A 72,089-nucleotide genomic window follows, 5' to 3' on the forward strand; every position below is an offset into this window, starting at 1 on the left:
GACACGAGGATGGCGGCTGGGGGACACGAGGATGGCGGGTGGGGGCATGAGGATGGCGGCTGGGGGACACGAGGATGGCGGCTGGGGGCACGAGGATGGCGGCTGGGGGACACGAGGATGGCGGCTGGGGGCATGAGGATGGCGGCTGGGGGCACGAGGATGGCGGCTGGGGGACACGAGGATGGCGGCTGGGGGCCTGAGGATGGCGGCTGGGGGCACGAGGATGCCTGACTGGGGGGGCACGAGGCTGGCGGCTGGGCAGCTCCCACCGTTGGGCTCCTTCCTGTTTCTTGTACTTGGGCTCACTTCTTTTAGAAAACGTTCCGTTGTGATGTCTCAAGGTCTCCGTGTTTGAAGGCTATGGAATGATCTTCAGATAGAGAAATAAGACTTTAGTACACACTTGAGTGTGTATGTGTGTGTTTCTGTGTGTGTTTCAGTGGACTTGCACTATTCATTGAATAAGACAGATTTTGTAGTTCAGGGAAACATTTAGAAGAGCAAGAATGATCTCATCTGGGAGATTGTGCAGGAGATGCACTACCACTGGAATTCAGCTATAGCTTTGATAAACCGTAATTTTACATAGTATTAATCAACTGAAAACTCATTGGCTCCAGGAGCCTCAGTACTACGTGATTTCATCTCCATTGACCCTCACCCTGGGCTACTGCTTTTGCTCCACCCTCACAATGTTTAAGTATTTTCCTGTCTTCAATTTCTACGTTTTAAATTTCAGATGCCATGGCTTATCTTTAGCACACATCTTATGTTGCAGATATCCTGAACTCCAATGAGTAGGAGAGTTTATTTGTTTCTACCCTTCTAACCAAACTTTAATATCGATGTTTCTTTGGGCTCCATTTTCATCACTCTCTTCTCCCTAGATGCATGCTCTCCAAGTTCTAAATACCATTTCGGTGCCAAAGAGCTAGTGATTTTTGGTTTTGGAGTCTAGCCTAGACCTTTCCTCTGAGAGTCCAGGCCTTACTTAACAACAGCACATGGATACTCCAGAGAAAACAAATCTTAGTAAATGGCACCCGCAACTATTCAGATTAAAAAACGCAGAGACTTATGGGTAATTTTTGTATCCTCTCTCTATAGTTTCACAATATTAATTCAAATGTCAAGTCTAGCCAGATTCAGATCTTTTCTTACCGACTCTACTGTACTAGCCCCATGACCATCTACTAAGTTTATTTTCTTTATTTATTCATTTGAGAGAGGAGGAAGATAGATAGATAGATAGATAGAAAGAGGGATAAGCAGGAAGCATCAACTCCCATATGTGCCTTGACCAGGCAAGCCCAGGGTGTAGAACCTGCTACCTCAGCATTCCAGGTAGACGCTTTGTCAACTGCTCCACCACAGGTCAGGCCTACTAAATTTATTCTTAACTTCCTATACTCTATTAGTGACATAGAGTCCAAGTGATCTCTTAAAATGTCTATCAGTTCATATTCGTCCCTACTTTTCCAGTGCACTCAGCAGACTCAAGCACACGTGTTTATCGTTGTTGACAGAGCCTTGCACAGTTTCGTATCTTCTTGTTTCAGTCACATCTCATAGGTCTTTCTTCCTGCTTCACTCACACCAGATTCGTAGTTTTCATTCCTTCTACACGCCAAGACTGTGCTCATATCAGGGCTCCTGAACACTCTAGTTTCTCTTCTTAAAAGACTTTTTCCCAACTGTGTGCAAAACTAGCTCTTGTTTTCTCAGGTCTAATCTTAAATAATGTCACTGGAAAGAATGGTTAAAGTCAACTCTATCCGAAGTCTCCCCCAGTATCGTGTTGTATATCCAGTTCCTTGTTTAATTTCGCTGAGACACATTTTAAAGGGATTTCTTTTCTCTGTTTAATTAGGTTTCAGCTTCTGACTTTGGTACTAAAGTTTAAGCCCTTAGAGGGACCTTGGCTTTTTTGTTCACCGCTGTAGCTTGATAATTAGTTACACTATTTGACAATATTTGTTGAGCAAATTAATAAAAGTTAAAACCACTAGATCCAGCGAAGTCCACAATCTAGTCACTGTTGTTTCCGAGGCTGAAAGGCTCCTCACTCCACGTTAACAACGGGGAGATGGGTCAGGGAGTCTGGTCTGGGGGTGGTTCGTCTGGAAGTCCGCCCGAGAGGATGCCGGGACTTCCAGGAGTGGTTCCATGCTGCGTTAGTGATTCCACAGTGTTTAGGAGGACACATCTCACTTCCTCTCGAGAAAGACTTGAGGCCCGTATGGCTCCATTTGGCTCTCCACAATTAGGGTGATGGTTGCTAAACTTGTTGTTTTAGGTTTCTTAGCAATATCCACTTCAGTTATACATAGATGACTAATTTATTTTATATGGTATTTCACCAAACTGTCAGTCTGAATATAGAGCTTTTCTTTTATAAAGATTACAAAGACTGTAGGTTTAAATAAAATCAATTTATCTTTCATTTAAAGTAAGTATCATGTTATTCTAACTTTGTGATCAAAGATGGCCACTCAGAGAGCTTAATCCAATGTGTGTCCCAAGGCCTCGTCCCAGAGGTCTGGGTGCAGCATGTCCAGCGTCCCTGCAGCTGTACTCTTTACAAGGCGTCCTGGATGGTTCTGAAGCAGGACATTTACGAATCACACTTTAGGACATACTACAGGTTATGTGATATTTCAAGATGTCTGTTTTTCTTTTAAAATGCCAATTGGCAAGTGATTTATTAGTTTACCTAAAACCAGGGGTCCCCAAACTATGGCCCGCGGGCCACATGCAGCCCCCTGAGGCCATTTATCCGGCCCCCGCCGCACTTCCAGAAGGGACACCTCTTTCATTGGTGGTCAGTGACAGGAGCACATTGACCATCTCATTACCCAAAAGCAGGCCCATAGTTCCCATTGAAATACTGGTCAGTTTGTTGATTTAAATTTATTTGTTCTTTATTTTAAATATTGTATTTGTTCCCATTTTGTTTTTTTACTTTAAAATAAGATATGTGCAGTGTGCATAGGGATTTGTTCATAGTTTTTTTTATAGTCCTGCCCTCCAATGGTGTGAGGGACAGTGAACTGGCCCCCTGTGTAAAAAGTTTGGGGACCCCTGCCTAAAACTATGGACAAATGCGAATTTTCATGCTTTGTGGTTTATAGGATCTCTAGGGTCTTTTTTTTTTCATTTGTCACATAAATAGTGAATTTTAAAGAGATGAATTAATTTGTTAAACATACTCAGTGGGGTGACCATCTGTGTCCTGTCATTACCTGTTCTCTTTATTCTAAAGTGTGGTGGCCTAAAGTAATATTTTTAGCCTCTGAGTTTTATCCTATTGAAATACAAGTAAGATAAATAAATATAAATGTAGTTTTATATATATGTATATATTGTATGTTATATTAATTTAGATTTTGTGTGTGTGTGTGTGTGTGTTTTTCTGAAGTGAGAAGCAGGGAGGCAGAGAGACAGATACCTGCATGCAACAGATCAGGATCCACCCGGCATGCCCACCAGGGGGTGATGCTCAGCCCACCTGGGGCGTTGCTCCATTGCAACTAGAGCCATTCTAGCACCTGAGGTGAAGGCCATGGAGCTGTCCTCAGCACCTGGGCCAACTTTACTCCAGTGGAGCCTTGGCTGTGAGAGGGGAAGAGAGAGAGACAGAGAGGAAGGAGAGGGGTAAGGATGGAGAAACAGATGGGTGCTTCTCCTGTGAGCCCTGGCTGGGAATCGAACCCGGGACTTCCACATGCCAGGCTGACGCTTTACTGCTGAGCCAACCAGCCAGGGTCTGTTAATTTGGATATTATAAGACTTTGACCATCAGTGTTGCATGGCAAGTATAGTTTGGACTGAAATAGAGTTTTACCTTTGAGGACTTCCTCATGAAAAAGACTCCCTTTAAAAATGATTTCATGGCACCTAGTCCAAAAACAACGTGAAAGTGAGGCTCTGAGATATATATCTATCTTAATTTAAGTTATTAGTGAATGTAAGTCCAGTGATGGGTTCTAATGACCATTTCCCATCGAAAAAAATCAATGTTAATAACTGGAACTCGAGAGCTGTAATGGGCTCGGCCATGTTCTCCTGGCTTAGACTGCGCTCCTATAATATGCTGAGGAGAGGAATTGATGCCCTGTGAGCTGTGGTCACTTCCTGATCCCATTTGATCTTTTGGTCTTGAGTTTTAAAAGGGTGACCAGAGAGGTTGCTGCCTAATGGAGAAGTCGGGCAAACGCAGCGCCTGCCTGGAGGCCCGTTGGCACGGCCCAGCCCTCCCCACAGGGCACTCTGTAAAGAAACCGACTGCCAGGAGATGGACTGGCAAGGAGACTTTGTTCCAGAAAATGATCTTCTTTGAAGAAACTGCATTCCGAACTTATACTAGAAGCTGGCTAGAGTCACTCTGTAGATAACAGCGGGCTAGCAGATCTAAAGGCATTAACTATCTGGAGGCAGGAGTAGGTTTTATGTAAGAATCAGCTTTAGGTGTCCATGTAACTGGGCTGGGAGGTTGGGTTTGTCAGCAGAAGAGGAAGAAATGATCTCAGATAGCCTCCCGAGATGAAGAACTATCGGGAGAGGACAGGAGGGAGCGTTGTTAGAAGTTGGCTGCAGCTAAAACTCAGAGATGGTCTGTGGGAGAAGTGACCCTGGTACCTGGGAGATGCTACTTGCGTTGTTGGTAGGTTCTCTGCAGCCAAGACTGTTAACTTCGGGATTGTTCATAGTTAGAATCGCTGAGACCAGGTGCTCTCTCTGTGGGCTCCCTCTGAGAGAGCAGCGTCCCGGAGATAGACCGTGGAGCTTGAGTTCTGCGTGACACCGTCTCACAGTGCTGTTGGCTCCAAAATCCTTGCATAACCAAGCTAGGTTTTCTCCCGTGTATGACAAGCTATAATCCACTATACATTGTTAAGGTCTATTTTCTTTTTCTTTCTTTTTTTTTTTTTTTTTGGTATCCTTCAAATTAAGGGACTAGATGAACACTGTTGAGTCAAGGTGTGTTTATGTAGCCATTATCAATCTGAAATGCTAAGTCTAGTGTGCTGACTGGATATCAGATCTATTTTATCAGCAGAAAGCATAGTGGATCCACTATCCATGTTTTCGGACTTACCCCAGTCTTTAAAGAGTAACAGGTACAAGTAAAAGTACATAAAATGAAATAGATATTTCACTTTTCTTTTTTTTCTCAGATGCATAAAAAGAATATTCAAAAATAAAAGGTTTTTAGAAGCCCATTACATGACTTTATGGGAAATTTTGCTTTATTTTCCTTTAGTTATATTGTTTTATCTTTTATAAAAAAAATTAAAAATTGATTGGTTTTACCTTATATAAATATAGTTTTAGATTTATATAGAATTTTCATAGAAGTTATATTTTCATATTTATATGAAATATAAATGTTTTTAAATAAAAACTTAAATATAAATAGTAAGATATATAATTATATAAAGAAATATAAGTAAAATATAAATACATATTATAAATAGATATATATTTATGGAGTAGAAAGAACAGCATATAGATAATTTATTATAGAAATTTACTGTTATGGAATATTTTCTATAACCATCAAATCACAGAAGAAGTTGACTGCTGTTTTATTTATTTATTCTGTATTTTTCTAAAGTGAGAAGCGGGGAGGCAGAGAGACCGACACCTACATGCCACCAATTGAGATCCACCCAGCATTGTCTCACCTAGGGGATAATACTCTGCCCATCTGGGGCTTTGCTCATTTGCAACTGGAGCCATTGTAGGGCCTGAGACAGAGGCCATGGAGCCGTCCTCAGTGCCCTTGTCAACTTTGCTCCAGTGGAGCCTTGGCTGCAGGAGAGGAAAAGAGAGACAGAGAGGAAGGAGAAGGGGAAGGATGGAGAAGCAGATGGGCGCTTCTCCTGTGTGCCCTGGCCGGGAATCAAACCAGCGACTTGCACACGCTGGGCCGATGCTCTTCCACTGAGCCAACCGGCTAGAGCTAGTGACTGCTGTTTTATATACCACGCTTTACCTGAAGAGTACTTTAAAATTTTTAAATATTGCCTTCATTCTCTATAAAATAGCAAAAAAAAAAAAAAGCTTTGAAAATTAATACTTTCTCTAGGTTAGCAGAAGAAAACATTAAATAAAAAGGATTCAAAAGTAATCCATTAAATATTGTTAAAATGTGAATTTTGATATTGTTGGTTCTGAGTAAATATGGTTACACTGTGATTAGAAGGGGACAAAGGTCTATCACTTAAAGATACTTTTATTTATTTTATTTATTTATTTTTTTTGTATTTTTCTGAAGCTGGAAACGGGGAGAGACAGTCAGACAGACTCCCGCATGCGCCCGACCGGGATCCACCCGGCACACCCACCAGGGGCGACGCTCTGCCCACCAGGGGGCAATGCTCTGCCCCTCCGGGGTGTCGCTCTGCTGCGACCAGAGCCACTCTAGCGCCTGGGGCAGAGGCCAAGGAGCCATCCCCAGCGCCCAGGCCATCTTTGCTCCAATGGAGCCTTGGCTGCGGGAGGGGAAGAGAGAGACAGAAAGGAAGGAGGGGGGGTAGTGGAGAAGCAAATGGGCGCCCCTCCTATGTGCCCTGGCTGGGAATCGAACCTGGGTCCCTCGCATGCCAGGCCAACGCTCTACCACCGAGCCAACCGGCCAGGGCCAAAGGTCTATCACTTAAAAGAGAGTGTGTGTATTTATACACACACACTAACATACATAGATGCCTACTGCTAAGGTATCTTTGGCAATAATTTCTTAACCTGCTCCCTGACGCCTAAACTAATAATCAGTCTTCACTGTTGCTCTTTTGCAATACCACTGTTCTTATTAATGTAAGATCAGTAGTAATGCTAATGTATGTTGGGAGCTGTCCAAATTTGCCCTGAAAAACCCTATATATTCTGGAAAGGGTTGGTGATTTGGGGGATTAACTATGATAGCTTAAATGCCATATATTTTAATGATTTTCAATTTGAAAATATATATATATTTGGGATAAATACACGAGGTTCTATATGCACGCTAGCTTTCCCCACCTCTTTTCAGTATCCTTTTTTAGGATGATAACTTGACTATGGTTGGAAGGTGTAGTTCTAATTCCTGCTTAGTGTTTACTTATTTAGAGCATAGGCTCTGAATTCATCCTGTTTTAGCTCAAGTCACAAAAAAATGGTACCGAATAATCACCTGACTTGGGAATTGTGTAGCTTTTCTCTAGACAATTCTGTTTTCTCAGCTGTGAAATGGTGATTCTGAAAGTGCTTAGTTTATAGGATTTCTGTGAGAACTAAATGAGACAAGAAATACAAGGCATTTAACATTTAAAATGACCTTAAATATAATCATTTCTAAGAAATATTTATTATTTGTACCAAGACAGTCATCATAGTCATCGTATTATCATCCTCCTCCTCATCATCATCATTTTGTTGCTGTACATATGTTTGAAAATATCACTGCAACCTTTTTGGAGTGTTTGCACATTTAAAATGAAGAGGATGCATTAGATGATCCTTGAATGTCTTTTAAAGTCGGACACTAAGAGTCTGAAAGAACATTAGGCAAAGTGAGTAATTCAAACCTCCTGTCTCGATGTAGGAGAAAGGGAGGAGGAGAAATTCTGGGTGCCTTAGACTTCCTATCCAGTTTACTAGAATTGTGATTATGGTATATTTTGAATACAGGTTTTATTCTGGAAATCATTCAATTTACTTTCCTTAGCCCCATAATTTGTCAACTCCGGAAAAGTTGAAATTTGAGGGACTCTCTGGTTGAAGATTTCTTTTTTGATAACTACTTAAATTGTGGTCTTGCAATTTCTTAATTTAGGCCACAGTGTTTATCATTCTTATGCATTGTTATGTTGTATTGCATATTTATGTACATATAAAAATGTACAGTTTTTATTTTACATGTAAAAATATAGTATTATTTTATTAAACCTATCATTCTGCAACTGGATATTTTTGTTTAATCTTATATTTTTGACATCCATGTTGGTGCATGTGGTTTAAGTTTAAAATTTATTCATCTTAACTACAGTATATCATTCAACTGCATGAATAGATGACTTTGGTGGATGTTTATGTATTTTAATTTTTTATCATTAAAAACTGTCAAAATGAACTTTCATGTACATTTTATTATATGAGATATATTTTATCAATAATATATATCAATATAAGCATTTCCATGGTTTATTACATATATCTAGAATTAGAATTGCAAATGTTTTAAGACTTCTAAGATTAATTTTGCTCTCAATTTTAAGTACACAAGATTAGATTTGTACACATGATAAATCTTTTTATGCAGTTAAATTACTAATATAACTAAAATACAATTTAACTAAAAACTAGAAGAGAATAATTTATGAAATACTTATGCTATTTTTGTATATGTACATAGAAATGACATGGTGTTTTTCATATATCAATATACCTAAATAACAAGTTACAAATAGTGTCCACAGAAAATACTTTGCACAACTGACCTCTGGTAGGTATTTTGGTAGTGCTTTTTAAGCATTTGTATGCATAGTGGCGTATTTTGAAAACTCGTACTAAAAAAATGATGAATGTTTAGAATACAAGGTATAGGATGAAGGAGATTTCGTATTAGTCATCATTGTAAGAATCCCAAAGAGAGACATGATTTTCAAATGCATTTTCTTGTAATCAGGATAACCGGGTAAATGCACAATGCATATTAGATATGAGATTTGTGTGGTAATACATTTCTTTAAAATATTTTATTAATTTTAGAGGGCAGAAAGAGAGAGAGAAAGCCTGGGGAGGAGTGGGAACCATCAACTCATAGTAGTTGCTTCCTGTATGTGTCTTGACGGGGCAAGCCCAGGGTTTTGAACTGGTGACCTCAGTGTTCCAGGTCGATGTTCTGCCTACAGTGCCACCACAGGTGAGCCAATATATATATTTTTTAAGATTGTGATTTTTTTCTAATTCTCATGCAGAGTTTACAATGCAATGGCCAAAAGACAAGGAACTGTCACTAGAAGAATGTGGACGTGGACTCCAGAGCTACTGATGGTGATGGTGATCGTTTGGAGTCAGCAGGGGAGTGGACAGGGCCCAGGTAGGTGCAGCATGTTTCAATATTCTAGACTGAATTGCGAGTTTCACTTTATTTTGAAATTACGTGGACCTTTGGTTTGATGTTCTGAGCAATCTGTGGTTATCTTTAAGTTTTTTTTGTTGTTGTTAAAGTATACTAAAGTGCTTCTGAATCAGTTAAATTGAACTAGAATTAGGTTTGAGCTGGTGAGTCAAATTTGAAGCTGCCGCTTCAAGATGAGCTTGAACTTGACTCTGTTAAAGTAGATGCTCTATGTATGTATATATATAGATATATATATCTATATATACATTTGTATTTGTGTGTAACCTGCTAATTAAAGAACAAGAGCCTGTTAGTGAAAGATTTTATCTTTTTGAAGAGATGCTTTTGGATCTCTGTTTTTCTTTTGTGGCTTTTATGTTTTAAAATTTTAATTTCAAGAACATATTCCTTAATGGCATGAGCTTCTTCAGAAATTAAGCGGAAAATGTGATGTTCCTCATTGCCCTGCCAAAGTGTGTTTGGAGGAAATGAAGGACAGAGGGGAACTGCAAGGCTCTGGTGTCCTGAAGTGTCCTTTGCAGAGCAAACAGGGACCATAGATCTCATAGTAAGGTTTTTCAATATATTGATTTGATCCATAGCACTATAGAGTGGTTTATGCCAAAGGGTGTGTCTATGAAATGTGGTTTATGGTAAGCACTGTTTTTCTTTTTTAGGAGTTTGTGTTGGCCTCTCATTTACAAATTGCAGTTTAATGTTTTATATGATAAAAGGCGAACATGACCCTCATGATTTCCCCCCCCCTTTGGAAAAGAATACACTTTGACTTTGTTTCTGTGTCAAGATTTGGAATGAAATCTGTGAGCAAGAAAGGCATAGGATCAGGTATATTGCTCTAGAAAAGATGGAAAGTGTATAGCTGTGCTATATCATTGCGATAAAGTTGAGCCTTGGCTAGTCCGTTAGTTCCCATAATATCCCATAAATATTTGTATATTCAAGTAGGTTTATTAACTCTTTTCAAAGATTGTTCAAAAGAACACTGTTTGCTTACCTTATGTAATTTTGTTTAATGAACTTCTGTAATGAGATGTGAAGATGTTTTCAGAAATGAAAATGCATGTGTGTGTTTGTGTGTGAATAGGCATATATATTAATGCAGGTAGTCAATTTAATAATGAGATAGACTTTAATTTGTAAAGTTTTTCTTTTGTGCCATTAAGAATTGAACATTAATGTCTAGTTGAATTCTCATTTTTCTTTTCTTTTGGATAAAAACAATGTGAGATAATCATATCTTGTATGTGTATTATTATTTTTTTTTCACCAAATGTCTAAAGCAAGACTCTGTCGGCAGCTGCTACATATCATTGCCATTGGCTAGGAGAGTTGTTTATGCCTCTGACAATGTGTCGGGTCACTAACACGCAGCAGGATGATTGTTTCTGCCATGGGATCCAACAGCACACTCAGTGTCCCACGAGATTGCCAAACCCATTCTGTAGCCGTTCCATCCAAGGAGTGTGGTTTGTTCTCATTGGTAATAACATATTGTGAATTTGAAGGAAAATAAGTACTGTATCTCTTATTTGACCAAACCCTTTATTCTTTCCTCAATATATTTTTGCTCCTTCAGCCATATTTTTATATATTGTATGTATTAAACAGGAATCAACTACATAGTATGAGACGTTAGTATGAATCAAAGAATAAATACATAAACATTATATAAATATATAATCCAAAATAGATATATAGCCTTCAAGGTATGAAACAAAAAGGGATATTCATTCACACACACAGTAGCTTGAGACCTGCTGGGTCTGGTGCTCCTGGGTAGGTTTCTAAAGATGGGAAAAGTTATTTGGTTTGATAAGTCTTGATAGGCTGTTGTGGTCTTAATAGCTGCTGGAACATGTGAGCTCATGGGAACAACATACTTTTAGGAAGTGTTTATTTTTGAAATGTTCTGTGTGTCGAAGCAGTTGTGGAAAGATTTTCTTTCCAGAATCAAGCCCACATTAGGCTTTGGGTCAGATTCTATATATCTAAAAATATGGACCAATAACAAAGTATGCCAAAAGTGGTAATTCTGATTCATTTATATATATTTAAAAGTATGTACAGAAAGAATATAAAAGTTTCTCTGAACAATATAAGTGTCTAGTCTTCACTTCCCAAATGCCTGACTTACAGTTTTTCTCCTTCATATATTTGCCTTCTCAATTTAAAAATTTGTCAATGTTATCTTCAAAACCGATGAGTTTTTTTAAATTGTAAAATGTATTTAACATATGCAGACGTGAAAATCATTTTGAAATTGGGTGAGGTGAATGTACTTCTCTTTGGAATTAGTTTAGCTCAGTGAATCTGGTGTTTTTGTTGAATGGGAATACGTGGTAAGTGTGGAAGCAAAATTTGCTCGTTATGCTCGGATTCCGGGTAGATGCCCATCCATCTTCGCCTCAATTACGACACAAAGTGTCAAATGCTTTGTCCAATTCACAACCTCAGAGGAAAGAGTTCAGTTCCCAAGAGAACAGTCATAGTTTAGCAGCGTCAAACCTTATAGCTACATCAGCATTAAATTGGGACCATGAAACAATACACTGAGGATTTACAGGAAAACCTGGAAGTCCCATCTAATGTACCTGTAAATAGAACCATAGCTTTTTTCATTACCTATTTTATGGCCTTATCACTTTAATGAACCGAATGAAAACTGACTTTGTTCTAAATCCTGTCCTTTTTCTCTAGACAAGATAAAATCAACTCATTTTATGTGTCCATAATTCATAAGCCACATTTAAGGAAATCACCTCCGAACAAATTTTGGACGTGTCTTTTCAACTTGTGCGTGAAAAGCCAGCAGGTTTAATATTGGCTTTCATTGTCTCATCGCAACCTGCACGGGTTGTCCATCTGAGATCCTCAACAATTTCTGTGGCAATAAAATGAGGTGCGGAATTAGCAGCTTCAGGGAAGCCGTGTGTTTTCCTTGTCACACTGGATGTCTAGACGTCATTTGGGCTGGGTTGAAGGTGAAGTATAGACGTTTCTTGGCCCTCGTCTTTCCACTGTGGAGATGAAGAGAGAGAACGGCACCAGGAAGAGATGGGCAGTGACTGCAGAGCGCCCCCACCTGGCGTGGAGGTGGCATTGGCTGGGCTAGGGGCAGTGGAGGTGTCGTGGAAGAGGTTACTTCGCAGCTCTTCCAGCAGCTGTTTGATTTGAATAAATCTGTGTGTGTGGGAGTTGTGGAGGAAGCCACAGTCCCAGGCCCCGTCTGTCGGCCGTGGCTCTGCCCATGGTTACCCTGTGCCTGGAGAATTGCTGGCACCGGCGGGTGAGGGTAAAGTGGGCTCTTTCCTCAATGTTGATTGCTTGGATATTCTTTCCTTTGACAGTGACCATCATTGTTTTTTTAAAAACAAAAACATGCTCTGAGTTCAATTTCAAGCTTAACTGTAGTGAAACTTCTAATGATAAATGCAAGTTAGATAACTTAGTTTCGTTTTAAAAGAGTAAATTAAAATAGCAGTGACTCAAAGGACAAAACAATTTAATAGAAAAAAAATAACGGACGGCTTTAATATTTCTGGTTAAGGGCAGTGGTTTTCTTTTCTTTTTTTTTTTTTTTTTTTACAGAGGCAGAGATAGACAGGGACAGACAGACAGGAACAGAGAGAGATGAGAAGCATCAATCATCAGTTTCTCCTTGCGCGTTGCGACTTCTTAGTTGTTCATTGATTGCTTTCTCACACGTGCCTTGACCGCGGGCCTTCAGCAGACCGAGTAACCCCCTGCTGGAGCCAGGGACCTTGGGTCCAAGCTGGCGAGCTCTTTGCTCAAGCCAGATGAGCCCGCCCGCGACCTCGGGGTCTCGAACCTGGGTACTTCCACGTCCCAGTCCGATGCTCTATCCACTGCGCCACTGCCTGGTCAGGCAGGGCAGTGGTTTTCAACCACCGGTTGGAATTCCTGGTGGACCAGTGCCAGTCCGCGGACCAAGTTGAAAACCACTGTTAAGAGACCTGCTTCATGTGTGATAGCTAGACTGAATAAAGCAGATTTCTTAAGCAGGATAAGCAAATATTATAACTTGAAATACAATGTATGCTACCATAGGGCTCATTAAACAATTTTTTTTTTCTTTTTTTTTTTTTTACTTCTGGACATGCTGTGGAGCAGAATTTGATAATAAATGCTTTAAACTTAAAACTTTATGTTACTGGATATCTTTTAAAGCAAAATCTCATAGTACTTTTACTGTTGGTAACAAAATAATATATTAATATCTATGACTTTGTGTCAATAAAGTGTGATTCATATAGCAAATGTGCATGCAAAAAAATAATACTTATTTTTATGTAACTTTAAACTTCGTAGGGGATGATAGCAAGCTGAAGTGTATTTTCTATTCAAGCACTCCAAATTTTAGTAGACAATATTCTGATTATTTTTAAGGCATTAAGAAATCTGGATGTTCTTTCCCATAAAAACCACATTAAAAATGGTCATAAAGTTGTGAGCACAGAAGACAAAATTTCACTTATTTTAGACTGTGCATGAGGAGTATTAATTCAACTGAGCGCAACCACCGCTTATAAAAGGTGTTATAGAAAATTCATTATGAAGTCTTAGTAAGAATGTTGTGTGATAATCCCTTTGGGAACTTCAGAACCAAAGAAGAAGATAGAAATGAATAGTGGCTTGGGCTCAGGTAGTTGAAAAGTATGACATATGACTTTTGCAATACTAGACGTCTGTCCTTACAGTAGCAATTCCTGATTTAGACTCCGCCCATTTCTACCTAGTCCTGATTTGGACTCTCCCCTTTTGCTTAGGTGATTTTCAAATTAGAAAATGCATGATAAGTGAAAGCAAAGCCAGTTCTTGAGATAAAGTAGAATATACATGATTTTTAAAAGGAAATATTCATACTATGCAAATACAGTGATTAACAAATGTTCAGATATATTTTGTCTTTTTTTTTTTCATTTTTTTTTTTTTTTCATTTTTCTGAAGCTGGAAACAGGGAGAGACAGACAGACTCCCGCATGCGCCCGACCGGGATCCACCTGGCACGCCCACCAGGGGCGATGCTCTGCCCACCAGGGGGCGATGCTCTGCCCATCCTGGGCGTCGCCATGTTGCGACCAGAGCCACTCTAGTGCCTGAGACAGAGGCCACAGAGCCATCCCCAGTGCCGGGGCCATCTTTGCTCCAATGGAGCCTTGGCTGCGGGAGGGGAAGAGAGAGACAGAGAGGAAAGCGCGGCGGAGGGGTGGAGAAGCAAATGGGTGCTTTTCCTGTGTGCCCTGGCCGGGAATTATATTTTGTCTGTAAAGGAGCTATCGCAGGATAGATGTATAGATATACATCCATTTCCAAACACTGAATTAGACAGTGAGTTTGGGGATAATGTAGATAAAAATGAACTAACATGTAAAAGGTGTAATCTGCAACACAGCCATGGGAATGTTAGCTAGGAAGAGGGATGGATTAAAGAGAGGCACCGGAGGGCCAACCAATTTACAGGGTTCTGGAGGGCAGGCAGTAGTAACTACGTTCCTCCCAAAATAATATGAGATGAGTATTAAGATAAAGGTATAATTTGTTTAAAAGTTCAAGAAACAAAGTCGCTGAGATGCATGAATGTAAAGGCAGTATGAGGAAGTTTGGAATTAAAGTGGATACTTGTTAAAAATAAAGATGCTGATATTTTTTAATTTAAAAAGCAAATAAAACATCCAGAAATATTGTTTGGGAATTCATAAAAATACATTTCTATTTTCATGGCATTCCTAAAGGAGTACTATTTTTTTCTGATATATAATAAAAGTGTTATTTTTCTGATACATAGTAAGAGTAAGAAGAAGATGGAATGAGGATATCAGTCTCCAAAAAGAAGTTTGTCAAAGTTTGTGAATTAGCTCTAGTTTACTTATTTTTGTAACTAATTTATGATTTAAATTTATTAATACTTTTCATATGTTATCATGAGTAAGTAGAGAATTTTAATCCATTTGGGTTCCATGATATATATGCTAAAATTCCAAATAGCAACGCTGATGCTTAGTTGTAAGAAGATATGATATTTTGAAGAAGCAGGTGGAGATCACTTATTAGCAAACTTAAATTTTGAGGAGATGTCCATTTAAATTATCTTCCTTTTTCATGAGCAGGTTTAAGGTCAGATATTAAATATTCAAAAAATAAAATCTGATAATATTCAGCAATTACAATTTTTAGTTCCTTGAACTCCGTTGTGAAATTACATTTTATTTAAGGGGCAAAATTTTGGAAAAGTATGTCATTTGTCCTATTTTGCAAGTCCTTAAATCATTTTGTCTTGGAATCTTGCATTACCTTTCATTATACTAAGCCAATCAGTTGTGTTTTACATTTAATTGTCATACATCTATTTTTTTTTCTCCAGGGAACTCAGAGAAATGTTAATTAAGTTGGGAAAGATGGAGAAAGAAAGAGAGAGAGAGAGAGAGAGAGAGAGAGAGAGAGAACTCTTGATTTTTTTTTCCTTTTTACCTTGGAATCTCCCTAGTGTGTGCCGAAGTATTATTTTTATTATTTCCCTTATTTTCTCTTTAATTAAAAAATTTAAGTGGCTGTGTATTTTTCTCAGTAACTTAAGATAATATCTAACTTTGAATTAAAAGTTTATAGCTACAGTTTTTCAATAATATCTCAGATCATGTGATCTATAATATTTTAGCATCACTACTGGTGAGGAATAATCACCTTGAAGGACCTTAATGTCATTTAAAGTTGATGTTTTTCAAGGTTACTTGGGTAAATTATTTTCATCTTATAATTGAATATTGTTTTAAGAGAGGTGAGGTCAGACATTTGGCAGTGAATATTGAATAATGATTATTTGTGTATCCCAGAAGACCTGACCTTAAAATATCATCAAGCTAAGTAGTGGTAAAATTGAACTCTGCTGTACAGTAGAAGTCTGAATGCTTCTGGCATTCTTCATCAAATGTAAAATATTTTCCATTGTGACAGAAAAGAATGTGTGTGTGTGTGTGTGTAAAGAGAGAGAGAGAGGAAGCAGAACTATTTTAGTCTATGGTTAAATTGTTACTCATATCCAGTTTTAGGTTTTGATTTAAACTTCTTAAAATATGAGTGCAAGTATCCAGTAGTTAAAACCGCCATAGATATCCATCCCAACAAAATTAGAATCCTAAAAACACAATAGGGCCTGGCAGGGTCGATCGGTTGATTTGAACATTGTCACCACACGCCAAGATTGCAGGTTCAGGCCCTGGCCAGTTGGCTCAGTAGAGCATTGGCCCAGCATGTGGAAGTCCCGGGCTCGATTCCTAGCCAGAGCACACAGGAGAAGTGCCCATCTGCTTCTCCCCCCTAATCCCCTCCTTTCTATCACTCTCTTCCCCTCCCGCAGCCAAGGCTCCACTGGAGCAAAGTTGGCCCAGGTGCTGAGGATGGCTCCATGGCCTCTGCCTCAGGCGCTAGAATGGCTCTGGTTGCAATAGAGCAATGCCCCATATGGGCAGAGCATCACCCCCTGGTAGGCATGCCGGGTAGATCCTGGTGGAGCACATGCGGGAATCTGTCTGTCTGCATCCCTGCCTCTCAGTTCAGAAAAAAAAAAGGCAGGTTCAATCCCAGGTAAGGGCACAGACAAGAATCTACCAGTGAATGTATAAAGAAGTGGAACAACAGGTTGATCTCTCTCTCCTTTCCTATCTCTCTCTAAAACCCATAAATAAAAAAAAAAAGAATCCTCACAATTTCTAACACCTTTGTTTCTACAAAAAAGTCACTCATTCATAGAGATTTTATGTGATATACCATTTCCATAGCTTAAAAGGATTATATTATCTGATAAAAAAGAAAGTAGTGATTTAAGAACTCACCCAAGTAGACTTACTTAAAAGAACCCACCCAAGTTAATTAAAATTATAAAAATATTTTAAATAACTTGCCTTAAAATTTTGGATTCTTGCAAAAACTACCTGTGATTTTTTTTTTAGACATGCGAAGTTGTATTCATGAAATTTGCATCAAAGCCTATGAAGTAGGAGAGGTAGATGCAAGGAGTGTCTAATAGTAAAGACTCTCTTTGGAGCACTCTCTTAAGTTTTTATTTGTACAGAAATGATTACTATTTTATAATTTAGATACATGCTTTAGAAGAAAATCATTGATAGTATTTTTTTAGCATTTTAAACTGTCTTTCTGATCATTAAACCCATTGACATGGAAAAAAAGCTAGTTTTCAAATTTTTCACTTTTATGGGGGAAAAGCATGATAATTGATAACCTCTTTTTACAGAAATTATACTATATCATTCAATAGATAAGTGGCATTTACTGACAGTATTTTAAAGGTACTATTACCATGCAATGTAATAAAGTGTGTTTTACTTTCCATTTATTTTATTTAATTTGTTCTTTAAGGTCAATTCATTTTAGAAGGTTCTCCTACCCTCTAAAAATTAAATTTATTTAGAAAAAGATATTTTAAACATCATTTAACTTTAACACTTTTTTGTTGAGCTTTAATGTTATGTTTTCACCTATTGAAGAGTGTTTGGGCACTTGGTTTGGATTTAAATTTTCACTTGAAGATTTTTGTTGCATGTGGAATTTACTAGACAGTATCATCTTCTGTGTTGTGCACTAGCGTCATCTCCCTCCCTAGTGAACAATATGGTGATAAAAATAGAAGGTAAATTTGGAATAGAGAGACCCTGCCTAACTAAAGAGATAGAAAGGAAAGCAGAAGTGATATAAACAGGAGAGAAATGGAAACGCAGTAGGAGCAGCAGATACGAGAAATACATAATCTAGGGTATTCTAACTTATGCTAATGTTAATAAAACATAATGTAAAGTCTTAAAAAGGATTTTGTATATGAATCTGTATATGAAGTTTTTAATAGGTCTTTGTGTGTGCTTGTGCGCACGCGCGCGTGCACACACACACACACACACACACACACACACCAGACACAAATGAAATGGAAAGAGGTTGAAGGAGGCAGCTCTTTTGTCAAGCAGACACTAGCCGCTCCCTGTCTTGCCTTTATCTCATGGTATGAAGTGTCAAACTCGTGCTTCAAGAGCACCTTAATTCCTTTGTGCACAAAGAAAGAGTCTAACTTCTGAGCTGAGAGATGCACAATAACCTCGCGCGTGAGACTGGGTGTTCCGGTGTTTGGCAGCCATTACCGGTTCTTCTCAATCCTTTCTGTTCCTCGGTGCCTCCTCAAACTGCAGTGCGTAGCTCTCTCAGCCTCAAGGCATACCTGCGATCACGTCCCTGTCACTTATTAGGTTTCCTTTAAAATGCTCATGAATTACTCATGAAATTGAAAGGTGTCCACTTAGATTTCAAGAGACTTAGAGAAAGCAACCTGGCACCTTTCCATCACCAAGGATGTGCCCCGTGTTGACCAGCTAGGTGTTTTTCTTTAAAGGTCATGTGACCTGTCCATCAGCAACTTTGCTTTCTTCAATCATCGTATATCTTGTCTAAAAACTTTTTCTCAATAATTCAGAAGCACTGAGATTTATACATGGTTATGTCATAGTATGGCTTGTTATATCAACTGCAGCTTTCTCAAAGCAGGAAATTTTGGGGGTTTTATAGTTAATTACGTGTGATCAATAATTGGGATGCATTGTATCTTATGTTTTGTTTTGTTTTTTCCTTGGGGTGATTTCTTGGAAGTCACTTCTGCTGCTCATTTGTAAGATCTTCCTTTCTCCCCTTTCTCCATCTGACAGTCTTCCCCGTCCCCTGACTCAGGAATCACCTAATATGTCTCTGCCCAGATTCCACCCATTATTTTGATGTGGTGTCTTGTAGTTTATGAAGATCCATATATACAACATTGTTAATATTTCTCAATATGCTCTGTGATTGTTCCTTTGTGTCTTTTTCTTACCTATTTATAAGCTCCTTGATGACTCAGACTGTATCTTCCTCTACCTAACAAAAGTTTATAAAGTATTGACCTTCAGCTGAGAACTATTTTGGACACTAGGGGTAGGGCCGGTAAGGAAAGTAACAAAAAGATCTGCCATAATGGGGCTTGCCTTTTATAAATGTGGGGGGACAGATGACAGACAATGAGCACACATGCATATATGTAAAGTGTGGCAAAAGCACACACACACAACCATGCTGTGAGGGGGATCAGAGCATTTTTAAAAATTGTAGTAACTATCATCCTTTTTAAAAATGTACCATTTATTAGGGTGACATTGGTTAATAAGATTAGATAGGTTTCAAGTGCACCTTTCTGTGATAGGCAGTCTGACTATTGCGTGTGTCCTCGTCCTGAGATGGTGGTTTTTAGTTGACTAGTTCGGAAAGACCTTACAGAAAAGGCGGTCATTGAGAGGCCCGGGAAACGAGGCCCTGAGCCACACGGAGATTTGGAGGAAGAACACCACCTGCACGGGTTCCACAAGTGTGTCACTCGTGACCAGGATTGTCCCTGGAACAGCAAATGTACACATACTGTGGTTCAAGGGTAGCACAGGTGGTGAGGAGAACTTGAAGATCCAGGAGAAACGGTAGGGAGGAGGCGATGGGCGTTCTGTAATTTGAACGGCTGTTGTAATAGCTTTGGCTTAGGTTTGGAGTGAAGTGGGAAGCTATTGGGGATGCTGAGATTTCTCTTTGGTAATTCACTTTGAGTGTCAGATTATACAGTGATCACTACTTAGTACTCAATAATTTTGCTTTATTACTCTTGCAGACAATTACAAAGTGCTCTATTAAAGTACTGTTAAATTCTAATTTAAACTGATTAAAACAAGGTTTTATCTCTTTTTTCTTTTCCATTACTGAATATCTCATTTTTAATTAATTTGAAAGCTTTTTAGAATAGTGAGTCAATGCAAATTTAGCAGAATACATAACTTATTCTCCATCAGGTTTAGGTACTTAATTGAAGATGCTGATTAGAAAGGTTATTTGTTCTGTTGGAAGATGCTGATAAAACTGCATTTGAATTACTGTCATATCAATCAATACCATATGAAGCGAGTTTCTGGAAGCCAACTGCAGACAGCAGGAACGTGTTAACAGTTCTAAGTGCATCTCTTCTATCTCCGTGGTCAAGGATGTTTGAAAGTGGGAAAACTTACCGGCTTCAAAATCTGGGAACCAGAAATGTGTTTGTTTGTTTCCTGGTATCTCCTTACACCAAGGGCCATAATGGAGAAAATACAGAGAGGGAAAGGAGATAAGAGTGTAACAAGAATTAGTTGCCAGAAAGGAGGGGATCTGGAGGGCTGGGTGAAAAACATGAAGGGATCAAACAGCAAAAATTGGTAATGACAAAATTGTCACAAAGATGTAAAGTACAGCCTAGGGAATACAATCAGAATATTGTAATAACTGTCGATGGTGCCAGGTGGATACTTGAAGTATCAAGGGACCACTTTGTAAACAGAGATGGTCTAACCACTATGCTATACTCCTGAAACTAATACAAAATAATATTGAAGTTATAATTGAAAAATACAATTTGAAAGAAGAATTAACATATGCATAGTAGTCAACAAGACAATCAAAGGTAGTTACAGGCCCTGGCCAGTTGGCTCAGTGGTAGAGCGTCAGCCTGGCGTGCGGAAGTCCTGGGTTCGATTCCCAGCCAGGGCACACAGGAGAAGCGCCCATCTGCTTCTCCACCCCTCCCCCTCTCCTTCCTCTCTGTCTCTCTCTTCCCCTCCCACAGCCAAGGCTTCATTGGAGCAAAGATGGCCCGGGCACTGGGGATGGCTCCATGGCCTCTGCCTCAGGCACTAGAGTGGCTCTGGTTGCAACAGAGCGACGCCCCAGATGGGCAGAGCATCGCCCCCTGGTGGGCGTGCCGGGTGGATCCCGGTCGGATGCATGCGGGAGTCTGTCTGACTGCCTCCCCGTTTCCAGCTTCAGAAAAATACAAAAAAAGAAGAAAAAAAAAGGTAGTTACAGAGTGTCTGCCAGGCACTGGGGTTATAGCAGTAAAGAAGGCAGAGACTCAAGTGGTGCTAATGTAAGAGCAGAGACACAAATATAAACATATAACCAACATTGTGCTATGAAGAGCTGTACGGTATGCTGCGATGAAGATGAGATGCGATGGGACTGAGTGTAGCTGGGAAAAGGGGTGGCACCGATCCCGTTATAAAAGGAAGTCAGGGAATTCTCTCTCTGAGGAGGTGATGTTTCTGTCGAGATTGGAATGAAAGAAAGAGGCAGGTACTTTGAAGATTCAGGATGCATGAATAGAAGGGAGAGAAAATATAAAGTTTCTGAAATAGAAATAAGCCTGATATTTTCTTGGGAAGATGCCTAGTTTGTCTAGAAGGAAGGAAGGGCACAGAAGGGACATGAGGATCAGGCCTCTCAGGGACTAGAGTAGTTATGATTTTGTAGGCAATGTTTAAATATAAAGCAAATTCTAGCCCTGGCTGTTTGGCTCAGTGGATAGAGCTTTGGTCCCATGTGTGGATGTCCGGAGTTCGATCCCCAGTGAGGGCACACAAGTGAAGTGACCATCTGGCTCCTTCCCTTCCCTCTCCCCCCCCCTCTTCCTCTCTCACAGCCAGTCACTTGGTTGGTTTGAGTGTCACCCAGAGCACCGAGGATAGCTTGGTTGGTCTAAGTATGGCCCCAGCAAGCCCCTGGTGAATCCCATTGAGGAACATGCAGGGGTCTGTCTTTCTATGTCAACCTCCTCTCACTTAAAAAAAAAATTAAATCCATTGAAAGGTGTAAGGTAAAGATGCAATATGATCAGATTTACTATTACACACTTTCTTTTATCCACAGTATAGAGGATGTACTTACTATTGGGGAGGGGTGTAACAGTAGGGGAAGAGGGCCCATTCTGGTGACTATTGTGACTGTCTGGGCGAAGGCTGATGGTGGTTGGGATTAGGATTGAACAGTAATGTTGGGATACCTGTTTGAGATTAGCAGTTGTTTTGAAGAAAGGGATGATATTTGAAGAATTTGTTGACCAAGAATCAAGATGTTTGGACACAGGGACGTATGGCCCTTTATTGAGATGAGGAGGGTTTGATAATGTGGGGTTGAGTCCAGAGCTACAGGTATAGCTAGCATGTGTGCAATTGATTTTTGTTTTTGTACACGAAATTGAGATGCCTGTTAGAATTCAAGTGGTAACATCAATAGACATCAAAGGCTTATAGATTGTGTTTTAAGTCATGTGTCTAGGTCAGGATTTGTTAAACTACAGCCCAGGGGCCAAATCCGTTCTGTTGCCTGATTTCGTGTGTTATCAATAGCTGTTTACATTTTTTAATGTAAAATGTAAAACATATACAAAACTATTTGTCTTGTGGCAAAGACAGCTGCCCGAATTTGCCGCTTGGCCTACAACATCTGTGACATTTACTCTATGACTCGACCAAAATTTTTGCTGACCCTTGGGTTGGATGAAACTGTTGGAAGAGAGAACTGACAAAGAAGAGAATAGTGTGATGGTGGAAGTTAGAAGGGTGTCAGTAATAGTGTATGGAGTGGAGACTTTAGTTTAGGTATAGTAGAAAGTAAGACTTAAGAACAATACTTTTTATTATGAGCATGACCAATGGAATGTTTGTGACACAAAGAAGATGTCATTATCAGACCATTCATTTGATCACAGGAAGGAGCCTGGACAGGAAGTATGCTGGATTTGATGACCTGAGACAAGGCCAATGTCGTGTAAATGAAGAAAGCAAATGGGAGGATATCATTCAGTTTCACTGGAGAATTAAGGAAGGGCCAAATACGGCAGGCTGTAGTGATCTTTAAAGAAAGAAGAAGTCATCAAAGCATTGTTTTAAATTTTTTTTTATTAATTTAGTTTATTGGCATGATATTGGTTAATATAATTCTATAGGTTTTAGGCACACACTTCTGTAAGAGGAGAGAGCAAATAATATCTGATGGGGAAAGATCACTCTGACTATGTGTGCAGCCATGATGGAAAGCATCCCAAATGAATGAAGAGTTAAAATTGTTCATTGGTGTTAGTGAAGACCCCAGGCGATTTTAGCAAGGGGAGGTTCGGTGAATATGAACGATAAGGCATTGTATTTAGTGAAATGTTATCAGTCTTCTCATTGCATCAGCTATATAGCTGGTCAAGATGAAAAATTCTCAGGTTTTCAAATTCAGGTTTAAAAATCCAAACCCTGAAGATTGTGGTTTAAAATAGAGATAGAGAAGAGCCAAAATATATATTTTTAAAACTTTCCCGGTGAATAGAATGCTAATCACGGCCCTAATGGTACTGAAATACTTTTTTTGACACTTTGTATGTTGTGCATCGTTAGTATCATATTTATGCTTATATTAGCCCTAGCCTCATGCAAGTTCATGATTCAATGAGCTCAAATGTGCCCTTCCATCCACAGTGTCCATTGTTCCTCACTCGGAGTATGGCTCTCCCTGCTTGTGCCTTCTGGGTAGCACCCTGAGATGGGCTAGTCTCATGGTAGACCTGCCACGTGTTATGGTGATTACCATAACTGATCTAGATAGAACCTTCACTAGAGTGTGGCCTCTTCATGAGCCCTGGAATTTTATACTGTCCCTTGAGATGTAATAATATTCAAATAATTAAATATGTCCTTCTATTTTGAATGTACTATATTGTATCTTCTAATTTGAATATCTCCTATTTCATTATCCTTCTCAGCTACTATGTTAGGAAAAAAAGTTTTGACTGTCTATAAACACTTTCAAATCTAATGCTAATGAAGATTAATATGCAGTCATCTACAGATGGATATTTTTTTCCATGTAGTATTTATAGTCTTTATTGTTTCAAAAATGATTAATATATATTGGAAATAATGCATCATTAGGATTAAAATGATAAATCTGTAATTCTTACACAAAGATAATATTTTTGAATTTTTGTGTCTAAATACTACTTATCAGAAACCCCCCGAATGTTATGTGTTTATGTTTTTTACTTTTCGATTTCAAGTCGTATTTCTGAGTATGGACATGTTTACATACTTTTGCTGAAATAATAACTCTATATTTGGATACTTTCTTTGGTTAAAATGCTACATGCCATTCACCGTTTCTGCTCCAATCCATGTCCTATTCCTTATTTCTGTTTCTCTGGTGTGCTTTTTACTTCAAGCATTCTTTTATTTTTGGAAGTTTTGTTGTTTTCTATTATACGTAATTGCTACTTTTCTTGGGTGTACATAGATGTTCTTTTCCATTTTATTTGTGAGCTTGTCTCTAAAACATTTTGTCTCTACCTTTTACTTACAACTTCTCAGAGGTCCCTTTTGATGATATTGATTCAACATATCATCCGGTATAAACCTTCAATCACATTACCCACTGACTTTGGTTTTGACATAAATTGAAATGTTCGCTCAACATGGGCGGGTGGGAAGTTTCTTTCTTCCTTAAATGTTACATTGCCTTTAAGAGAAATCCCAGAAACTAACATTTAGTTTGGTGCCCTGCGAAGTGGTCCCTTTCTCAGTAACGTAGGTTTTGTCATCTAACTCTTCATGTCAACGTTGAGCACACGTGGAACTGCGTGAGCCCCCACTCACTGGACTGGAAGGCGGCCATGACAGATCACTGGAAAAATAATCTGGTGGTTATTCACATTATAAAGCTGACTCTTCTGAAAGCTCTGTGAACTCATAATAGATTGTAGTTGTGTATGTAAAAGGTTAATTCATTTGTAATCTGAACATAATGTGAAATACATTTGTTCTCCTGTTTAATCAATTTCGCATGCTAAGTCATTTGTAAGCAAATGGCTTCATTTCGAAGAGTCTTAGGCTGAAGGTGCTTTGAATGCCAGCTAGGGTTCCGAGCCACTGGCTTTGTTATGATACGGATGGATGGATACAGACATAGAAGGCATATCCCCCAATTTCATCACAAAAATTATTTGACAAAATTGATACAAACTCTCTAAATCATAGTGTGTCTATTTTCAGAGTTACCACCCCAGATTTAATTTTTTATCCTAAATTGGTAGTTCCTTTGTAAAATCAGTTCTCGTTCCTGCAATGAAAGGAAAAATAAAAAGAAACAATAAACTCGAGAAACAGTGAGAGTTCAGATTGCTTTTGTAGCCATCTAGTTCCCTTTCTGTCCTCCGCACCCTCCCCGTGTCCCCCTAGCTCAGCATTGGTTTATAACTTAGAACACATATAAGGAGAAAACATATTAGCCATGCTGCCAAACAGAAATGTTACCTGCACATGGTTCTATCTTAATAGGTAAATATAAGAAGATAAAGATGGAAACAGAATGTGAAATTGTGTTTATGATGTCGTTCTGTTCCAGTGTGTTTTCTGGGTAGACTAATAGCATATTACTGGGAAATCTTACTAGTCTATACACCATACTTAATGATTAGAAATAAAAACCTTCTGACTTTTAAGGCATACAAATCTGATTGCTGTCTATTATTTACATAATTAAAGCTTTCCCCCTAATTGACAGAGTTATTTCTGTCAATATTAGTGTCAGTACTGTTAGGAATAGAGTGTGTCAGGAAATGTAATATTTTGGTCTTAGAGTTAATATGCAGTTTCTTACTTTCTCACACGGCATTAAAGGAAAGCTATATAGCATCATATGCAAAATAGCAACATCATTAGAAAGTGTGTCTACATTAGTGCAATACGACGATGCAGATAATCTTATTGATGTGTTCCAGAAACTATATTTGAAAAAAAACCCTTGGTAAAAGTGAGTTTTATTCCATCTTTGGAGAGCGACTTGAGATGAATAGTTGGATGTGATCTTTGCCCACCTCCCTCCCTCCCCTCAACTATCCATCCTGGATTGCTTGCTAAACTTTTATGCTGAGTTTAATGTTCTTTCTTTCTCATTAAATAGCTAGATATAACCTTGTTCAGTTTGTACACTGCGCAAAGGGAATTTCAGCTTAACTTTTTCATCTCATTTACGTAACAAATTTGTCCGCCTTCAAATCTGTAATCATTAAGGAGAGGGTTTCTTATTAAGAATACAAGAATTTTACTTTACATGCAATTTTTAAGATGAAAAGAATAAAAATGGTCACATTAATGGCTTGTATGTATCATCCTGATAAAATGCAAATACAGTTAGAAAAGGTGACACCATATTTCTGAACATATAAACCCTGTTTAATTTAGAAATTAGACTGTAAACCAATTTTATTACCTCATTTCTCCAAACCCTGTATTTCCAATGTGATTTTATATGATGTAATTAACTTTCCTGTTGGAGCCCAGAATCTCATTCTCACATTCAGTAATTAAAAAAAAACCTATTATTTTGTTCAATAACACGTCATTTTATTTTTTCTTCAAAAATATTTATCTTTACTACTCTAGAACAATACTCTACTTTTTTTACTGTGTAGTTGAGGTTTAGTGATATGGAAAAACTAGATCATGACATACAATCTAAAACCTAGAAAAGGTGACCAGCTAGTTGTCAGAGGATTAGAGTTGTTGAACTACCCAAGAAATAAATGTTGTGAAATAAACTTAAGAATTATGCATATCAGGAGCTTACTTTACCAGCCCAGCCCCTGGTCCAGGGAAAAGCCAACTGCCTGTAGTACTGCCTGCTTTTGGTCTGAGTGGTTCTCTGGTCCGTGTAACTTTCATTTGAGCTCTTGATAAACTGGGGTATTCAATCTGGCAAATGAGGTGCAAGTGTGGGAGAATGGAGACTATAAATTGGTCAATCAATCTCTTTTAATGTTGCAACGCAGAGGCTAGTTAACGTTATTTGGTATGGTCTTTTCCAGTGAGGCCGGAAGGAGTCCTGGTGGGGACGTCTTTTCAACAGACAGTATCTCCAGGTTGTAAGCCATTGTGTTAGGTGTCTCCCTGTCCCAGGGGTGTACTGTGCAGAGTGCATGAGCTTGCATTAATTGGGAGAGCCTTTATAAGCTCCTTGTGGTGGGTAGAAGGTCTTCTTAGTAAGGAAAGTTCACACACTCCCTGATCTAGTGACCTAGGTCTCCTGGTAGCGATTTTTAAAGGAGACAATCTGTGTTTACCGAAGGGAGTAGACCTCAGGCCAAGCAGTCCTGAAGGAAGGGCTCCGGGCCAAGGCAGATTAACAGATTGAACAAGTTTCACTTAATACATTTTAACTCTCTTGTCCTTTTGTGTCCTAAAACTAGAGGACTGGAGGTGAGAAACACGGGGGAGCCTACAATATCAGCCAAGTTTTTTACAGCTGGTGTAGAATTGTAGACCAGGATTCTTCCCAGTAGGGGATACACTGTGTTTAGTAAGTTGGGGCACCTACATGTGTGCAGCTTACACTTCAGTACAAGAAACAGACAGTGAAGCCCACAAACAAAACCATACATGTTATAAGTGGGATGTATATACACTCACGAAGGAAAAGGTAGCATGCTGAGTAAAAAATACAGGGGTGTGAAGGAGGAGTCGGAGTTTGCTCGATGAGGAAACACAGAAAGGAAAAGGGCAGCTTTTTGGGCCTGAAGACAATGGGATAGCCAAAGTGCTCAAAAAAAATAAATAAATAAAATAAAGCAGCTGTTTTGTTTTGTCTGTTTCACTGACATTGTAACCAGTGTAGGCTTCCTGTTGTAAGGGAAAAAGCAACATATTTTGAAATAAGGAAGATAAAACATGGTCAGTAGAAGGGACAAGGATGTACAATAGGTTTCACTTTCTTAGGTGCAACAGGCTTAATTGCGGATAATTTACAAATCCCCTACAATTTTTGTTTCTTTACCTGTACATTAGTTGAGCTGGAATTACCTATAAAATGTTTGATCTCTAAATATGCTGTATTTTTGTAAGCTTCATTCCTGATAGTTTTCTTTCCCCTCACAAATCTGTGGCAGTTGTGTTCCAAATGTGAGAATATTTCTGCTGTTCTTTGTGGAGATACGTGTTCCTTTATTTCAGCTGCTGGGCTGTTTCGAGTAGGAGGATGGTAGTTTTTCTCTGTGGTTGATGGGTACATTTTCCACCTCACCAGTAAATAAGTTATTTGGATCACAAAGCTCATTAAGCATATTGTCCTCTAAGTGTCTCAGCTGAGTGACACTAGAAAATTCTCAGTGTGCGACTGGCATTATATCTAGTTAAATACATTCTGTTTTTATTACATTTACAAAGGGCAATTTGATGTAGCCTCACATAATTCTGTATTTAAAACAAAAATAAAAATAAAAAAAACCCAGTTTTTTTAGGTTATTTTTTGAAACTTAAAAAAAAAATGCAATTATAATACTAGATAAAATAAAATAAATTAAAACAAAAATGAACACTGAAAATGACGCTAACACAGTTGGGTGCTGAGTTTGGAAAATCCATTAAGGTCTGTAGGCCACAAGAATTACACGACTGCAATTATTTGCTGGGGCGGCCATAACGCACTACTGTGGACTGGGGAGTGTGAACCACAAAGGTTATTTCTCACAGGTCTGGAGGCTAGAAGCTCAAGCAAGATTGGTGTCCTGGAAAAGTGGGTTTCCCCTGAGGTGTCCCAAGCCTCCGCTGGTTTATAGGTGGCAGCTTCTCATTGCTTGGTCCTTATGTGCTTGTCCCTCTGAGCTGCGTGTCTTGATGACTTTGCATGTTCAAATTCCAGTCAGGTAAGGTTTGAAGCCCCCTATGATCTCAGTTTAGTTTTATCGTCTCTTAAGGACCTTATCTCCACGACCATTACATTCTGAGGTCCTGGAAATTAGACTTCAGCGTTTAAATTTTGTGGGACACAATTTAGACATAACACTAATAATTAGTAAAAAGGTTTTTACCAGTGTATTCAAAGTGGCTCAAAGGAGATAAATTACTGATTTACAAAACTTTTTTTTTTTAATTTCAAAGTGTGGATCAGATAAAACATGTGTTTCAAGTGAATGTATCATTTAAATGTGATGTCGCTGAGCTCTAAATACAGGAAACAGTGTGGTGATTTCTTATATTTCATAATATTTCTTTCTACCTATATTTAGGTGTTTAGCAGAACATTGGAAACAACTTAATGAGTTAGTTAAAAAGTATAAGTATAAGAAACATAGTTGTGTTTTTAAGATTAAATGTTCACACAGTCCTTTTAAAAATATTGCTGTAGGCCCTGGCCAGTGGCTCAGTGGGTAGATCTGGGCGTCCTGGGATTGATCCCTCATCAGGTCAATGAGGAGAAGTGACCATCTGTATTTTCACCTCTCCCTCTCTCCCTCTTCTCCTCCTGCAGCCGGTGGCTAGGTCCCTTCTGAGAATAGCTCTGTTGGAGGTCATCAGCCTCAGGTGTTAATAATAGCTTGCTACTCAGCATCGGCTCCAGATGGGGTTACCAGGTGTATCCCGGTTGGGCCTCCTGCAGAAATCTGCCTCACTTTCCCCCCCCCTTACCTAAAACAAACAAATAAACAAACAAAAATACTGCTGTCTGAGTTACCTAATTCCTCTTACAGACATTGAACATTTTGCTTTATTATTATTGTTGATTCTCCTGATTATTCTGATGATGGTTCTCAAAAATATCACTCTTTTGTTGTATTATCCTAAATTATATTATACATGGAAGCTAAAAGTTTATATTTTTGTTTCTAATTTATGCATATATATTTTCATTATAAAATTATATTCCTAAATATTTCTATTAAAAATAAATTCTTCTCTAACTGGAAATTATAAGGCATATGTCTATTCAATTGCTAAGTTATTTTTCATTTATATTTCCCGGTCAGCATTCCTTACTCCTTGATTATTTTAAGCATTTGAAATTTTCATCTAAGCTTGAATCCAGTTAGAAATATATATATTATTTTACACTTTAAACTCCAAATTGTTAAATTCATACCATTCTACCACATAGACATCTTCTCATTCCGCCAACCCATACCTTTCAAACAATCAGTTCTGCATTCTTTTGAAAAACAAAGAATCAAGAAATTGAATAAATATGTTAAGTATATCTTATTCTATACAACTAAATGCTACTTTGAAGGAGATTCTAATGGTCTATAGTTTCATCATAGAAGTAATAAGTGAATTTATCTTGAAACCTGGTAGGATAATGATGTTAGTGTTTACATCTTCACATTGTTGCTTTTATAGTTGCAGAATCATAATTGTGGCTCCATGAGGTCATAAATATGTCCATCTGAACTTGACTATTACAGAGGTAGGAGAGTGATTAGTTCATTTTAATAATCAGTCATATCATTGATTCCATGACTGGGCACTTAAATAATCTTAAGATAATGGTGCCATGCCTAAATGGGTTGGGTTAAATCATAAGACACCATTTTAGGAAGGAGAAATAGCTTCTCATTAGAACTCTACCTAAAGAATACTTTTAAAAAAATTCTTGCATGTAAGACAAATATGAGCACATAATTGATTAATGTGTACTTGATTCCTCATTCAGCACAATAGCAACAGCAATATTGATGAAAGTTGTATAAATAAGTGATTTTTGGATAAGAAGTGTTAAATTAATGTTAGTTTGTTTTACTGGACTTCCACACAGCCCTTATAGTGTTTTGAATAAAATTTTATCTGTAGTTGAAAAGCCATACTTTTATAATTGATGAAATATAGTTTGTGTGGCTGACATGGCTAGATTTGAATCATATCTCAAACACTACCCAATATGGCATAAATAAAGTGAAGTCTTAGAACCTTGGTATTTTCATATAAAAAATAGACACAGGAACATCAGTGTCATTATGTGCTGTTTAATTGAAATAATTTGAATGAGATAATTTATTTAAAAATGCAAAGCACAGTGCCTACCCATAACAAGCACTTAAATATCAGTGTCTATTTTAAAATTCCTGTAGCTCTTACGTTTCTACTCCTCAAATGATAAAAATGGCTTTATTAGAAAACAGTATCAACTTTATACTTTCTGTGGGTGAGAGTAAATATAGGAATCAACAATTTCCTATCTAATAACATTTACTTATCATCTTGAGTTTCTGGGATTAGATATTATCAGGTATACAGTTATTTAGATGTCCCTATTGGTGCCCTTTTTTTTTCATAATTTGAATAATATATTTTATATATGGTCAAACTATTTTTATTTTATTCTATATATTGTTATTTTTATAACTTATTTTTAAAATTTATGGGGTTGACATGGTTTGTCAAACAGATAACAACATCTATACACTGCATGTTACCACCCCCTCCACACCCCAAGCGAAGTTTCCTTCTGCCCCCATTCCCCCACCCATTGTCCTTCTTCCTTTGCTTCCACTCCCCCTTTCCCTCTGGTTATTGCCATTCTCATGTCTGTATCTATGGGTCTTACACACACAACACACACACACACACACACATATATATATATTAATATATATATATATACTTTTCATCTTCTTTGATCCAGTCTCTTTCCCCTTCTCTTTCCTGTCTCCACGCCTCTGTTTCTATTTTCTTCCTCAGTTCACTCTGTGCATTAAGTTCCACATACAAGGAGAACATATGCTGTGGGTCTTTTTCTGGCTTATGTCACTCAGCATAATAGTCTCCAGGTCCCTCCATGCTGTTGCCAAAAGTTAGATTTTCTTCTTTTTATGACCATGTAATATTCTGCGATGTCAATGTGCCACAGCTTTTTTATCCAGTTGTCAACTGATGAAGACTTGGGCTGTTCCCAGTCATTGGCTATTGTAAATAATGCTGTAATCAACGTGGGGGTGCCTATCTTCTTTTGAATTAGTGTTTTGGGATATTCTTGGGCTATATTTCTAGAAGTGGGAGAGCAGTGTCAAATGGCAGACCCAGTTTTAATTTTTTTTTTTTCTTTTCATTTTTCTGAAGCTGGAAACAGGGAGAGACAGTCAGACAGACTCCCGCATGCGCCCGACCGGGATCCACCCAGCATGCCCACCATGGGGCGATGCTCTGCCCACCAGGGGGCGATGCTCTGCCCATTCTGGGCATCGCCATGTTGCGACCAGAGCCACTCTAGCGCCTGAGGCAGAGGCCACAGAGCCATCCCCAGCGCCCGGGCCATCTTTGCTCCAATGGAGCCTTGGCTGCGGGAGGGGAAGAGAGAGACAGAGAGGAAGGCGCGGCGGAGGGGTGGAGAAGCAAATGGGCGCTTCTCCTATGTGCCCTGGCCGGGAATCGAACCCGGGTCCTCTGCACGCTAGGCCGATGCTCTACCGCTGAGCCAACTGGCCAGGGCCCAGTTCTAATTTTTTGAGGAAACTCCATACTGTTTTCCACAGTGTCTGCGTGTGTCTGCATTCCTACCAACAGTGCATGAGGGTTCTGTTTTCTCCACATCCTCCATATCTGAGATGTTGTTTTGTGTTTTGTTGATGAGCTCCATTCTGGCAGGTGTGAGATGATATCTCATTGTGGTTTCAATGTGCATTTCTCTAATGATTAGTGATGAGAATTTTTTCATATGCCTATTAGACATTCATTGTCTTCTTTGGAGAAGTATTTATTTAAGTCCTTTGCCCATGTTTTAAATGAATTATTTACCTTCCTGGTGTTGAGTTTTATAAGTTCTTTATAAATTTTGGTTATTAACCCTTTTTCAGATGTATCGGTGAATATGTTCTCCCATACAGGGGGTTGACTTTTCATTTCGCTGATTGTTTATTTTCTTGTGCAAAAGATTTTTAGTTTGATGTTCCATCTGTCTATTTTTTTTCTTTGATTTACTTTCCCAAGGAGATAGATTGACAAAAATATTGTTAGGAGTGATGTCTGGGAGTCTACTGCTTATGTTATCTTCTAAGATTTTTATGGTTTTGTGAAATACATTTAAGTCTTTTATCCATTTTGAGTTTATTATTGTGTATGGTGTAAGTTGGTAGTCTAGTTTCATTTTTTTGCATGTACTTGTTCAATTTTTCTCAACACCGTATATTGAAGAGACTGTCTTTATTGTATCCTCTTGCCTCGTTCATCAAATATTAATTTACCATAAAGACATGGCTTTATTTCTAGGTTCTCTATTCAGTTTCATTGATCTATACCTATTTTTATGACAGTACCATGCTGTTTTGATTACAATGGACAAGTAGTATAGCTTGATATCAAGTACTGTGATATCTCCTACTTTATTATTCATTCTAAAGATTGCTGAGGATATTAAGGTTTAACTTTACTCCCTATAAATATTTGGAATATTTTTTCTAGATCTGTGAAGTATGCCATTGATATTTTAATAGGAATTGTGTTGAATCTGTAGATTGCTTTGGGTAGTATGGACATTTTAATGAAGTTAATTCTTCCATGAACATGGTATATGCTTCCAATTGTTTATATCTTCCTCAATTCGTTTTTTCAGCTTTTTTGAGTACAAGTTTTTTACCTCCTTGGTTAAATTTATTCCTAGATCCTTTCTATTGTTGCAATATAAAATGGGATTGTATCCTTAATTTCTTTTTCTGATAGTTCATTATATAAAAATACCACTGATTTTTGAATATCATGCTACATTGTCCAATTTATTTATTAGGTGTAGTAGATTTTTGGTGGAAACTTTAGGGTTTTCTATGGACAATATCATGTCATCAGCAAATAATGACTGTTTTACTTCTTCCTTTCCAATTTAGATGTCTTCTATTTCTTTTACTTTGTCTGATTGTTGTGGCTAGGACTTCTAATACTATGTTGAGTAAGAGTGGTGAAAGTGAACACCCCTGTCTTGTTCCTGATCTTAGATGATTGCTTTCAGTTTTTACCCATTGGGTATGATGTTGGTTGTAGGTTTGTCATATATGACCTTTATTATGTTGAGGTATGTTCCCACTTATCCCCACTTGGTTGAGAGTTTTTATCATAAATGGGTGCTAGATTTTATCAAATGCTTTTTCTCCATATATTGGCATGATCGTTTGGCTTTCTTCCTTTTTTTTTGTTTACGTGGCGTATCACGTTTAGTGATTGTTCTTAAATTTGGTCCAGTTTAGTGATTGTTCTTAAATTGTTCTCCAGTTGGGTCCTGGGCAGCAGGAGTTGTGCCCCCGCGATGCCTCACCACTCCACAGCTCCTGACTGTCTGGGTCCCCGTTCAGAGCTTCTCTGGGTTGACAGGCACAGAAAGTCCTGGCTCTGTATGACACTCTGCTCTTCCAGCATACTGCACTCTCCTTCCAAGGCCCCACCAACTTTTCTCCTTTGGGGATAGTGCCCACCAGTGTGCAGAAGGGGAGCTGAGAGTTCTCTCCATCCCCGAGGTAGCAGGGGCTGTGCCAATGGGGGAGAGAGGAGTTGTGCCCCCACAATGCCTCCAAGCACCCCTGCACCCACCAGTCTGGTTTCCAGACAAAAGTTTCTCCAAGGACAGCCATGCACTTGGGGGAGGCTTGTCCTCTCTCCAGGGTCCCACAATTGAGTTACTCTCTGGGTCTTCATTAAAGGCCTCTCCAGAAAAGGCCACTGTGCAGACACAGCTAGGATGGAGCGTGGTGGAGTGGGCCCTCCAGCAGGCAGGGAAGGATCTGCACTCCTCAGACTGCAGGAACAGGAATGCTGGTACGTGGGAAGGTAGCATCTGGGACTCTGATTTTCACCACCAGATGCTTTGTGAGCTCCTCTTCCTGTCCCTGTTGTTCTGGGTTGGGGATCCTTGTGTAGGTTTGAGATTCCCACTTCTCTGGGGGGTGGGAGTTCAGTGGACGTGATATCCCTCTGGCTTTGCAGCCACTGCCCACAGGCTCAGGGATCATCCCATTCCATGACTCTACCTTCCTTACCGGCCTCTGTGGCTTCTGTAAATCCTTGCTTATAATTTTTTTTAGTTCAGTTATCCTTCAGTTGGTTATTCCAGTTGAATGCTCTATGTTTTAGCTGTGAGTCAGGTTTGGGGCTGGGAGCAAGTGGGTGTTGTAGTCCTCTATTCTGTAGCCATCTTGGAATCCTTTCTATAGATGACTTTCCATCTTCACGTTTTCCACTGTCATTGCGTTTTAGCATATAGGCTCATGGTTTCTGTTTTTATGAGGGATGTGGGTGTGGGTATGTGGATGTGTGTATTTGTGTTTACCTGCTATATTGTGTGTTGAGTTGGTGGGAGAAAGGGGGAAGAAATTATAACCAAAATTTTACTCCAAAATAATATCCTAACTTTTCTTTGAAGGAATGCAGCAATATTCTTTAAACTTGGAACATATTAAAATTTCCTTTTTTTTTTCTTTTCTGTAAAGATCTCAAAATGAAATGACTGTCAGCAGGAGTAGACACATGCTAGTGAACACTGCCAGCTTGAGCTAGTTCTTAAACCAGATTTTTTTTTTTTTTAGAATTGTCTATATGCCAATCTAGAGCTAAATCTCTGTTACTTATGGAGTTTTTCTTTGTATCTAAAATGAATTTTTTTCAGATATTTTGACTTGTCTACTAGAAGTGAGAAAGTCAACTTTTAAAATAAACTAGGCTAAGTAAACTAACTTTTCAAATAATTCTAGGTTTCTTTTGGGTAATAATATGTATGTATATATTAGTCCAAAAATAGATACTATAGTAACTATAATAATAATATCTAAAATGATAAATTAATGCATAATACTCAGACTTAGCAGATGTTGTTTATATGTTTCTTGCTATACAGTTACATACATCTTCATCCCAATAATTTGTTCTAAAGGTCAAAAGGTGCCCAGGTAGAAATAATATAAAGTGCATAGAGTTATCTTGCATTTTCATTATCTTAGTCACCATGCATTAAAAAACAAGTTTATTTTTAACCTCTCTAAATAAATTATTATAGTTAATAGAAGCAGTATGACAGAGATTTTAAAAAATTACTTGAAGGTGCCCATTTCTAAGAGTGATTGGAGGCAGGTATTAGTAAATCAATATTTAGTACCCCATAATTGCCTTGAGATAATCTTAATTTGAAGTGTCTTCAGCACTGGGAAGTGTTTGGCACATAACAAATACTCAGAATATGTTAAACAATTAATTTCTTTTAGAAGTCAAGAGATAGCCAGGATTATGAGCAATACTGCAAATGTACACACAGTTCATGTGTTATTTCCATATGCACAGAGAATATACAGTAGTGTGTTTTAATTGTCTTTTTAATGGTGGTTACCAGGATGATACATACATGGCCAAAGAAGTAGTTAGGACAACAGATACTGGAATCAATATCTACTGTTCTGTTTTTGATTCTCGTGTTGAAACTATAACATATTTAAGCCAAATTCTTTGATAATTTGACTGTCAACACTGCAGTTTTTGTTATTGTGTCCATGGGCTTCATAGGTGAGTCTATATTTATTAGATTATCTCCTTCCTCTTTTCCGTCTTCATCATTCCAAGTCCCATAGTATTAAAGCAATTGTAAATCCCTATTTTAAGCAACAAAACAAAAACGCATCTCTTATTTTCTCTCCCTTTTTTTCTCTCCCCTTTTTAAATAATAGAGTTGATTAAGATATATTGATATTAATAATCATAAAATCAACCAGGGCTTTCTAATGCATTTCATTCTTGGACTGTTCATGAGTTGTACTATTGCCTTTTCTAGACCATTTTATAAATTTTTACAATAAACTTTTAAATTATGCCTATTATCAACATTTTACAACCAAAGATAATGAGGCATGGAGAGATAAGGTTACTCTCTGAGGGATAGACAGTGAATGGAGGGACCTAAATCCAGTTATGTCTATCTTACTGTGAATTTTTCCCCGTGTTTGCGACCTGGTTTGCTTCTTCTGTCTTTTCTTCACTTTCTTACACTGAGGCAATTCCATCTGATTCCCTTCCTGGACTCCTGAGTCAGTACTGCTAAAGGATTGCACTTGTCCTGTGTCTTCCTTGCACTCTGCTAGCTTTGGACGACCGTCACCACACCCTCATCTAGAAATGCTGCTTTGCTACCTCTTGAACACCCATGGTTTGTCTTTCATGTCTCACCATGCTTTCTCTTCCCTTTTTCCATGATGATTACCTCTTAGTTCTTCCTCTTTCTACTTCTACACCTGATGTTGAATCCTTATTAAGGCTTAGTTTATATACTCTGCCTAAAATAATTTCCATTCCTATGACTTTAACCAGCTGATAGTCGAGAATAACTGTCATCTGCTCTCAGAGGCAGACCCTCGCTGCTACTTTTTCCCAGGCTGTTCCCTGCTATTGGCCCCATCCTTTTGCAAAGTGCCCCCCCCCCTTCAAGCCTATGAGCAGATCGATGGTCCTTTCTCAGGCAGGCCTTGGACGCTGCCTTCTCCATTGGGTTGAACTGCCTTGCCATTTATTCTCCAAATGCCTTATATTTTCTCTCTCACCCAAAGTTCCACCTTGAAAATTCCATCCAACAGAATAGATGGCTTACAAGAAAAAGAACTATATTTTCTTTATCTATCTTTCTTCATAGCCCTTTTTAAAGCATCAGAATATTCTGGATACATAATAAGCTCTGAGAAGCATTTGTTGAATTCAGTGAAAACCAGCACCTCCTGTCTATATTTTAGTTGTGTGAGGATACCCAACATTTTTATGACAAGGTTTTACTTCCCTACATTTGCAGTGATGTAGGAGGCATGCCAACACAGTGTCATATCTAGATGAAATAAAACATTCCAAAAATTATATTTGCTTTATTTGAATCATTTGTGGGAGAAGGAAAGACAATTTTCTAAAGGATTTTTTTCCTATATTGTGCTTAAAGCTATTTGTAAGTAGAAAATTGAGTTTATATTACATTAGAAGATACTAGAATGCCTTTATTAAATCCACTGTGCAATTTTAATCAAATAAGTAAATGTATTATGTATTTCCAAGGTTAAAGCACATTCTCTTCATCTGGAATGCCAATTCTGGAAGGAAAAATGTCTAATAATGTATGAAACTGAAGGCCAACTTTACATTTCATTACTCTTACAGTATTTGAAGACCTAAAGCCTGTCTCATACCTTGTTGAATGTTATCATTAAATGTGCTTTTTAGAAATTACAGCTATTCTTAGGAATATGAAATTAACTTTAATATATAACTTCCTTTTGAACACTATGATAATAAAAGTTTTTGACTGAAACATATTTTAATCCTTTAACTTTTTTTCTATAAGCAATATTGACAATACATTAGAACTTTTAATATAAAAGAACATTTTAAATGCCTACTTGAGATGAAGAACATTTATTCTTTTGATAAGGAACCTTTATATTTCTAAGGCCTATTAAGACATGAAAAATTAGACATGACTGACCACAAGGTAACTCAGTAAAATATACATTCTTATATTTGGAGTTTAGAAGAAACAAGGTAGTAAGAATGTACTGATGAAGTTATATTGATTGGAACATAAACCTAAGTTAAAAATAAAACAAATTATATTGTACATCAAAATATAATAATAAGCTGCCATCTCAATCAGCCACTTTTGAACACCATCTTAAAACGTCAGCATAGGTTTTTTTTTTTCCTTTCAGTAATATTTCAGTGAGGAAAAACTAGCAGCAACTTGGAGCAAATGAAGACCCTGAGCAAAAAAGTTACTGCCCGAATCCCAGTTTAGCAGATGGTAGTAAACCTGAGGCGACCTCTCCTTTTCGTTTTCTTCATCTTTCAATGACTGAAGAGTTGAACTCATCCTACTTTGTCAAACTTTTTATTATTTTTGTGAGATAGCCGCATAACTGAAATTTGACAGTAGCATGTAGTTGTTTAACAAGCAGGGTTAATGAAAATGTCTTAACAATTAGTGCTTTGTTTTGGAAAAAAAAAAAATCAAACTAGTTGCCTAAATTCACATTGTCCAACTTTGAAAAATTTTAGACAAGATGGACAAATCATGGGGAAATACAATGTGTATGCACTGATAGGTCTTTTCTTGTAAGCTTTTAGAGATTTTTAAGATTAACAATGATGCATTCATAAAAGAAGTTGCTACATATAAAAAATATAAATCCTGTCCTAGCTGGGTAGCTCATTTGGGTAGAACAATGTTTTTCAACCATCAGTCCATGGATGAGTCCTCCAGAAATTTTGTGCTGGTCTGCGAAAGTGTTAACCATCCTTATGTTGTGTGAAGATTATAAGCCCAAAGATCTTATTCAGATTCACTTATGCTCAGGGTGGTTTTTCCTTAGCATTTCCTGAAATAATTCTCCTGTTTTTACTGGTTCCCCAAGTGGAGGAAGCTTGAAACCCACTGGAATAGAGTATGATCCTCATCCACCAAGGTTGTGGGTTTGATCCCCAGTCAGGGCACATATAAGAATTCACCAATAAACACATAAATAAGTGAAACAAATCAATCTCTGTTTCTGTCTCTCTCTCTCTCCTGTACTCTCTCTCTCTAAAAATCAATCAATAAATAAAAATGTAAAGAATAAAAATCCTTCAGTCTCTTCTATTAATTAGAAAAGAACAATATAATTAATATAATTGGAAGTCACACTTGTTCAGAGTACATAATAGAAGATAGCATCGTGAAATAAACATTTCTGTTATTTTCCTATCGCTTATGTTTTAAAATCAAGGCATAGTGCAGAGCAAATGAAGCATGACTTCAGTTCTGTCCATACAAAAATTATATTTCTGGCCCAAGCATAGATGATTCACCTCACTCATAGAAAATGGAAAATGGTTTTAAGTCAGCTATATGTTCTTTTCCCCGAGTCCCCTGTGGGACCAATAAATGTTTATTGAATAAATGCTTATCAAAAGGCTATTTTGAGGAAGATACCTTAGAAGCAAAAAAGATTAAGATGCACTTAGGCATTTGTAAGAGAGTTATGAAATATGCATAGAAATGATCAATACAAAACAAATGTGCTAAGTACCAGAAAAGTGGTATACAAGTTTTTTTTTTTTAAATGGGATTTCCAAAATTAAAAAAAAAAAAAAAAGTATCCTAGGAGGAATGTGGAATCTTGAAATTTTTTTTGGCCATTGACTGTGCTTCAGTGGAGGCAGTGCTAAGTGGTGGGGCAGGAACACGGGACATAAGTTGAAGGAAAAGTAAAGAAGAAGAACAAACAAATGCCTGAAAATGAAAGGCCTCTTGAGAGGAAAACAAGTTGATTCATGCTACTAGTTTACTATTCTCTTGTAAGCAAATTCTATAGAAATAAAGTTCCCATGTGCTTATGCTAGGGATTGCCTGGGCAGAAACTTGCATTGTAGAGATACTTAAGACTCATCATAGTTTTCCTGCAATTACATCTTGTAGGCCAGTGGTACCCAAAGTGTAGTCCCTGGAAATCAGTATCATGTTGAAACAAAAATTCTTAGAGTACTCCCCCCAAATATGCAGAATCAAGAATCCAGGAGATAGATTCTAGCAACCTCTTCTAACATTCGTCCAGGTGGAAACACACTAATGTGGGTGATCGCCCTGGGCTCTCGAGGGCTGGAACCACACTAATGTGGGTGATGATCGCCCTGGGCTCTCAAGGGCTGTCTGGCACTAACTGTGAAAGACCATGAAGTGGGGCCACCGCAGGACTAACGTTGTTCCTTCTTTCTACAATCTAATGTCTGATGAAAGAACGGCGAGTGAGAGGATATGGCTTTGGATATCAAACAAGTTCCAGAGGCTAATCTATTTTCAAACCTTCTGACAGGAAGATACAACTCAGTGTTACCAAAAAACAAGTATTCTATTGATTTGACAAAACCCCCATTCTGTGCCGGCCACGAGTTCCAGTCCTTTATGTGTACTCTATCATTGAACTCACCTGTAGTTCCCAAACTCCAGAAAACACTACCTTAAATTCATATGACACTTTACATAAAGATATAAAAACTGCAAAATCAAAAAGCAAGATACAAAATTGTACATAGAATGAATGGTCAACTTTGTTAAAATAAATGTATGAATAAAGAAAAAAAATAGAAGAGTAAAATGATATATATATGAAGATCATCCCACTGTGGTGGATCTATGAGCAATTATATAATAGTCATAATAATAATAATAAACTAGAATTAATTAGTATTAAGTATATAATATTCATTTGTTGATCGCAGTAGGCTCTGGAGCCTGCCTAGTATAAATTTTACTCCCGTCTATTTCTAACTATGTGAACTTGAGTAAGTGCCTGAGACTCTCAGAGCCTTAGCTTCTTCATCTATAAAATAATAATAAATTAGTATTTATATTACATGAGAGCTCAACAAGATAAACTATTTATAGAGGTTAAAGGAGTGAATAGTGTTTTAAGTACTCAATGAATATTATATCCAGTATATTTGTTTTATTTTCATGAATAAAAATTAAGTTTTATAATAAAAATATTTGAATCTAAAATTTTTAAATATAATGATAAATTTTCTAATAAAAAAGAAGCAATGATATGCAGTTGGATAGTGTTCTATGCCTAATATGTGAGTAACAACATAAAGAAAGCTCTACCTAAAAGAGCTGTGTAGTTTTCCAATCCAGTAAGAGCTAAGGAAGGTCAGTTAAGGTGAATTTGCATTGCATTGTGACTAGGGAAAGTTTTATGGAGCAAGATCAGGCGCATTTCTTGGATGTTATATCTTGGACACTATAACAATTTACAGTAAAATTGAAAGCAAAGATATTTAAATGCTGAGATATAATTCATGCAAAACATAAAAATATAAGGGGTTGTTCAAACAATGAAGTGTGGTCACTTGTGATGGCAGAAGTGTCTATATTTGCCAGTTGGTGTCAAAAAAGGTTGATCTTGGCCAGGCTATCAAGGGATTTGGTGATCAATGTTGTGGAATTGGAGTTGAAGCGTAAAGATAAAATTGGGTTTCTTGGCCCTGGACGGTGGCTCAGTAGATACAGCGTCGGCCCTGCTTATGGATGTCCCTGGTTGGATTCCTGGTCACAGCACAAAGGAGATGCAACCATCTGCTTCTCTCCTCCTCCCTCCTCCCTCTTTCCCTTCTCCCTTCTTCCCCTCCTGTAGCCAGGGAATTGACTGGTTCAAGCGTGACCCTGGGTGCTGAGTATAGCTTTATTGGGATGCAACAGCCTCAGGCACTAAAAATAGCTGGTACGAGCATCAGTCCCAGATGGGGGTTGCTGAGTGGACCTGATTGGGGGAGGTAGGAGTCTACCTCACTATCTCCTGTTCTCTCACCTTAAAAAAGAATTAAAAAATATAATAAAATTGAGCTTCTGGAAATACCAATAGGTTAAGTGTATTTGTAAATAGGAAGGAGAGATTGAACTAGACAAGTTGAGGAACTAAAAAGGGAAGAAAGGATGATGGAAATAGTAGGGGAGAGAGAGAGATGTAAGACCTTACAAAAATAAGAGGCCCATAGAACCTATTATCTAAATATGGATTTAAGTGAAAAGTAGTAGTCACAATGATGTCTTGGAAAATTGTGAAAATTTTGAAAAACAGGAGAGTAAAAAAAAGAAGTAATTTTGTAGAGAGAATGTTAAGTTTTGTGTATACTGAACGATAATGAAAGCAGGACAGGGAACTAAAAGTAGCTATGCAGCGGATGGAAATGCTGATAGAAATTCTAGATATAGTGGCATCTGAGTCATCCCACAGAAATCATAGTTGAGTTCTCAGAGGTAGACAAAACAGGAGATATAAAAGCAGAAGATTATAGGAATGTGTGCAGATTTATAGAAGGGAGTGGTGAAAGGCAAACCAGTCAAGGTGGCAGGTGTGGGTTGATGTGTGGTTAAAGTAATGGTGGGGAGAGGAGAAAAGTTGTGGTAATATGGTAGTACACCATGAGGCAAGGATAGGAGAGAGGGGACATTTCTCAAAGAAGAGAGGGAGGGAGAAGAGCAATGTGTTTAGTGAGTGTCAGACTCGGCCCTGGCCGGTCGGCCAGGCATGTGGATGTCCCATGTTTGATTCCCGGCCAGGGCACACAGGAGAAGCATCCATCTGCTTCTCCACCCTTCCCCCTCTCCTTTCTCTCTCTCTCTTCCCCTCCCGCAGCCAAGGCTCCATTGGAGCAAAGTTTGCTCAGGCACTGAGGATGGCTCCATGGCTTCTGCCTCAGGTGCTAGAATGGCTCAGGTTGCAATAGAGCAACGCCCCAGATGGGCAGAGCATTGCCCCCTATTGGGCATGCTGGGTGGATCTCAGTTGGGCACATGTGGGAGTCTGTCTCTCTGCCTTTCCACTTCTTACTTCAGAAAAAACTAAAAAGAGTATCATACTCTGCAGAGAGCTCAGAGTTTGCTATAACTGAAAGGCCATCGAGGTTAGACTATGTGAGATTATTCTTCTTATAAAACATGTGATTGGTGAGTGTGAAAATATAGAGGGTCAAAGAAGTGTTATAAAAATGTTTAAACACAGGAGATGAGTTTGCTTTGTAAAAAAATAAGACATAGTAGGTGAAATATATATAAAAATATGTTGAAGGAAGAAGTAATAGGTTTAGGTAAATATTATTTTTGGTTCAGACAAATTTATTAGCCTGAACAGGTGGTGTCGCAGTGGATAGACAGTTAGACTGGACACAGAGGACCCAGGTTCGAAATCCTGAGGTCGCCAGCTTGAGTGTGGGTTCATCTGGTTTGAGCAAGGCTCACCAGCTTGAGCTCAAGGTTGCTGGCTTGAGCAAGGTGTTACTCAGTCTGCTGTAGTCCCTCGGTCAAGGCACATATGAGAAAGCAATCAATGGACAACTAAGGTTCCAAAATGAAGAATTGATATTTCTTGTCTTTCTCCCTTCCTGTCTGTCTATCCCTATCTGTCCCTCGCTCTGTCTCTGTCACACACAGAAAAAGTCTTATTAGCTATGCAGTGTTTTAGTTTTAGTTGATTGCATGTAAACTTGTTACCTGTTAAGAAAATTGCTTTTTGAAAATTATTCCTGCTTTCTTTATGGGTTGTTGCATTAAATAACTCATGTACCAATAAATAACTGCTAATTAGTTTTTGTAACTAGAATTGTGTGATATGATAAATAGCAATCATTTCAAAAACCATGCTCATAAACAATGGATAGAAAATTAATAAAGCTAATTCTTACCTGACATCATTCTGTCCTACGATAGTGCCCAGCAACATAAAAGATATTTAGGTTCAAACATAAAACTAAAGAGATAGCTAAAGAATGAATTAAAAACTATATATAGGCCTGACCTGTGGTGGTGCAGTGGATAAAGCGTCGACCTACAACACTGAGGTTGCTAGTTAGAAAGCCTGGGCTTGCCTGGTCAAGGCACATATGGGAATTGATGCTTCCTGCTCCTTGCCCCTTCTCTCTCTCTCTCTCTCTCTCTCTCTCTCTCTCTCTTTAAAATGAATAAAGTCTAAAAAAACTATTTATGATTAATGACTTCAAACTACTCTTAAAGAGTATTTAATGAAAGATTAATTTATTACATGTAAACATGTTAATTTGCATATCTGTAGCTGGTTTTAGTTGACTAGATAGAGAACCAGACTTTTTCTAACTCATAGAGTAGAAACTAATCCTTTTTTAAAATGCTAAAATATGTTCTTTTTATCATTAGTACGTCTCTCTATGTACCATATTTTGTACCACTTAGAGCCATTTTTTTGGGGGGGGTCACTTAAAATTTAAAAAAAGTAAATATATGTAAAGAAATATATGGAGGTATTCTAGTTGCAGTTTAACTAGGATTAATAAATATGTGTTATGATTTCATTTAAAATAGAGAAGTTGTAATACTGATCTTTTATTTTATATAGGAAATTTACAGTGATATTCAACATGTAAAGTATTCAAGTAATGTATTACTTTTTGCAACAGAAACATGATGGTTAATACTTTGATATGGTAACATTGAACCAACTCAAATATTAGCCAGACTTTTCAGTTTGAATATCAGAAATGAATGAACAGATTATATCTGCTGTAATGCAGTGTTATTTCAGTAGAATTTAAGGACGGCAACGGCCCCTGTGTTTCTCAGGTACATGTCACAGAGAGCATACTTCTCATAGTGGTGAAGAACTAGGGTGAGCCCTGGCTAGTTGGCTTAGTGATAGAGCATCGGCTTGGCATGCAGGATCCTGGGTTCGATTCCCGGCCAGGGCACACAGGAGAAGTGCCCATTTGCTTTTCCACCCCTCCCTCTCTCCTTCCTCTCTGTCTCTTTTCCCCTCCCGCAGCCAAGGCTCCACTGGAGCAAAGTTGGCCCAGGCACTGAGGATGGCTCCATGGCCTCTGCCTCAAGTGCTAGAATGGCTTTGGTTGCAACAGAGCAATGCCCCAGATGGGCAGAGCATCGCCCCCTGGTGGGCATGCCGGGTGAATGCCGGTTGGGTGCATGCGGGAGTCTGTCTGACTGCCTCCCCGTTTCCAACTTCAGAAAAAAAAATACAAAAAAAAAAAAAGGAAACCAGGATGAGCGGTCACATTATGACCTGGAATAAATTAGTTACCTCTTCTGTTTCTCAATTTTCCCATTTGTAAACAGGGAGCAATACCTACATACTATAGTCTATGTATACATCACAGGGTTTTTGCAAAGAGTAAAACAGGACATAGGAGCCTTGAAAAACAGTATTTCATAGTGTATTCAACAAATGTCATTTTTATAGTTATTATTCATAAGCAATAATATATCAGATTTGTTTATTGGATGACTATTATATATAATAGACCTGGGCTGCATTTTATATAAATTATAAAATTGCATTATTATATGTTAATTTTTTACATTGATATGAAACACATACCATTACAAGCTACCACGTAAAATATTTATTTTGTATTTCTTAAAATTCAAGTTTTTCAGTACTACGATCCAGGTCTCAGGATTTTGCTATTTTAACCTTGGAAATTTCAACCCACCTTATGTTTTGCACAGATCACTGGTCTTGCTGTGTTTTTTTTTTTTTTTTTTCCCTAGGATGATTGTAAAAGTTTGATCACACTTTCCATACTTCTCCGCGGAGTTGTCTGCTAGTCACCTTTCAACCTTGCCAGCAAATCCAATCAGCTTAAGAGCCTTTTAATGTACCTGTGTAAGTCCATAGGTTTTAAGATTCAGAGAGAAAAGCAGGTCCTATGACCTTCGTAAGTAGTGTTCAGTGGTTACTCTGGAAATAATGGAATTAGTTTAATTTAAGCTGTGATTTGATTGAAATGGTTTCCAGTTTAAAATCAGCTCCTCCACTCGCGCCTCCCTGCGAGGAAGGTTACTGCAGTGTATTTCCAACGTGAGGAAAATGCCGCCGGATCTCACAAAATCGTTTTGTCATCAGGGAGCAGGAAGAGGTTGCCTTAGATGTTTTAGGTTCCAATTTTTAATTTAACAAGAAGGCTTAAGTGTGCGGTAGTGTAGAGTATACACAACTCAGCTCTTTTTACTTATAAACTGAAGTGCAGTGTTTCACCCGGCTCTGACCCGGAGTCAGAGCTTTGTGAAGAGCCTGCTGCCAGAAGACGGGGATGACAGGAAGTGAAAAAGGGAAGAGCTGCGTTAACACGACCAGATGTCAATTTACAAGCTTGCAATGTATTAAAACACATTTTCTGAAAGGAGAGTATACATTGCAGACTGGCACAGCTAAATGTGTGAAAGCATCCCAAAATAGATAAAAATATTCTTTAGGTTTGAAGTCAAGTTACGATAAACTTGTAAGTATGTGGTTGTCATGGAGCCCAGATAGCCGTGAAGAGCACCTGTGCAATCAGAGACCTAGAGAGGAACCGGGACTGAGGAGAGAGTATCTGACCTCTGATGCGGCATCCTCCCTAACTTGTGTTCTTCATGGACTAGTTCTGGGATGAACCAGCTATAACACTCGAATAGTAACTGCTTTCTTGCCCTACTAAAATCAACTAAATTCCAATCATCACAATACTGGACACCTTGAAATCTACCTAATTTTTCACTAATTACCTTATATCAGTTCTTTTATGAACATCAAGAAAGTTGCATTGTCATAATGTGAAAACCAAACTTTTTGCCAAAAGTTCATAAAACGCAAATATTTAATTGCTCATTAATAACTACCCCTAGTAAGTTTCATTTGTCTCTTTTTTTTTTGGTATGGCTACTCTGATTAGACACAATAACTCTGCCTGATTCTTTGATTACTAATATGGTGAATCTGTTTAACTTTTTCTCTTGTTTCTCTCATATTTTGGTAAAGGCTACTGACTTTTTTTTTTTTTTGACAGGCAGAGAGTCAGAGAGAGGGACAGACAGGAAGGGAGAGAGATGAGAAGCATCAATTCTTCGTTGTGATTCCTTAGTTGTTCACTGATTGCTTTCTCATATGTGCCTTGACCAAGGGGCTACAGCAGAGTGATTAACCCCTTGCTCAAGCCAACAACTTTTTGATCAAGCCAGTGACTTTGGGCTTCCAGCCAGTGACCATGGGGTCATGTCTATGATCCCATGCTCAAGCCAGTGACCCTGCACTCAAGCTGGTGAGCCTGTGCTTAAGCCTGATGAGCCCTCGCTGAAGCCTGCTACATCTGGGTTTTAACCTGGGTTCTCCACATCCCAGTCTGACTTTCTATCCACTACACTACTGCCTGGTCAGGCATATAATAGTGGAAACAGACATTGTATTCTTCCAAGGTTTATGGACCTTTCAGTGTCTGAAAGGAGTTACAAACCAATTATTGGGTTGATTCCTCTTTCACTCTAGTTTTCATAATAACCAATATGATAAAAGTAAAGTGCCAATCATAGTTATTTTCATTTTGTTAATTGCAAGTATAATAATTTACAGTGATACTTTATTAAGTTTTTAAAACTTGATTAGAAAGATGATTATGACCCAGAATAGGGTCTCAAGGTATGTCAATATTTAACATTAGATAGAAAAGAGAGCATTTGAATACTACTGTGAGAACAGCATAAGTATTTAAAATAGATTTGTAGTGTACACAATTTTTTAATGCTTTAATGATTTACCTAGTGTTACACACAATTCATCTTATTGTGTGGAGCTCAGTTGGATAGCAATAATAATATTTTTCTGTATGCTATGTGCTATAAACTGTATTTTAAATTTTTATTAATTTTGAGAGGGAAAGGGAGAGAGCAAGAGAGAGAGAGAGAGGGACAGATTTGTTCCTGTATGTGCCCTGACCAGGGATCAAACTGGCAATGTCTGTGCTTTGGGGTAACACTAACCAACCGAGCCATTCGTCCAGGGCTAAACTGTTTCATTCTTGTGTATGTCTGTACTGTACATGCATTTACATGTTGCACTCCCACAAGACATTCTCGAGGTAGAGAGACGCTAACTGGCATTTTGCACAGCTGGTGCTCGCGCAGTAGACCTGGGATTACAACCCAGGCGACCTGACTGCAGTCTGTGGCTGACCGTCCTGAGGTAATGATTATCTAAGAAATTAGACTCTGTCTTCAGGGATTTTAGCTTTAGTGGCAATTATTGCTTTGGTGTATTTTACAAACATGATACACGGTTGATAAACGTGTATCAAGATAACATTGATATATTTAAATAAGCATCATTCCAACCAAAAACCTTTCATTATTGTCAGTATCTGCATGTTTCTTTGGAGATCTTTACTTCAGATATATAGACTACATGTATACAAACATGTATCATTTTTATTTTGATAGATATATATAGGATAATGTATATACTGATCTGAAAATTATTTTTTTATATAATAAGTCATGGAAAATTTTCCTTCTTATTGTGCCTTGATGCTAAATTCTGTGAGACTCTTTCTACCCCATGTGACATACTTTTCTATTCATGCTGTTCTGTTTTTCTTCTGCTTTGGGCTGGACCAGGGGCTAGGAAGGGCAACGATTTGTGGTGATAGAAATGGTAACTTTGCAAAACTCTATAATGTCTGGTCTGTTAAAAAAATTTGATTGTGGTAAAACGTAGTTAACAAAATTTACCATATTAACTTTTTTTTTTTTTTTTAGAGAGAGAGAAAGAGAGAGCTGGGGTGCAGGAGACAGACAGGGACAGACAGGAATGGAGAGAGATGAGAAGCATCAACTCATAGTTGTGGCTCAGTTGTTGATTGATTGCTTTCTCATATGTGCCTTGAACAGGGGGCTCTAGCTGAGCCAATAACCTTTTGCTCAAGCCAGTGACCTTGAGCTCAAGCTAGTGACCTTGGGCTTAAGCCATGATCCCTAGTTTAGGCCGGATGAGCCCACACTCAAGCCGGCGACCTTGGGGTTCTGAACCTGGGTCCTCAGCTTCCCAGGCCAATGCTCTATCCACTGTGCCACTGCCTGGTCAAGCCATATTAACTGTTTTTAAATGTACAGTTCAGTCATACATTCATATTGTTGTGCAACCATCACCGCCATCCATCTCCAGAACTTTATCTTGCAAAACACAAAACACTATCTCGATTTAGCAATGGCTCTGCCCAGATCCTGACCTTCACCCCTGCATTTTCTAGGCAAATATGTCTTCAAATTTGTCTATATATTATTTGGGCTATGACTATGGGAAAAGGGGACATTTTTAGATTGACAGACATTTGAGAAAGATGTTTACAAAGAGTTGTCTTTAAAGATAGCTCTTTTTTTTTTATTTCTGGCTGCATTGAGATGGGGCGTGTTAATGCTTAATTTAGTTTCATCTGAGGTTAAGTAACTAGAGAGTGTTTCTTTTTTTCCTCATAAAATATTATAAAATAAGTTAACCTTTTTGTGATCCATTGCTAATATGGAAATGAGTAAGTGAATTCTTTTGAGTTTGAGGAACAACGCTGGGCTGGGGTATCTCGATTGGGTTTGAGGTAGGAGTTGTATGTATACTTTAAACTAAATCACAGAGTAAGATATACATCAGTTTTCTTATGCTTTGCCTTGTCGCTATGGTTATAAAAGAAAAGAACTGTGACAGCAGGTAAGGAATCACAGCACTGGTCTCTTAGCTGTCTAAGTCCCGTCTGACATTCAGTGTTCTGGGTCGAAGTTCTCTCTTCCTTGTTAACTGTTCTGCTGTGTATGTCCCATCATTACCCCACATAGCACACCGTCCTCGGCAAGTTTCTTATGTATTAGTATTATTAGGTCGGTTGGCATCCTTTACATCACTATTTTTAATCAGTATTCTTCCTTCAGATTTCATTTAAAAATTTATACAAATAAAACTAATAAATCAGTAATGATATAATTATATCATCTATTTGTCCACCGTTTACCATTGTAACTTAGTTGCCCAATGATTTTTTTTTTTTTTTTTTTGTATTTTTTGGAAGTTGGAAATGGGGAGGCAGTCAGACAAATTCCCGCATGTGCCCGACTGGGATCCACCTGGAACGCCCACCAGGGGGCGATGCTCTGCCCATCTGGGGCGTTGCTCTGTTGCAACCAGAGCCATTCTAGTGCCTGAGGCAGAGGCCATGGAGCCATCCTCAGCGCCTGGGCCAACCTTGCTCCAATGGAGCCTTGGCTGTGGGAGGGGAAGAGAGAGACAGAGAGGAAGGAGAGGGGGAGGGGTGGAGAAGCAGATGGGTACCTCTCCTGTGTGCCCTGGCTGGGAATTGAACCCAGGACTCCTGCATGCCAGGCCGATGCTCTACCACTGAGCCAACCAGTCAGGGCCCAATGCTTTAATGTAGAACATCACATAATTTAGTCTGATCAACATATGTATTTGTTCTAAATGATATTGCAGCTTTATATATACATTACAGTTAATTTTAAGCACAGTTGATAATATTTCTGTTGCACATTTTTTTTCAATAATATCTCCAGTAAGGGTTTGTATAGTTTGAACATATAAAATATTATAAAATCAAGATTATCGAGCAGCTTGTTTATTTTTGAATTTCTTATCTATCAATGGTCAGCTTTAGACATTCCTGAATCTTGTGATAACGAGGAACGTTCTTTGATATATAGTGATACCCTAAATATGTCTCTGGGGACAAAAAAAGCTTTTGAAAATACTCTTTGTTTGGTTTAAGCACTTTAATCTTAGTCAAAGTCACGACCAAACCCGGCGCACGTGATCATGCTCATGCCTTTTACAGCCTGCCTGCCTCCTGTCTCTCACCATTCAACTTCATCTGTGTTACAATTTCAGATGGATATAATTAACATGCTGCCATTCTCAGGTGTCTTCCTGAATCAGTAACATACATACCTCCTGAGCCTGCGTCTGGCACATTGGACCTTTCAATAGACATTTTAGATTTTTTTTTTTTTTTCATAATATGCTCCCTGGCCTCTGTATGGAGGGTTTATTTGTCTCTCTCAACGTGTGTAAAATACCTGTTTTCTTACTTGTTGTTCTATTAACCCATATTTCTTTACTCTTTAATATGTCTTCTGCCTGTATATTCGTCACAAATTATTCCAGTTCATATTTTCTCACAAACATCTTTAAAGTGCTGTCCCCATATTGACTCATAGAATTTATTGAATGGTATTCTGGTGTATGTGCATGGAGGAACATATGGGAGCCGCATGCTGGTGGAAGTGAACTTTGTTTTAAATTACTTACTTTATCCACATATGTTATTTCAAACATAACATGATTCAATAGATAAATATTTAGAATATTTTCTCTCTTTTAAAAGTTATCACTGCTTTTCGGGCCATCTGCTCAGAAATACGTGTTGCTTACAAAGGCCACATTCTAGACTTTTTATTCCTCTAGTTGTTATCATAATCAGTATACATGTAAAAAGTAAGTAGCTATGCAATAATTGTTGGGGAGATTCTGATAGCTGTTGGAAAGATTGTAACTTTCTAAAGTGAAGAACAAAAACCCTACAATGGGCCCTGGGATGTCATTTGTGTTTTAATAAGAATAAACATATTGCCTCATGGCAATGGATTTCAAATTCAACAAAATAGGTGTAGAACTTGATATAAGACATAAAATTCTCTACTTTCTAACTGTACTAGTGAAGCAAAAATAGTTATCTCTGAGCCTTATTGTCCTCATCTGGATTGTTTTGAAGAAAAAAGGAGTTAAAAAATTAAGAATCAATGGAGTTAAACAATATGAAAAATGAAGTTTCTGGCACATTAAAAATCCTCGAGAGTATTTGCCGCTGATATTATTTTAGGAACACAAGAGCAATGGGATTTGATCAAGAGATCCTTGGTAGATTTGTGTCAACTAAGAATTCTTTTGCTGTGAAGGATCCCAAAGAAGACAGCTTTCTGAAACAGGGAATGGCTTTAGACAGTGCGTGGAGGGGTGATAAGAAGTAGGCTACCGTTTCAGAAGTCAGTTCTCAATTATTCACTGGGTGAGAAGATGTCTGATTCAGGAGTGGTCTAACATATGTGTGCCAAGTTGTGTATATTTTCCTTACTGATAACTGATAAATGCAGAAATTGTTAGAATATGTAAAATTCAAGGTATTTTAGGTTTTTTTGGTTCCCCTAAACTTAGATTTGATACTTCATGCCTTAGAAATGAGTGAATGCAGGCAAACATCAGGTTTAGCATCCTCTTTTTGAGGGGGGGCAGTTTAAAGCAGCAAGTGAAAAATACTTATATATTTATTTAGAACCACTTTTGGAATTTAAGGTAGCATAGCATTCCTTTAATAAACTTATATAGAAAGATAGCAGTAATGTTTGCCTCCTAGACTGATGTTGTTCACCTCCTGAGACTAGACATAAAGTTTTAAGAGAAGTGACTTGAACCTGTTCCATGTCACCGTGATGCGAAGAAAGGTAGCAACATGCATGGAAGTCATGAGTGAGGGGTTGTCTATGAAAAGCTCACAGGAAGTCACCTCCTGTGGATGTATTCATTTGTACAGTTCAGTGCTAGAGTAATATGTGGCCATTCAGTATTTTCCATTTCAGCAATATTAGTTTTTAAGTCTTTTTTTTTTTCGGTGTTCTTGAATATTTTAAGTTGCTTTTTCTGGTTAGATTCAACTTTGTACTAATTTTATTAAAATTTATTTCTGAAGAGTAACTGATGTGTGGTAGTGAAAAGACTGAGAGCTTTGAAAGAAATTCTGGATAGTGAAATGTTGGTTTAAAATCCAGACCTTTTAGTTATAGTTGTGTCTTTTAGGATGCAGTGACATTGGTGTCTGTCACTTTTAGCCTTGGTTTCCTTGTTTGTAAACATGGAAATAAACATGTTACAAAGTTATATTGATAATGAATGAGATCTCACATACTTAATGCTCAATAAATGAAAACTGTTGTAACTTGTCTATTGATCAATTGATTCATTAGCTGTTCACCTACCCGCCTTTTATTTTCTTGTCTGAAGATAAAACAAAGTTCAAGTTAAAATTCTAGGTTGACTTTAACTCTGTGACTTTTGACAATTTACCTAGTTTTGAAAATCTAAGTTTTCACCTTTTAAAATGCATATTCTAATTATCCTTAAAGGTGGTTGTTAATATTTTTAAAAAGGGTATGTAAGACTCTAGCTTGTTGTTTGGATATAGTAAATACTCATTTAATGATAACTGCTGCTATTTTAACTTAGACCTAGTACAACTACATGGATTATTTTGTATTTGAAAACCTTTGTAAAATGTATTTGCAAACAACAGCTCTGATAAAGGGTTAATATCCAAAATAAATAAGAACTCACAAAGCTAAACAACAAACAATCAAATGGAAGCTAACCAAATAGAAATCAAAACTACAATGAGATATTACCTCACACCTGTTATATTGGTTGTTATCAACCCGACAGGTAAAGCAAGTGTTGGAAAAGCTGTGGAGAAAGAAGAACCCTCATTTACTACTGGTGGGAACATAAATTGATACAGACATTATGGAAGACAGTATGAGAGTTTCTCAAAATATTAAGAAGAGATCTGCCATATGACCCAGCAATCCCTTTAGTGAGCATCTATGCCCAAAACTTGAAAACACTGGTATACAAACAAATATGTACCCCTCATGTTCATTGCAGCATTATTCATGGTTGCCAAGATATAGAAACAACCAAATTGTCCCTCGATGGAGAATTGGATAAAGAAGATGTGGTACATATATACAATGGAATACTGCTCAGCCCTAAGAAAGGATGATATATTGCCATTTATGACAATCTGGTTGGACCTCGACAGAATCATGCTAAATAAAATAAGTAAATCAGAAAAAGCTCAGAACTCTATGATGTCAGACATAGATGGGACACAAAAATGAGACTCATGGACAGAGACAGTAGTGAAGTAGTTACCAGAGGAAAGGCAGTGGGCGGAGGGAAGTAAACAGGGACAAATGTGAAGTGACAGAAGATGATTAGACTTTGGGTGATGGGCACACAAGGCAATCAACAGTTTAAATGCTGTAGAGATGTTCATCCACCTGAACCACATGTACTCTTATTGACCAGTGTCACCCCATTAAATGTAATGTCAAAATAAAAGAATGAGACCATTAACAAAATGAAAAGACAACCCCCCTGAGTGAGAGAGTACATTTGCTGATACATCTGATAAAGGGTTAATAACCAAAATTTATGAAGAACTTGTACAACTGAACACCAGGAACACAAATAATCCAATTAGCAAGTGGTCAAAGAATCTGAATAGACACTTCTCCTAAGAGGACATACTGATGGCTAATAGTCATACAAAAAAAAAAAACAACAAACAAGCTCAACTCCACTAATTATCAGAGAAATACAAATTAAAACCACAGTGAAATACTGCCTCCTACCTACCAGAATGGCTATCATCAACAGATCAGCAAACAAATGCTGGTGAGAATATGGAGAAAAGGAACCCTGATGCACTGTTGATAGGATTGAAGACTCATTCAGCTACTGTGGAAAACAGTAGGGAGTTTCCTCAAGAAAAGGGATCTGCTGTTTGACCCAGGTATGCCACTTCTGGGAATGTATCCTAAGAATCCTGAAATACAATTAGAAAGAATATATGCACTCCCATGTTCATTACAATGTTATTTACAATAGCCACGATCTGGAAACAGCCCAAGTGTCTGTCAGTGGATGATGAAAAAGCTGTGGTCCTTTTATACAATGGAATACTACATCGCTGTAATAAAGAATGGAATCTTCCCTTTGGGGCGGCATGGATGGAACTGCAGAGTATTACGCTAAATGAAGCGAGCCAGTCAGAGAAAGACAAATACCATATGATTTCACCCATATGTGGAATTTAATCATCACAATAAGCTGTAGAACAAGATAGAAACAGAGGCATGGACACATGGAGGAGATGGACAGCTGTCCCAGGGAAGGGGAGAAGAGGTCTGGATGAAAGAAGGTGAAAGGATTAGCCAAAAAATATGTATACCTAACAATCCTTCTCCATTGATGAAGGGTATTTACCCACGCAGCTGGAGGTGTGATGTCTGTTGAAGTCACTTCAAAATTCTTATCACTGTCCCAGAGGCTTGAAATGAACAGTTGTGACCTCCAAACAGCATGGTTCCCCAGGGTCACTGAACACAGGGCGTTGGCCCTAGTAGGCTGAAAGCCATGTGGTATAAATTGCAAAAGTTTTGCTACTGTTCCTAAACAAACCTACCTAACTGATATTTCTGTATTGACCAGATGCTCACATTGAGTGTCTGTTTTCAAGGATTTAAAAATATATAGCACAATTTAATATTTATGATTAACTTTATCCTATCAAGGTGCTAAAGGAAGATGCTGAAGTCACTTCCCATTGCCAGTTCATAACAGTGTATGAAACCCCTTATTGAAGAAGAGTGTTGGAAGGAACTTAACTATAATTGCCATCCTGTAAGCATAGACATGTAGAGTTTTGAAATTATGCTTTTGAAAATTTGGCAATGTAAGAATTCATATAAATATTATGTAGGGAATAAGACACGGCACACCTTGAACTTTGGAACTCATGTGCTTTTCTTAAAAGGATACATGTAGTTCAAAATGTTACCCCAAATGCATTCTAGATCTTGGGAATACTTGGAATAGAGAAGGCCCCTCGGGCCCCAAATTATGAGTTGGACTCTGTATAAGGACATGGAAAATACAGGTTCAGGGGGGAACATAGAAGAAAGCAAGGGGAACTTACAATTAAGGAGAAACGAGTTTAGCATAATTCAAAAACAAAGACAGAGGAATTCTAGAAGCAGCCTCAGAGTAGTGTATGTGTAGCTACTGTTTTTCAGTTGAAACTTGAGGGATGCAGTGTTGTTCCCTGCTGTCTTCCTTTCAGCACTGTAGCCCAGATATTTGGTATTATGGCATCTCCGTCTGTTCTGAGGAAATAGTTTTAGACTGATCCAAAGCTCAGGTGTTCAACTAGAAGGCTATTATTTTTTGTCCAGGAGTCTTTCACTTCTATTTTAATTAATTAGTAACAATATAATTCTTGTCAAACAAGAAATCTGAATTCATCAAGATTGGATTTTCTTTTCTCTCTGCCTAGAGGCAGGGAACCAGTCTGTTGGGAGGAGTAAATTCAATGATAGCCATTACTTATTTCTTCTCAGGTAAAGCCTTTGTGTGTAATGAATCATTGTCATAATTCTAGAGAATGGTGTGTTTTCACAATTAGAAATGAAAACTATATTGTATCTGTAGAATAAAATATTTAGCTATATCATAAAGATCGAAATCATGTTTGAAGGAAAATTGTAACTATAGTTTCTAGTATATTAAAATGTCATTTATTATATAATATTGTAGATATCAATCCTTGCAAGAGAAACAGCATTTTTGTTTTTTTTTTGTATTTTTCTGAAGCTGGAAACGGGGAGAGACAGTCAGACAGACTCCCGCATGCGCCCGACCGGGATTCACCTGGCACGCCCACCAGGGGCGATGCTCTGCCCACCAGGAGGTGATGCTCTGCCCCTCCGGGGAGTCGCTCTGCCGCGACCAGAGCCACTCTAGTGCCTGGGGCAGAGGCCAAGGAGCCATCCCCAGTGCCCGGGCCATCTTTGCTCCAATGGAGCCTTGGCTGCGGGAGGGGAAGAGAGAGACAGAGAGGAAGCAGGGGGGGGAATGGAGAAGCAAATGGGCTCTTCTCCTATGTGCCCTGGCTGGGAATCGAACCCGGGTCCCCCGCACGCCAGGCCAACGCTCTACCACTGAGCCAACCGGCCAGGGCCAGAAACAGCATTTTTGTACAAATCTTCTTTGATTCATTCACAACAAAACTTGAAAAAATAAAATTTATAAATATTTTATGGGATCAGGTACCTTCAAATTAGTTTTATTTAATTCAATAAACATTTATTGATAACCTGTTGAATACAATGCATTGTGCCGATACCAGGTATATTGGATTTTGCTCTGAGGTCATGAATCATGGTATTTGTGCCTGAGGATGTGATTTATTAAATGTGTGAGAGTTATTTTATGTAAGTAAAATAAGTAAATAAGCAAATGCCTAAATTCCTTTAAAAGAATTCAGGTAGTATTACTTTAGGAAATGATCAACTTCTCAGATTTCCAGTTTCTTTCATTTGAAAGAGCAGCCAGTTCACATTTAAATGAAGTTTGTAAGGGCAACTGGCACATAGTAGGTACTTCCAAACTCGAGCTGGATCGATCTCTGCCTTCATGCACTGTATTATTCTATGTGCTCGTAGCATCGATCTCTGCCTTCATGCACTGTATTATTCTATGTGCTCCTAGCCTCTGAATCTTTTTAAATTTGTTCTTGGGCTCTCTTTTTAAGGGCTTTATATATTTACATCAGATTAGGATAAAATTAGCACTGTATAATTATTTTCCTTAACTGTTTCATGGTTATGTTCAGATTTACACTTTTCATGTGGACCAAATTATGAATGGCTACATATAAAAATGTATCTTTCAGGAATGTTTTAGCTTTTAAAAATTTAGAGAAACTTATATGCCTTTATATGCAAAATTATGTAAAGTATGCATATGTTTACATATCATATATTTATTTAAAAGACATCTAACATAAAATTTAGAGTTTGCAGTTGTATTACATGGATAGTTGAATTTGCAAATAGAGACATCCAAATATCAGGCTGAATTTTTACCTCAGAAATATTTGAAATTCTTCATTGTGATTTTTAAATTGAACTATTGTTTATGTATGACTAACTACCTTTTTTATAACTCTAACCATCAGCAACTTACTGTATGTTAATGACTAAATTAAGTCATTCACGAGACCAAAAAAGATAGCAAATTTCTTGTGTTCTGGTGTGGGAAATAAAAGACATTTTTAGTATAAAATTTACTATGCAACACAAAATGGACAGATGGTGCACGCAATCCTTTTACTGAGCTCCTAGTTCTGTGCATTGGAAAAAAACTGGGTGACAAGTTAGACCAAGGTTTTATCTAAGACATTTTCAGATTTCATACAACCTGAGAATAAAGTTCTAGAGCAGTGATTTTCAACTGCTTTCATCTCCTGGCATACATACCCCGATTACTAAAATTCTGTGGCACTCCAATAAACACACATTTTGATGATATGAGAAAAAATAGGTATATTTTGATTTATGTACACTGGACAGCCATTGATGTGTTGGCTGTTTTTTTGTGTGTGTGTGTGTTTGTTTGTTTTTTTACTATTTATTTAACAGTCTAAGGGAAAAGAGGTCCATGTGCCCCTGATTAAATTGTCAGGTATTACATGTTTTAAAAATTCTTATAGCACACAAGTTCAAAATTGCTGATCTAGAAGATGGCTTCCAACTAAAGAAGCCATTCTAAATAAAAGTTACAAGATTTCACTCTTAATAATCATAAATATTTTGTCATCTCAACCTTAAAAATGTATTCTCTTCTGACATTTTTAGTTTTTATAGGAGTATCACATATATAATCGTGTTTTTTTCTCTCTCTCTTTTAACTGGCTGCATTGGTAGCAAAGATGAGAGAATACCTTCTTGCAGTTGATTTTCCCAAGATCACAGAGTTGGTAAAGACAGCACATGATTCCATGAAGACATAAGAATAGCCATTACAGGAGTAGTGTGGCAGCTATTATAATAATATAGTTATCACCTATTTTTAGAGTTTGGCTTATTAGTACAATAAACATAGACTCATGAATCGACCTAGGAGAGAATTGAAAGAAGAAAATTCATGTGTGTGTATTTTGGGGTTTTTTTGATGGTATACATCAGCTTGGGATAGACTGTGCTTTCTAGATAAACAACTTTATCCAGCAGTATGAAACTCAAGAGAAGTGAGGTATCAGAATTCAGTTGAGTTGAGTTGATATTTAAAGTCCTTGTAACAAAATACTGAATCTATCTCTTGCTCAAGCTGGTGACCTTTGGGCTCAAGCTAGTGACCATGGTGTCATGTCTATGATCCCATACTCAAGCCAGCAACCCCATGCTCAAGCCAGCAACGACCTCAGGGTTTTGAACCTGGGTCCTCTGCATCCTAGTCCGATGCTCTATCCGCTGCGCCACTACCTGGTTAGGCAAAAACCCACATTCTTAATCATTATATACACTGGCCCAAATTTTATATTTAGATAATGTTTTATAGGTTTAATATAAAAATATATCATTTAACATTGACCCCATGATAATATGCTTGTTTCCAGCCAATGTGTGAAACCCTCTTTTAGTCTGTCAGAAAGGTTTGGTGAATTAAACATTATAAATGGATGCTCAAATGCACTACTGCTTGATACTGTAAGAAACAAATCTTAAATGCAACATGTATAGCCTTAAAATAAGCCACAACTCTTTTGTGAAATAGAGAGGTAAGGACCTGAAGCCCTTTGGTCACTGTAATTTGCGAGGAGAGACACCTCTGAGGTTTATCTTGTCAGGGAGATAGAATGTGGCAGGGTATGTGGATGACTTAATTTAAGATAATAAAGAAAGCAAGGTAGCTGATGTGTATATTTCCTAACTGATTTTATTTTTTAAAAACCCAGAGGATGACTTTCCTTTTTATTTATAGGGTGCTATTTTTAAATGTTAGGCTTATCTGCCTGTGGTTGGTTTCTGAAGTTAGCACATTCCACTACTTAGTTTAGTATAACATGTGGTGTACCTGCTAAATAATTTAAACAGATGACTATCACATACAAATTAAGATTACAACCACTCACTTGTTAGCCCAAGCTTTATGGAAGAGTATTAGAAAAGACTTGTTATATAATGTAAAAACATGAAAACAAATAAAACCTAGCTAGACCCTATTTCTGTTGCAGTGTAATAGTAATGTGGACAAATTAAATAATGATTTTTAAAAAGGCATCTGTGGCGTTTGGTTTTTTTTTAGTGTTATATGGCATAACATTTGATAATTTCGGTTAAAAATGTGTGTCTGACGTGAATTTCGGATACACGGGGTTTCCCTTCTGTGTGGGTGAAGTGTGAACTGCAGTGTCTCCGTACGGCCACTAGGTGGAACTCTCATTTTGCTTTTAGAAATCGCCGAGCAGTGGCAAGCACGCATTTCCGGCAAGACATGAAGGAGTGTCTCTCTTCTTTTCTTTCTTTTCTTTGTTATAATGTTTTCTTTCTTAATTCTTAAACTTGAAGGAATTCATTCTTTAACCTGCTATGAAATTATGGTTCTCTATAAAATGTTAAAAGTTAATATGTAGAAAAAAGAAGAGAAGTCTCTCTCTCAGATGAATTCTTGTTCTCATGTTCCTGCAAGAAATTTTTTACTGAACATGAACATGAAGGTGAAATTATCCTATTTTAATGTAATCATCTTATTTATGATCAAACCCGAAATCTTAATTTTTAAAGACATTTTCAGAATGAATAGTCTATTTAAATATTATGGGGAAATTTTGCTAGAAACAGTTCCAAAGTCTGGAGGCTCAGAGGGGAGCAAGGGAAATGCTTTCCGGTTATTTCAGCTGAGGAAGATAGTTAGGGAAGGGGAGAGACTGATTACAACACATGGTTTCTAGGAAAGTCATATAAAGCAAATAGGAATTTGCTTTAGAGTGAAGTGCATGGGAAAAAATCACATTGTTTTTATTTAAAGTGTGGACACAGACATTATCAAAAGGAGGGGGATGAATTAGGCTTCAATGACCTCTCTGTGACCTTGTCAATTAATCGTCCTGAATTTTGAATAATATAGAAATAATGATAATGTCTCTTAAGAGGTCCAAATACACTAAAATTCACTATAATAATTTATTTCTAAACTCTGAATGCATCATATACTATAAATGATAGTTTTTGGAATCACTGCATTGGTGTGAAGGCCATCAAGCACATCTCAGAGTCATGGGCATCTTCAGTGATACCACATGGTGAAATCTTTTATACTCAGGATGCCCTGTACAGCCTGGCTCCTGGTTGCCAGAATCCTAGTAAGTGAGGATTTGCTTCAGTTTACTCGTCTCTTTCTCATGACCTTTTAAATGATCTCTGTCACTTTGGTGGCATCTACTCTTTTTTTTGTTGTTGTTGTTGTATTTTTCTGAAGCTGGAAACGGGGAGAGACAGTCAGACAGACTCCCGCATGCGCCCGACCGGGATCCACCCGGCACGCCCACCAGGGCGACGCTCTGCCCACCAGGGGGCGATACTCTGCCCCTCCGGGGCGTCGCTCTGCCGCGACCAGAGCCACTCTAGCGCCTGGGGCAGAGGCCAAGGAGCCATCCCCAGTGCCCGGGCCATCTTTGCTCCAATGGAGCCTTGGCTGCGGGAGGAGAAGAGAGAGACAGAGAGGAAGGAGGGGGGGGGGGGTGGAGAAGCAAATGGGCGCTTCTCCTATGTGCCCTGGCCGGGAATTGAACCCGGGTCCCCCGCACGCCAGGCTGACGCTCTACTGCTGAGCCAACTGGCCAGGGCCGGTGGCATCTACTCTTAATCTAGGGATTGTCAAATTCACCTCTCTCGTCCTGTATGTTCACTCTGACTTTACTATCCTATTGGATAGTTTCTCCTCCATACTCCCGTTACTTTACTTTCATTGTGTTCCCCATTTAACTCACTGTGTTTCTCCTGCAAAACTCTTATATCCACTTGGTTGATAGACATTTTGTTTTTCAAGCTGATGGCCATAATTAGATTTTTTTCTCCCTAGTACCTAGCCTGCAGTAGTAAGCAACCAATTAACCATTGAAAGAGTAAAGTATTTTAAGCTCAAGACATAGCTTAGAACTAATGTTGATAATGTCAAGCATGAAATTTATTGTTACTCTTTTTAGATAGTGGTTTAAAAAATACCTTCCTTTTGATTATGGCATTTCTGAATAAAGAGGACACATTGAAAATATAAGACACTGAATGTGCCTTTATTTTTACACAGTTTAGAAGAAGTTCCATTGCTGCTCCAATGACAAGCAGGAAGTAACAAATAGCTTGGAGAGTGAAGCCAGATACCTTATGACCTGGGAGGTCACATAAAGGATTTTATAGTATATTGTAGGAAATCCATGGAAAGCTTTTGATATGGGGAGTGGATACACTTAGCTCTATAAATTTTGATGTCACTAATACAAGAAGGATGTGCAAGAAAAGCCATTAAGCTCATAAGTGAAGTAAAAAAAAGTAACGGAATTACTCCCAAATATGTGACAAAGACATTACAAAGTAACATGGATTGTGACAGAACTCCAGGGTCCTAAGAGACCCGTTAGTAGGTTCTAAGGGAAGTTGTTAATAAAGAAGAAAAGCTGTTAAACAGATTTGGAAAAACTCTGAAGAACTAAGACATACATCAAGGACATTTTCAGGAAAGCACAATATAATAAAATTCAGACCAAAAAAAAAGTTTGTTATACTAAATTGTGGCATTGTTTTAGGGTATAAAATTTCAAATAAGAATGTCTTCAAGATTTTGGATTTTTGTAAAAAGGAGACACAAATATCAGCTTTCTTTCTTTCTTTTTTCTTTTTTTGTATTTTTCTGAAGTTAGAAGCGGGGAGGCAGTCAGACAGACTCCTGCATGTACCCGACAGGGATCCACCCAGCATGTCCACCAGGGGGCGATGCTCTGCCCATCTTGGGCGTTGCTCTGCTGTGGCCAATGCCATTCTAGCTCCTGAGGCAGACAGAGGCCATAGAGCCGTTTCCAGCACCTGGGCCAACTTTTCTCCAATGGAGCCTTGGCTGCGGGAGGGGAAGAGAGAGAGAGTAGAAGGAGAGGGGGAAGGGTGGAGAAGCAGATGGGTGCTTCTCCTGTGTGCCCTGGCCGGGAATCGAACCCAGGACTTCCCCACGCTGGGCCAATGCTCAACTGCTGAGCCTACTGGCCAGGGCCAAATGAACACTTTTCTATCAAAGACTACTACTCTGTTAAAAACCTTAGAAGCTCTTAACCTAAGCTGCTGATTAGATTCAAACTGAATGAGAAAAAACAATGATTACAAAATATTTTGACCTCAGAAAAGAGGGAGGTCTCGGTAGTTTTTATTGGGTCCGGAACTCTGGCTGAGTGTCTGGAGGCAAAGTTAGAGCCCCAGGTTCCGACTGCGTTGTGGTGACATTTTGGGGTCAACTTCCTGGCAGTGATGCTGTGATCATCTGAAGACCACCTTTCTGGTTAATCAAACATTAGGGGTGAAAATTAATCATGCAATTCGTATGTCTAGCTCTGAGATACAAACCTATTGCATGAGAAACGTTTTGATGGTAGCTTCACTAAAAATGGGAGAAGGGATTTTATTTTGAATCAAAGAACACTAACAAGGGACTAGTAGACTTAAGAATAAATTTGTTTGTTAAGAATAGATTTTCATTATTTTGGAGCCAGAAAAGAATTCAAATAAAAATGGAAGTTATCAGGCCCTGGCCGTTTGGTTACCTTAGTCGGTTAAGAGCATTGTCCCAAAACGACAGGGTTGTGGGTTCAATTCCCAGTCAGGGCACACATGGGAAGAAATCGAGGACGGCACGACTGAGTGGAGCAGCAAATGAGTGCTTCCCTTCCCCCTGTCTCTCTTCCTCTTTCCGTCTCTCTCAAAATCAATACAAATGAAGCCCTGGTTGGTTGCTGGTTGGTTGGAGCGTCGTCCCGGATCATGGAGGTTATAGGTTCAATTCCCGGGTCAGAGCACATACAGGAGCAGCTCAATGGTACGCTCTCTCTTTTTCCTGCCTCTCTCCAACATAAAAAATAAATAAAAGGAAGTTATTATGGTAAATTAATAAAACTTGATAATTTCTATTTGTCTTGGTCAGCTGGTTTTGATGTGTTCAGTAGAATCACTGAATTTTATTAGTGTTTGTAAATATGTGAAAATCTATAATTTAGCTTTTTAAAAATGTCTAATGTGAAAACATTTTAAATTCTTCGGCATGCTTAAATACTTACATATTGGGGAACTCCAAACAGACCATACTGTTTTCCAAAAGGCAGCATTCTCATCACGCATGGAAGTTTCAGTGGGACAGTATATGACACTGCTTGTGAAGGGGAGATGGTGTCTCGATATGACAATGTGCTGTCTTGTAAAACTTTAGAGTTAGAGCTTTAAAAAGAGCGGAATAAGAGAAACACATTCTGACTGGCTAAGGCAGAACAAGCAATGAGAATAAACAAAGCCGTCAAACCTCAAAGTGGAAGTAATAGCAAAAAGAGAAAAAGAAAAAAGAAAAAAAAAGGAGGGCGAAGTTATTATATTTTCTTTGCTTTCTTGAGGGAAGATTTAAAAAAACATTAAAAAAATTGTAGTTGGCACATGCATCTAAAGAATAATGCAGTGTTTGCGATGGGTTTTCTAATATCCTTCTCTGGGCGAGACTCCTGCCTGGTCCACCCGGATTCATCCGTGCACATTCATACATCACTGTCTGGGCTACCCCGCGCTCTGCTCCTGCTTCTTGATGTGGATGTTGAAAAAGTGGTCGGGTCACCTGCCGCTCCTTGGACATTGGCTTCTTGTGTACCCTGCTGTGTGCAGGGCCTGCGACTGTGGTTTTATCTCTGCGTCCCAGCGGCGGTGACCTCTTTGTACTGACAAGCCCCGGACATCGTCTACATGGGAGCCCGCCTGCCGCTGGGATTTTTCTCGTGGAAAGGTTGCAGTAAGCGTGGCACCACTTGTATTGTTTATCTGTGCCTGTGTACTGAACCACCCCAACAATGATGGCTGGAAACCACAGCCATCTTGTCATCCACGATTCCGTGGGCCAGCAGTCCAGGCGGGACGAAGCAGGGATCATCATCTATGCTTGACCCAGCCTGGGCCGGACCTCTGAACTCAGCTGGGGGTCTGTGTTGGCTTCATGGGCCCCTCTGGGGCTCGGGGGCTTGCTGTCTGCTGGAGTGCCACAGTCCTCCGTGGGGACTCTTTCCCACACCGTGGTCTCTCATCCTCCACGGCCCCTGCGTCTCCCTGTTCCAGCAGGAGACCCTGTTTTCCTTATGTGGGGGTGGGGTTATGAGATGGAAAGTGGAAGCAGAGGGACTTGAGCTTAAAATACAGTGTGTCCGAAAAGTCATGGTGCACTTTTGACCGGTCACAGGAAAGCAACAAAAGACGATAGAAATGTGAAATCTGCACCAAATAAAAGGAAAGCCCGCCCAGTTTCTGTAGGATGATGTGGCAGCATGTGCGCATGTGCAGATGATGACATAACACCCTGTATACAGTGGAGCAGCCCATGGCCATGCCAGTCGAGATGTGGACGGTACAGAGGAAAGTTCAGTGTGTTCTGTGGCTCGCTAAATTCAAATCCGTGACCAAAGTGCAGCGTGAATATCGAGGCGTTTATAACGAAGCGCCACCACATAGGAATAACATTACTCAGTGGGATAAGCAGTTGAAGGAAACCCCGTTCTGGTAGGCCATCAGTCAGTGACGAGTCTGTAGAGGCTATACGGCAGGGGTCTCAAACTCGCGGCCCGCCGAACAATTTTGTGCGGCCCGCAGACTAATCCACGAAGTTCAAAATATTTTGGATAAAATTAAGTAAGCCTAGGGGCCTACTTGTATTTTTCATTTCTCTAGCATCCTAGCTAGATATTAGCTTAGTTAACAGCAGTTGTGATGCGAACTACAGTTTCTGGTCGTTTTGTGACACTGAGTAAACTGCATGTACGATTGTGCTTGTTGTACTGATTTTTTTTTGTTTTCAACTGCAGTGAGAAAAGTGTTGCGTAACAGTTGCCTTTTGTAGACCTAGTGCGGCCCGCCGAATGGCTGTGATCTTGCTCTGCGGCCCACATGCTGAGTTGAGTTTGAGACCCCTGCTATACGGGATAGCTACCTAAGGAGCCCTAAAAAATCTGTGCATGAGTCCACATCGAACTGCAGTGAATAGGTATGAAACTGGGAGAGTTTTCCTTTTATTTGGTGCAGATTTCACATTTCTATCATCTTTTGTTGCTTTCCTGTGACTGGTCAAAAGTGCACCATTACTTTACGGACACACTGTGTAACTTCTGTCACATTCCTTGGTCAAAGCAAGCCACGTGGGCAGCCCAGACCGAGGAGGTAAAGAAATAGATGACTTCTGGAAGTAGGAAGGGCAAGCAGTTTCCAAGACAGCATAGCTGTGGTAGGCGTGGTCACCGTGGTCATTGCTGGGCGCGTGGTCACCGCTGTGCGGTGTGGTCACCATGGTCACCGCTGTGCTGCGTGGTCACCATGGTCATTGCTGGGAAGCATGGTCACCGTGGTCACCGCTGGGCGGCGTGGTCACTGTGGTCACCGCTGTGCGGCGTGGTCACCGCCGGGCGGCATTTAACGCTCTACCAGACTTCTCACAGATGATTCGCGGTGGCCTTTGCAAAGGACAGCTGTGCCTGGTGGCACCTTCCTCTGAGAGAGGCAGCGGGTGAACTTCAGGTTTCTCTACAGACTTCTGGGGGCTGGGGGCTGAGGGGGGCGACCTGCTTCTTTGTGATTACAGTGCTGAGTGAAAAATATTTTGACATTTCTATCTAATTCTCAAATAGCTCCGCTGGTTCCTTCAAGAGAACTAAAAGCTTCTGCCTTTATTTCCTTTCTTTCTGTTTTAGAGCTAAGCAAGTTACTTGTACTGATTTTATATGCTAAGTTGTGGCATTTTTTCCCCACAAACCTGTTTAAAGTTCTTCCTGTAGCATGTAGGAAAACATGAAATTTTCTTGGTGGGACATTGATAGTCCTGGCCTGTTTCCGGAAGTAACGCATTGTGCTCCATCCCTCGACTGACGCCCCAGCCCAGCGACATGCCTGAAGGTCTCCCAAAGCACAAACTGGGTCATGTTCTATGTGCCTCAATTCTCCCTGTTAAGCATCTTTCCTTGGTCCCCTGACTTGTTTTGGTCCCCCGGCCACAAGGGCACAGCTCCTCTCTCTAGCTCAGGGGTCCCCAAACTTTTTACACAGGGGGCCAGTTCACTGTCCCTCAGACCACTGGAGGGCCGGAGTATAAAAAAACTATGAACAAATCCCTATGCACACTAAACATTTTATTTTAAAGTAAAAAAACAAAATGGGAACAAATACAATATTTAAAATAAAGAACAAGTAAATTTAAATCAACAAACTGACCAGTATTTCAATGGGAACTATGCTTCTCTCACTGACCACCAATGAAAGAGGTGCCCCTTCCGGAAGTGCAGTGGGGGCCGGATAAATGGCCTCAGGGGGCCGCATGTGGCCCGCGGGCCGTAGTTTGGGGACCCCTGCTCTACCTTGAGCTCAGGATTGACTCTTCAGCGAGGATTCCTTAGAACTGCCTCCTGTGTTGAAGTCGCTGCTTGATCTCACGTGTGCCCACTTCCATGCATTTCTGTCTCTGTAGCTATTGCAGTTTACTGCCTTTCATGATGTACTTGTCTTCCTCTACTGGAAAACATGCTGATTACCTTTATTTTGTGCATTCTCTCTTTCTAAGACAATGCCTGAATTGTGTTTAGTGTTTAAAAAAATAAACGACGTGTGTTAAATTCATGAACCTGCACTAGAATCATGAACCTGCACTAAAATGCTTTCTGTTATCCACCTCTCCTTCACAAGCCGGAATGCAGACCCATAAGCGTGAACTCAGCGTGGATGGTCTCAGTTTGATTCAGAAGAGTGTACTCATGTATGATGCTTGGTTTTTTCATCGAAACTTGAAGTATGATTCGAAGCTGAATGTGTTCAGCCAGAAGACATGCTGGGCTAGATTTTCGCTTTGATGCCGTGAACGAATCAGCAGGCTGTTTAAGAGCAAGAAGAACTCCCCACCCCACCCCCGTTTCTCTCATAAGTCTGTTAAGACGCAGTGTTTGATGCACTTGCTTTCTAAGGCATACATTAATGGGGCGCAGCTGAATAAAGGAATCTTGACTCCACAAGCCGTATCGCACGGAGTACATTTCACAGAACTGTGTGTACCTTGGGATGTCACAGAATTGCCCCATGCGTCTGGAGGTCTGTGCTCACCATTGTGTGAAACGAATGTCATCCAAGAGCGATAGTCCTGAATTGGGATTCTTATTTGCCCTTACAAGTGATACCAAAGGCTCACAGCATTGGCGCATTTTTTTTCTTGGTTAATAAAATTATATAGCCCTGGCTGGTTGGCTCAGTGGTAGAGCGTTGGCCTGGAGTGTGGGGGACCCGGGTTCGACTCCCAGCCAGGGCACATAGGAGAAGTGCCCATTTGCGTCTCCACCCCGCCCCCCTCCTTCCTCTCTGTCTCTCTCTTCCCCTCCCGCAGCGAGGCTCCTTTGGAGCAAAGATGGCCCGGGCGCTGGGGATGGCTCCTTGGCCTCTGCCCCAGGTGCTAGAGTGGCTCTGGTCGCGGCAGAGCGACGCCCTGGAGGGGCAGAGCATCGCCCCCTGGTGGGCAGAGCATCGCCTCTGGTGGGCGTGCCGGGTGGATCCCGGTCGGGAGCATGCGGGAGTCTGTCTGTCTCTCCCCGTTTCCAGCTTCAGAAAAAATACCAAAAAAAAAAAAAAAAAAAAAAAAAAAGAATAAAATTATATAGGTTTCAGCTGTAAATTTTATATGTCATCTGTATATTGTAGGTGTGTTCACCACCCCAAGTCAAGTTTCCCTCCCTCACCATCTGTCCCCCGCTTACCTTGTTCTACCTGCCCACCCCCTCTCCTGACGGCTGTCACTGTACTGTGACATCCTTTTAATATATGCGTCTTCTTTACTGTCTGTCACCATGTCAGCTTCCCCTTTTCAGAGAAATACAACCTCCCCCAAATCACTGATATCCTAACATCTTCTAAAGGATTACTTTCTTCATAGCTATTTTTCTCTTCCTTCTCCCTTCTACTTATAGGTCTAAAGCTACTGTCAGGATGGTTAATCCTGGGGCCGAGGAAAAAAAAATCATTTGATATCCATGATCATAAATGACTAAACATCTCCTTGAGGATGAGTTGGCACAGCAGAAAACTGAATTTTAGGGACTGGAAAGAGATCACATAGTTCAAATTTTAACTATGCTACTTTTTAACCCACTGTTTTGGGGCAGGTTACGTTCCTTGTTTTTACATCGGCTTTCCCCTCTCTAATTCGGTATTTCTGCATACCCCACTGACCCAGAGAGTCTAAGTAGGCCTGGCTTGTGTTTGTGCCATGGCGTTTAGACGTTTTGCCGTGACGGGCTTAGCCATGCTTGTTTTATAGTGCAGTCATTTAGACCACGTCAGAGAAGAAAATTAACTTTTCCATTCTGGACAATCTTTTCATTCTGGATTTTTTTTCATGATATTTTCTTCTTCCTTCAGTTAGTAGGTGCTTACCCCTCCCCACTGTATCCCAATGGGCTGTTGAAACTGAGTGTAAGTGTAAATCCTGCCCATTGAAAAACTTACTCTTTGCATCATGTTGCTTTATTCAACATATATGTCATATATGTATTTATAATGTTTTCTGTGTGTTAAAACATGCTTAGCTCTGGGGATAGATTGAAAAATCATACAGACTTCCTCCTGCCCTCTTGCAAGTCATTGTCAAACAAGAAACAAAAATTAAACATCATGATTATATAACTTATTTTAATTTGTGTTTAAATAAACATAATGATGAAATAAGATTATGGACCAAGTCCCTGGACTACTCTGGAAAAATGAGGGAAGTTTTTTTTTTTTTAATTGTTATTTGGGTCCTGTCCCATTTGCTCAGTGATAGAATGTCTGCCCAGCGTGTGGAAGTCCTGGGTTCAATTCCTGGTTAGAGCACACAGGAGAAGTGCCCATCTGCATCTCTACTCCTTTACCTCTTGCTTCACTCTCTCTTCCCCTCCTGCAGCCATGGCTTGATTAGAGCTAGTTGGCCCTGGGCACTGGGGATGGCCGCATGGCTTCTGCCTCAGGAGATAAAAAGTGGCTCCAGTTACAATGGAGTAAGGGCCCCAGATATGCAGAGCATTGCCCTGTAGTGGGCGTGCTGGGTAGATCCCAGTCTGTCTCTGCCTCCACTCCTCTCACTAAAAAATATAAAAATAAAAAAATCATTATTTAAGCTGAGGCTTTAGGACTAAATAAAGATTAGTCTTGCGAAAGGGGTTCAGAGAAACATTGAATAAATACAATTCAATTGGAGATGAATTTCAGAAAGATAAGTGGATGATCAAATGTTCAGAGCTTTCTTAGAAGTATAATTTTAAAGGTTTTAAAAACTCTTCCTGAAGGGAAATAAGAAGCAAAGAGAAGTTGCACCCAGAGAATAACAAGATCTTATGTTTTAAGGATTACATCTGGCTTCTGTTGAGGCACAAGACAAAAAAAAAAAAAAAAAAAAGTATTTTGCTTGAGGCCTGAGCTGGTTGGCTCAGCAGAAGGTTAGCCTGGCATGTGAAAGTCCCAGGTTCATTTGCGGGCAGGACACACAGGAGAAGCGACCATCTGCTTCTCCACGCCTCCCCCTCCGCTCCCTCTTCTCCTCCCGCAGCCATGGCCCTAGGCACTGAGGATGGTTCCATGGCCTTGCCTTAGGTGCTAAAATAGCTAGGTGACCAAGCAAAGGAGCAGCGGTCCCAGATGGGCAGAGCATCTCCCAATCGGGGGCTTGCTGGGTGGATCCCAGTTGGGGCACATGTGGGAGTCTGTTTCTCTGCTCCCTGCTTCTCATTAAAAAAAAAAAAAAAAATATATATATATATATATTGCTTGGGAAAAAGGAGGTAGAGGAATCATACATAGAATTCTGCAAGTAGATTTTGCAGATATATACCAGGGCTAGAAGACACAGATGGAATAGATACAAATTTGAGTTAATGCAACCTATAATTTTTAAAGAATGTCTGGAGTACATGAGACTGCCTTGAGAGAATGTATTGTAAAATTGGAGACTAATAAAGGAATCATGAAGTGCCCCAACATTTAAAAATTGGGTAGAACTTGGTAAAGACCTATAAAGAAGCCTATCTCAAGGAGGTTATCAAGGTATGAGAAGCATTCTAAGAGCAGGGTTTTGTTTCTGGTCGGTGCTGAGAAAAAAGCTCTCTTTGGGGATTACATCAGCTGCAAAGAGCTTCTTCCCATGCAGCTGCACCTCTGTAAGAGGTGGCCTGCCACCAAGGCCTGGCGCTGTGGAGGCAACAGGGCCCAGTTCCTTGGTCCAACCTGGACTGGACCCTGTACACCTTTGAAGGGATATCCAGCAGCTCCATGTATCTCCGTAGACTGGAACTGGATGTGGCCTAGGTTTTCTCCGTGCCCTCTCATGCTTCTGCCCCTCCTAGCCTGGGTAGCATTCCCCAGGGAATTCTCTAAAAGCTACTTTCCTTGTTGATCCCCATCTGAAGTCTCCCAAGGAATTCTGAAACCCAGGTTGTAATCTCCAGGTAACCCAGTTTACAACATATGGAAAATAATTTTTATTTTTTTATTTTTCTAAAGTTAGAAGCAGCGGGGAGGCAGTCAGACAGACTCCTGCATGCGCCCAACCGGGATCTACTGGCATGCCCACCAGGGGGCGATGCTCTGCCCATCTGGGGTGTTGCTCTGCTGCAACTGGAGCCATTCTAGTGCCTGAGGCAGAGGCCATGGAGCCATCCTCAGCGCCTGGGGCCAACTTTGCTCCAGTGGAGCCTTGGCTGCGGGAGGGAAAGAGAGACCTAGAGAGAAAAGAGAGGGGGAGGGGTGGAGAAGCAGATGGGTGCTTCTCTTGTGTGCCCTGACCGGGAATTGAACCTAGGACTTCCACAAACCCGGCCAATGCTCTACCGCTGAGCCAACTGGCCAGGTCCAATAAAATATTTTTTGAAGTAATATATGTTAGATTGTGTTTAATAATCTTACACGGTCAAGAAATGATGCCTAGGTTAGAAAAGAAAAGAAAGGTGACTAGCTGAATGGTTCAGTAATGAATGCAGCTACTTAGGTTGAGTCATGAAACAGGAATGAGATGAAGACCTGGGGTCAGAAATATTGACAGCCC

The sequence above is a fragment of the Saccopteryx leptura genome, chromosome 8 (genome assembly GCF_036850995.1).
Source record: "Saccopteryx leptura isolate mSacLep1 chromosome 8, mSacLep1_pri_phased_curated, whole genome shotgun sequence".
NCBI classification, from domain to species: domain Eukaryota; kingdom Metazoa; phylum Chordata; class Mammalia; order Chiroptera; family Emballonuridae; genus Saccopteryx; species Saccopteryx leptura.